The sequence below is a fragment of the Mustela nivalis genome (genome assembly GCF_964662115.1).
Source record: "Mustela nivalis genome assembly, chromosome: 10".
Lineage (NCBI taxonomy): Eukaryota > Metazoa > Chordata > Mammalia > Carnivora > Mustelidae > Mustela > Mustela nivalis.
In genome coordinates, this window is record NC_139029.1 from 104,567,462 (window position 1) to 104,628,409 (window position 60,948).

The following is a 60,948-nucleotide window of genomic DNA, read 5'->3' on the forward strand; positions in this document are numbered from 1 at the left end:
TGGCTCAGGTCATGATCCCTGGGTTCCGGGATCAGTCCTGCATGCGGCTCCCTGCTCAGTGGGGAGTCTGCTTCTCTGTTCCTCCCCTGCCTTGTGTGCTTTCTCTGGCTCGCTCTCTCTGTCTCTCTAAGTAAATAAATAAAATGTTAAGAGAAAAAAAAAAAAAAAAAACTCAGTTGCCATGTGGATCTGGGCTTGGCCAGTCAATTGCTTTTCATTTGACCCTTGTAGGTCATAGGATGGGAGGTTTTCAATTATGAGCAGGCTGAGGAGGGCGAGGTTTGGGCAGCCACCAGGAAGTGACAAGCATAGCCCCAGTCTTTCCAGGCTGGGGCACGTCCCAGGTGCAGTGATGAATGTGCTCAGCCTCCTTTGCTTGGCACCAACCTGTCAGTCTTTGATAAAGAGCTCACCAAACATTGTGCTAATATGAACAAGGATAAACGGGATAGGATTTCAGCTCCTTTTGCAACACGCTTCCTGGGAGTCATCTGAACAGGCAAGGTGAGAAGACAAACCCCGAAGGACAGCAGTGCCCTATGTGTCCTTCCTGCTCTATCCAAGGACGTTTCCAGCTCATCCGCTCTGTTTCCTGAAAGTAATCATCTCTGGTCACCACAGCAAAAGGCGCTCCTCAGGGAAGCAATGACAGGGAGCGGGCTGGTAACTGACTCAAGCCCAGAGCAGACACCAGGGGGCAACATGAATGGACACAGGCTGCGGTGGCCTTGAAAGCCATTTGGGGGAAGTTGGGTGTGTGTGTTTCTGAGACCAGAGCAGCCACCAGGTGCTTTGAAGGGCGGAAAGGGGGGAGGGGAGTGGGGAGTCACATGATAAATGTAGTTATTTCCTGAAGAGAAATCCAGCGGCCCCATGCTCCTGGTACTGTAGGGGCTGGAGATGGAGACTGCAGAGGAAGACATTTTGGAAATCCAGCCCCATGGTGAGGGAACATGGCTAGGGTAGAGACAGCAGGTGTGGGAAGAAAACACTGGGAGACAGATGTCTAGGAACCATTGTAGTTTCAAAGATACCAGAGAAGTTTCAAGGTCCATAACTTTATTGACTCACAGGAGAGAATCTGTTTCATTCTTTACAATGGGTGCCGGACCTGCTGGCTTTAGATTGGCAGTGATATCCAAGTAGACGTTCACACCAAGGGTTGAAACTTCAGGTAAGAGGACAGAAATAAAGAAGAAGACTTACCTGTCTTAGAGGGGATGACTGACACTCTGAGCTTCTTAATGAAGGCATAATAGGAAAAAAAAAATTAGCTTGGTCTGGTCCTCAGCAAGAACAGGAGATTGATTGTTCTTTGGTTTCTAAGCTGATAAATTCAATTATAAAAAACCTCTTGAGATAATTTATTTTTAACCCTCTAATCTCTCCCATTTTCCTATTCACCTTGAGACATGAGCTGTACCATTACTTAGGATTAACATGCTTGCTTAAGGGGAAGGGTTTGGCAGACTAAGATGCTCTTTTGGGGCTTCCCAGCATTGAAAAGGGACTTCTTGATGCAGTCTGCCTATGTGGCCAGGTAAATGAAGGCAGGGCAGAGCCAGCTTCCTGAGAAGACTCAAAGGAGAACGGATGCCCGTGACTGTGACTTGATCTCGTGTCATTCCTCCTTATGCAAAAGGGAGGTGCCGTCCAGATCCAATCGGTCACCAGGCAACACCCTGTTTTCTCCCCTTCCCCGGCTGAAAACTCTCCCTCTGAGTAATCAGAAATTTCAAGAACAAGAAGGCAAGGATTTTAATCTTACGGGAAAAGAAGAAACCAAACAGATTAAACCCCAAATCCCTCTAGAGGGAACAGCGTGTTAAGGAGCTCAAACAGCACTTGAGACTCAAGGAAACCCTTGTGCTTGATTCTCAGAAAGGATCCGTTCAAAAGAATTGGTTTGATATTTCTCTTCTGGGCGGTTTGTGGACTCATCGCCGAGTGGGTTAAGTGCATAGGAATGGGCAGTCTTGCTAGGATTTTGTACGAGAAAGGAGGCCAGCCATAAGCTATCTGGAGGCACCCCTACACGGCTTGGCTACTCGCAGAGTTCTGAAATACTCTTTGATCCTTTCCCTTTTTCTGATGGACAAACGCTTACTTGTCATTCAGGATCCATCCCTCCCTGGACCAGAACGCTCCAGTTCAAATCAAGCCCCTCTAGCTTATGAGTCTGACTCCCCAGCCAGACTCCGAGCCCCTAGAAGGAACTAACTACATCCCATCCTTCTTTGAATCCCTTGGAGCCGGCACAGTGCCTGGCACCTAAAGGGTTCTCCATAAACACCAAGGGACTGAGTAACTAGGAAGCTAAGAACCTCAATGCTGGTATCAAGCTGCCTGGATTTGAATCCTGATCCTACTATGTATTGACTGTGTGACCGTGTGCCAGTTTCATAACCTCTCTGTGCCTCAACTTCTTCATCCATAAGCTGGGATAGTAATAGCACTTTCTCCCAGGGGGGATGAGAAGGTGAAAGGAGTTCATGTATGTATAATGTCAAGAGTGCTGACTGGCTCGGACACGGTGCTCAGTAAAAGTTAGCTATTCTTACTTTTAGCACTTGCACTGGTATCTCAGATGGATTAATAGCTGTCTTTTCTCAAAGAGATGCACATTAAACATAATAGATTTGTTAATAATTTCTCCACAGCGCCGTGGTTTGTGGGGAATTTGCCATTCAATGAATTAATGATCATACAAACAAATTATAATTCTGGATTTCCTCCAGTAATTTGGCCCAGACAGAAGATGAACTCTGGAGAGCCAAATTGGCTCATTTATCTGTGCGCTAGGAAGGCCCAGCAGTAAAGGGAATCGTTCACCAAGAAGCGCCATCAGCAAGCGAATTTGTCTTCAAGCATCAGTGATGGGGTTGTTTTTCAACCCCAGCTTCAGGTGATGTGATATTTCGTCTCGGGATGATGAAGAGAAGGAGGTGTTAGAAGGTAGTGTGGGAAGTGGCAGAGAAGGAAGATCATGGGAGGTGCGGGAAGCGAGCACCGGGTAGAACTGAGAGGTGAGCCGCCAGGTGGAGTTCATGGCCAGGCTCCCATGGCCGGCAGCCTTTAGTTGTGGGAGTTTAGAGCGAAGGTTGCAAGGCAAGCTCAGTTATCCCAGAACCGGATAACCCGACTCGTGGTCCATGCCAGCCTGCCAGCTGTGCACATTCACACGAGTATCTCGAGGTCAGGGACCAAGACTCTAAGTTCTCTGTTGTCTTCTGTTGAAATAATGCTAACAGCTCATTTATGGAATATTTAGGACATGCCAAACTTACGATAAGCCCTGAGCATCAACTGCCTCATTTTCTCTTCACCGAAAACTAGGAGGCAGATTCCGAGCCCTGGTTTACAAAGGAGACAACTGAATCACAGAGACTTGCCCTTGGAACACGGCTAATTAGACTTTCAAATCAGAGAATGTGACCCTCAGATCTGTGTGTTTATACACCACACTTGCAGCTTTGTACAGAATATACTATGTGAGCATCAGCCGCTTAAAAATTGCTTTGTTGGGTGAATAAATGAATGAATGAATGAGGTTGCTGTAAGACAGAATCAAGAATTCATCCCTAGAATCTCTTCTCACTGGGCTCTGGACCCCATGAATCAAGACCTAGAGTAACATGTCTCTGCCTTTTCTGGACCTTCTTTTAGATTATTAAAACTGTACTTTTACTTAGTGTGTCCTTGAACGGTGGACGCACCCTGCATCCACCCCTGGCTGGATTCACTAGCATGAGGGTAGTGACCCCAGAAATCCAGGTAACGCCTACAGCCTGTCACAGGAAGTTAAAAAGGACATGAGTTTAGACTTGCAAATCCATGTAGCAGGGCGCAGTCCTTCACATCACAAGCTCCTGAATCTCCCCTCTCGTTTCTCCTTTGCCACAATTTTTGAGAGAGCCACAGAACCCTTCACATTTCTCCTTCACTTGCTGGGAACAAGAACAATGACTTTCAAGTCATTTCAAGTTCATCTTCAAAGATGTAATAGCCGGCATAGTCTGAGAGGGCCAAGTAGAAAGTAGGTCATTAGGACCCAGAAGCCCTGGCTAGAATTGGCTGGTCTGACAGATAACCTGACAACTGCAAAAGCCATAGGATTCTTGATGAAAAATGAAGACTCATCCCAGCTCCCCTGCCTCCAGCATCGTTAGCAGCTGTGCCAGGGATGTCCTGCTCCCCTCCCCCAGCTGCCAGCGAACAAGCATTCAGTCTACCCACCATGTTGGGGAGGGGCAGGCAAGACCTGTCTCCCACACGGGAAATTCACTGGCTGGAGAATCACAGCCTTGTATCAGCCTCGTCTTCCAGGGCTGCACAGATTGGTTCCTGATTACATTCTAGCAGTTGGACACAATCTCTCTCCTCAGCACTGAAAATGATTTGGGGGGAAATAAACAATAGGATTTGCCATGTTAATATTCTCTGCAGCCTGCAGGGTGTGGAATGCATACTAAGCACTGACAAAAGCTCATCCACCCAGAATCAGGAGGTGAACTTGGACTCTAAAGGGTAAGAAGGAGCTGGTCATGAAAAGAGAAGCCCCTCAGCTAATAGCCACCTACCTAACCTCCTTCCCCCATTGCTGAAACTAGCGGGAGAGAAGGAGCTGGTCCTCCCAGCTGAGAGCCCTAAGCTCCAGACTGGAGTATGAGTCAACAGCTCAGGGCCACAGAGGAAGTATTTCCAGGAGACTGAAAAGCTTAGTAGCATTAAGACTGGCTATTTATTAGATACCTACTATGAATCAGGCACTGTGTTAAATCCTTCACAAATATTATTTAATTTTAAGTTTTTATGAATGACAAAAGAAACCCACGCTCATTATTTTTAAAGTAATATAGATGAGCAAAATGAAAAAATAAATACCCTGTAATCCCATCTCCCAAAGATAATCACGGTTGACATTTTGGCATGTATACCAGACAACAATTCTATGAGGTATAGGTATTATTTTGTATTTTGTAATTGAGAAATTCAGGCCTAGAGGGGTCAAATATCCAGAGAAAAGCCAGTGCACTGATAGAGGCAAGATTCAAACACTGGTTCCTCCATTGGATAAATCTTTACTGAGAACAAAAACACTGTTCTGAGAGATGGGATTGCAGGTCTATAAGGAGTAAGGCAAAGTTTTTGATGCCATGAAGCCTTAGTCTAGTGTTGGACACAATCAGCTGGACACAACTGAGAGCCAATCACACACAAATAAGTGCTGAAAATGGCAAGTGCTACAAAGAAAATAAAAATAAGGCACTTTCAATTAAAAACAAATAATATTCCAAACATTTACATTAATTTTATGTATGTGTACATAATTTTATCATAAAATATTTCTAAATACTTAAAATTAAATCAGGTGGGTAGCATTTCTCATATTTTTTTAATTTTTAAAAAGTTTTAAAATTTATTTATTTTTAAAAATTTTATTTTATCTACTTGACAGACAGAGATCACAAGCAGGCAGAGAGGCAGGCAGAGAGAGAGGGGGAAGCAAGCTCCCTGCTGAGCAGAGAGCCCGACGGGGGACTCGATCCCAGGACCCTGAGATCATGACCTGAGCCGAAGGCAGAGGCTTAACCCACTGAGCCACCCAGGCAACCCCCAAATTTTTTAAATTTAAACTCAGTTAGTTAACATAATGTATTATTAGTTTCAGAGGTAGAGGCCAGTGATTCATCAGTCTTACATAACCCCCGGTGCTCATCACATCTTGTGTCCTCCTTAATGCCCATGACCCCATCCTCCCACCCCCTTCCACTCCAGCAGCCTTCAGTTTGTTTCCTATGATTGAGAGTCTTTTTATGGTTTGTCTCCTTCTCCGATTTCATCTTATTTTATATTTTCCTTCCTTCCCCTATAATCCGCTGTCTTGTTTCTCAAATTCCACATGTGAGTGAGATCATATGATCAAGTCAGGAGCTGGAGTCCATGGCACAGGTTATCACAAGGGTACAGAACATAATAATGCCTCTCACTTAATGAGCAGACAGTGTGTTCCGGGCTGCATTCTGAGTTCTCACCGTATGCTAACTCATCCGACCCTCAAGATAATCCGATGAGGAGGATGTTATCAATAATCCCATTTTACAGACCAGTCAAATCAAACCTATTCAAGGCCACGGGAGTGATAAGTGGCAGAGCCAAGCCTTCAACCCAACCAGGCGGACCCGGAGACCATGGCTGTTAGCCATCTCACTGACCTGCTTTTGAAAGATGTCTGCTAATCCCACCAACAGCCTAGGGAGCTGCCAGATGGCACAGGAGCCTGCACCCAGCAACAGCAGCAAGAGCCTTCCATTATTTCCTAACAAGAGTGGTTTTTGCATTAGAAAAAAAAAAAAAAAAAAAAAAAGGAACAGACGACTCTTCTTCCAGGGCTGTATTTCACATAAATCCCATTTGTGCAAGCACGGCTCACCCCATCATTTCCACATCCAGTTTCAGGAAGGAGCAGGGGGAGTACTGGAGGCTGGTAGCATCTGGGGCTCTAAGGCTGGGGCTCACACCTAGGCAACGAGACAGCTGGCCAACCTGGATTTAAAACCAAAACTGAGAAAGCTTCCAAACTGACCCATGATCATGGGTGATGAAAATTACCACTTAACACATCACTTTGAGCTAAAGAGCTGAACTCATCCGAGAGAAGCAGCATATCCGCCTCTCTGATGGAGATGACGTTTCTGTCTATCAACAGATAAGGATTGCCGGTGAGAGTAAAAATCTCAGAGTCTAGTAAGAAATACCTTTGAGAAACATGTGTTTTGGAATAACTGTGCTTAGCAACAACTCTCTTCCTGTTTACATTTTGCCTTAGTTGCTAATGAAGTTATCCATATTCGTGAGGTATTAGATTTCTAGTCATTAAATAACACATATTAAATGTGTATGTGTTGTGATTCGGCAGCAATACAAGGACATTTAATATTTAATTCTTTTTTTTTAATTAATTTTTTTTTCAGCGTAACAGTATTCATTGTTTTTGCACCACACCCAGTGCTCCATGCAATCCATGCCCTCTCCAATACCCACCACCTGGTTCCCCCAACCTCCCACTCCCCACCCCTTCAAAACCTTCAGATTGTTTTTCAGAGTCCATAGTCTCTCATGGTTCACCTCTTCTTCCAATTTCCCTCAACTCCCTTTTCTTTTTTAAAGATTTTATTTATTTACTTGACAGACAGAGATCACAAGTAGGCAGAGAGGCAGGGAGGTGGGGGAAGCAGGCTCCCTGCTGAGCGGAGAGCCCGATGCAGATGCCGGGCTTGATTCCAGGACCCTGGGATCACGACCTGAGCCGAAGGCAGAGGCTTTAACTTAATGGAGCCACCCAGGTGCCCCATATTTAATTCTTACCGCCTAGAAACTAATACCTTAACCATGACAATCAACCATATACATTCATCTATACAACTCAAGAGATTTTGATTCAGGCTATAAATGATTAAAAAAAAAAAAAAAGGCCACGGAGGGACTTACCTCACCTGCTTGGGCCAGTCAGGCCAAGCTTCTCAGAAGAAATGGCATTCCATTCGGACCTTACAGGGTGCCTGGGAATTACAAAAGAGTGAGGGAAGAGAGAGACTTCCACGTTGCAAAAACACAAGTGATGTTCGCGGGTTGATGGCAGAATAACCTGAGCAGAGTAAGAAGTGGGCAGTTAGGGGCTAAATTGTGCTCCTTCAAAACTTCTATGCTGAAGCCCTAACCCCTAAGACCTCCCAATGTGACTGCATCTGGAAATAGGGCTTTCAAAGAGATGCTTAAGTTAAAATGAAGCCCTGAGTGCAGACCCTAATCCAATCTGACTAGTGTCCTTATAGAAAAGAGAAATGTGGACATACAAAGAGGCACCAGGAATGTGCAGGCACAGAGGAAAACTGTGCGAGCATGCAGGAGAAAGTGGCCATCTGCCAAGCCAAGGAAGGGACCCTCAGGAGAAACCCAGCCCAGCCTGCTCCCACTTGGATCGGATCATAGACTTCTAGCCTCCAGAGCTGTGAGCAAGTCAACTCCTGTTTCAGCTGCTCCGTCGGTGGCATTTTGCTGTGGCAGGCCGAGCAAACGAATACACGGACACAAGGGGCCTGGGGGGACGCTGAATTCGCCCATCTGGGTAAGACTGAGGGCCGCTGGGCCTGCTCCTCACCCCTACTAGATAGATGTCCTACCCAGGCATGCGGCTGAACACAAGATGGCAAGTCAGGACATGGGAGTGGATCAAATTAATAAGAAGCTGGAAATTATTCAGCTGACTGCCCAGACCCTAGCACGTGGGAGTGGCTCTGTAAATGATTATTGAGGTAATGAATAAAGGCAAGAAGTAGGCTCCTGTCAAAATTGCAGATGGCAAATGATACCAGATTCACTCTCTTATCCCTTTACCTTCCTTTAATTTTGTCTCACGTCTTGTTCTCACTTCACTTTAGTAAATGTGTATTTTGTGTGTGAGTTTGTCTTTCCCTACTAGATGACACTCTTCACGAGGGTGAGCCTGGACCTCGCTTTCTTCCCGCGGCTCTTAGGACCATGAGCAGCACATGGGGGCCCTTCAGTAAATGTAGGTTGAGGGAACGAGGTGGAATTATTGGGACAAATCATCTCATTCGCTCTTCAGAATTTCACCAGATAGACCAAGAAGGACTTAGCAGAGGGTCCATTTTATAGAACTAAGTTTCAAAGGATTAAGTAAAATGGGCCTCGAGCCTCTTCTAAGAATTTATCTAATCCTCTTGAATACACCTTGCTGTCTCCCTAACAGCTCTACTGAGTTATTATTTAATAATCCCACTGTGAATCAATTAAAGAAATAGCTTAATAAAGAATGTCTCCATATCACCTGCCGAATTGCTACGGAGAACATTGTATACTAATGGTTGGAGTCCTTTATGTTGGGAACCCAAGGGAACTGAGGGCCAAGAACAATTCTGGGTCTCCTGAAAATTGCTGTTTCCTCTTATCAGACAGAACCTTATAAATTATGGGATTTCACTTCTTGTCTTAGCTGTCAGGAAGTACAGAAATGGGATTAGTGCTTAATTATAGTAATAATCTAATATCTGGTCCAATTACAATCTTCTGCTCCTATACGTGATTCCTGATCTTTGTTTTTATTTTAACTAATCATGTATATGGAGGCATGGTTTTGATTATTGACTGTAGAAAATCCTTTTTAAAAGTAGCTATGGAGGGGGGGCACTTGAGCGGGGTACAGTCAGTTTAGTGTCCAACTCTTGGTTTCAGTTCAGGTCATGGTATCAGGGTACTGCGATCAAGCCCCAAATTAGGCTCCTTGCTAAGTAAGGAGTCTGCTGAGGATTCTCTCTCTCTCCCCCTTTCCCTCTTCCTTTTCCCCCTCTAAAATAAGTAGATAAATCTTTTTGTTTAAGATTTTATTTATTTATTTGACAGAGAGAGAGAGGGAACACAAGCAGGGGGAGTGAGAGAGGGAGAAGCAGGCTTCCTGCAGAACAAGGAGCCCAGTGCAGGACTCGATCCCAGGACCCTGGGATCATGACCTGAGCTGAAGGCAGACGCTTAATGACTGAGCCACCCAGGCACCCCTAAATAGATAAATCCTAGGGGGAAAAAAAGCTCTGATGGGAAATATAAGAAACAAGCAGTGAGCAGGACAAATCAAATGCTTGCCATTTGCCAAGACCCATTTTTGCCCTTTACATGTATTAACTCATTTCATCACCAACACCCCAAATGTTTACACTGCCAGGGAAGCCAAATGCTATAATATGGTGTCATGAAAATAATATTTTGCTTTATGAAAGAACAAGACATGTGCCTTCTCCTCACTGCCCTGGGCTACCACCCTGGTGCAGGACTTCATTCCTCTCACCTCCATTATTTCAGTACTTCCTTCTAATTCGACTCCCTGTTTCCACCCTTGCCCCCTTCTATCTATTTCTTAAGGAGTGGCTAGGAGTATCCTTCTGACAAGAGTCACTCTCTGCCCTAAACCCTCCAATGATGTCCCCATCTCACTCAGAGTCAATGTCAAGGACCAGCCTGGGGTATGCAAGGCCCTCCAGGATCTGACCTGTGAGGTCTCTGGCCTTCTCCCCTAGTGCTCTTCCCCTCCCTCACTCTGCCCCAGGGCCACACTGGTCTGGTTTGCACTTCCTTCAATATTCAAGGTGCTTTTTCTTCTCGGGGTCTTCGCATTTACTGTTCTTGAAGCCTGGAGCACTCTTTCTTCAAATATCTTTATGGCTTGTTCCCTCATCAACTTCAGGGGTCAAATGTCCCCTTCTCGGGAAGGCCTTCCCTGCACACCTGCTAGCCCCTCCCTCAACCTTCTGGTTTTATTTTTCTCCTGCCCATGTTTAACTGACAAGCTCTTTGTTTTCACTTATTTATAGCTTATATTGGCTATTTCTTACAGTGTAGTCTCTCCAAAAGCAGGCATTTTTGTCCGTCTTGTCCTTTGCCACATGCCAATCAACTAGACCAATGTTTGATGTATTGATGTGTAATAGGTGCCGGGTAAGTACTTTCTGAAATGATGATTTGGCGTGGGAGGAGGAAGCATGTTTTGCTGCAAACATACCATATTCTCCAAATCAACAAAACACACAAAAGTCACGTATTCACTGTGATTATTAAACTGTTTTTCCAAATTCCTTCCTTCCGTCCACATACTAACTCTATCAGGTAAATTGAGTTAACATTTGACCAGTTGCACATGATAGAATGTGACTGTCTATGCGATTTAGGTAAGTGAATTTTTCAGATGTATGGGGCGTCGGAGCTGGTCAGGCCTAGGCTCTAACACTGCGACTACGCAGAGCTCCTTTCTCCCCAACAGCCCTTCTTGAGTGGAGATCTGAGATCTTTTCCTTTTTGCTTTTCCAATTCCCTGTGCTATAATTTTTGTCCCTGTTGACTTACTTATTCCATAATTAAAATGAAATCTTTTTCATTTATCCACATCTATGAGAACTTTTGTTTTGCACCTAGGGAAGGTGGAAGAATTGGGTTTGGAGGAATGGGAACGAGGGCCAGAGGAGGGGAAAGAAGGGGACCGTGATAAAGGCAGGGACCATGTCTGTGTTCATGACTGTACCCCCAACTCTGGAAGGGCCAGGCACAGACAGGCAATCAGTAAGGATTGGTTTGTTGAACTGCTCATGCAGCCCCTTGCTCTGAGTCTGAATACACAGAGCTGGAAGGATGATGGCCTGAAGTCAGATTTTTGGGGTGCTTTTTGAGATGCTGAGCAACAGATTCCCCCACATCTGCCTAGAGGCCTGGCATCTTTGGAAGCCATTTCGTGGTCATGCTTCTTCACGGGGATCCTGCACAAGTGGAAAGCACCTCACAGTCTGTGGGTTGAGAACACACATGAAACACCCACTTGGAAAGTCCTGGAAATAACGGGGGTGTTTTGAAGGAAACAGACCAGGTAGCCCGTCAGCATCCAAGAGCTGGTGAGGCTGGTTTGAGTTTATATGGCATCTCAGAATTCAGATTTGGAAACAGCTCTAGAACCATCTCTACCAGCTATTGCACCCATTTTCATGCAAGAACAAAGTGCATGAATTCAGCATCATTTAGTCCCTTGTTTCTCTCGAGTATACGTATTCAAATTTATCCAGGTTGTTCTAAATCCATCTCACCCCCCACCCCATCCCTAGCAACAGTGAGAATTGTCTTGTTTCGAACTTTCTGGCTCTTTCTGGAGGTGAGAGCTTTTGTTGCTCTCTACTTAGTGTGTGCTTCAGCTGCTGACACTCCTGCTAAGTATCTTGTTGCAGTTTTAATTGCTAGTCTTGGTATGGGGCGGCTCTTCTTCCCCTTAAGAAGAAAAAAAGCATTCATTTAATTTCTAACCCAATTAAACCATGAGCTCATGAGCTCATGCTCTGTGGGCCAGAGCGATGGGCTCTGGAGTCATGAGCAGAATAGAAATTGCCAGCATTAACGTGATTCCCTCTTCCCCCATCCAGGGGTGACTAACGCGGAGTGAGATTATGTTTGTGCTCCAGTAACTTTTTTCAATTAATTAATCAGCAGGTACAAGTCCAAAAAACAAGCTTCTGAAAATGTTGAGGACTTGTTGGCATTCTTGGGAATGCCGGAGCAATCACTTGTCTCAGAGGAAATCTTGATGTATAGCCTAGCAATTCCAGTGCTGACCCTTCCCAATTCCCTGACTTTGGAGGGGTTTCACTCAGCTTCAGAGTTACACAGATAATGAATTAGCCTCAAGTCAGCAGATCTGAGTAGAAGGTTATTTCTGCTCCTGATAGAAATAGAAGGAGAGTTCTCAGTTAGTCTCAGGTTTGGGCCACAAAATGGCAAGGGGATACTGAGGTACCTATGAGTGGTGGAGGAGACCTGAGCCGGGAGCCAAGAGATGGGGACTACTGAGGTGCTTGCCAGCTGTAAGTACTTGAGTCAGTCTCTAGATTCTATGGTCTTCAGTTTCCTTTTCTGTGAAACAAAATGGCCGTGCCAGAAGACCTCCAAGATCCCAGTGGCCTTGACTCTCTGAGTGTGAATATCAGTGAATGCTACTTAGGCACTTGCTGGTGTTCCCACCTTTCTCTTTCTCCACTCTGCCTCCCCTACTGCCTTCTGTCTTGCTGGGCAAGAACATTAGGAAAATGGTTCCTCAAGCTCATCACCAAGGCAGCTTATCTTGAGTCCAAGAGATCTGAGAACCCGCCAGGGCTCTGACCAAGATTAGCAATAGGGAAACAGACATGCAAAATGGTGCACGAAAGAAAGCTGGGTGGTCTGGGGAGTGAGGCTGAAAGACCCCCCCCCCCCCCCCCCGCCGTCGTTAACTAATTAACTGCTCTTTTGTTGTATAAGAGTACCCCTCCCCCCCTTGCAATGAAAAAATGAAAAGACCCTTCCCCCAGGGTTGAATTCAATGTAACTGCTCTTTTGCCTTTCTGTAACCACTTGGCTTTTAGGGCATGACACTTGTCTCCTGTTTGAACAAGATACCTTCTCCTAATAGCCGAGGCAAGGTCACGCAGGCAAGGGGGCTGCATGGTCACATAGACAGGGGGCTGCATAGTCACGTAGGCAGGATGTCTTTCCGCTGAGTAATAAGGTCAAACTTCCCCTCTTTGTTTCCCCTTCCCGCCTTTCTCTTCGCGCGAGGGGGTCTTCCAAAGCCAATCCGCTAACACCAAGTATGCCTTTTTTCAAATGTTCAAATTGTCAGCCAATCGGCCCCGTCCCATCCGGGACTTGTTTGTACCTGTCTATAAAAATCCTGCACCACCCCAGCCAGGTGTGCTCAGCTAGCAGGAGCTGCTGACCACCCGCAGGCGCCTGTGCTACAATAAAGAACCTCTTGCTGTTTGCATCCTGTGGCAGTGTTGACTTCTTGGGTAAGGGGATCCGCGGGTCTTTCAAGGCAAGAGCAGTGCAGACAGATTTGGTAGATTTGGTGGAAGGGGTGGCAATGATAAGAAAGAAAGAGAAAGCAATAACCCAGCCTCCAACAGGAGGGCAAAATAGGCTAGTATGCCCAAATTTTTCCAGCCACAAGAATCAGAGCCCAGAAGATATACCAATGGACTAAAGAGAGAGAATGATCCCTGAAAGGAGCTGTTTAATGCTGCAAACCTGTGACCAGATCCTTGTATAATGTGAGGGCTCGTTGTGTCTTCCCCCCAGCTGATTGTAGGGGTTTCTTGAATCTCTCTCTCTGTCTCTCTCTCTCTCTCTCCCTTCCTTCCCCTCACCCTGCCTCTCATATGCATTCACAAAGTACGGATCAAGTGTGTTTTTGAACCCACTGCTTACCATTTTTAGAGTGAATAGTGTGGGGAGGCTATGCTAACAGAGAAGAAAGAAAAAAGGTGAGGCAATATTGTTTAATGGTGACTCTCCCCCATGTCTTTGGGTATCAGGACTAAAAAAGCAAGGCAATGGTAGAACATATTGTAGAAATTCAATAGCTATTTGAATAATGAAAGAGGGAATTCATGAATGAATTAATTTAATTAATAAGGGAATTAAAAACTCATCTCTTTGTGGCGATTTGTTCTGTCCTATGGTGGAGCAAGTACCCTATTCTCTAGCAGCATATTTTACTATTTTTCCCCCCTGAGACATCTCTAAATTCATTTCTCTGTGAATAAATCAAGTAAGTGCATCTCAGACATTTAAACCATCTACTTAGGGCCTCCTAAGGAAAAAGAAGGCTTGGAAAAGTACTGTCTAAAGGCCATTTCACTCTGCGTTGCCACCAGCCAGCCTGAAATGCTGAGAAACAAATGTTCTCAATCATTCTGTATAGTCTGGTAGGCTCATTTTCTCACAGCTGTGTGAGATAAAAACAAGTAGCTGATTTTTTCCTGAGTAAACCAAATTCCAACTGCAGAGCCTATACCAGAAAAGAACCCACTTAAATGCACATATTTTTGCTTAGGGTTCTTTGACACACACAAGTGAAAGACAATATTCTGTATTTTGTCTTGCCTTCTCTACTGGTAACCAAGACCAACGACTATGTGTGTGTGAGTAAATGACTCCCATATAAGAATTATGACTGTATTGCTGAGTAGGGTTCTTTGAGTAAGTCAAGAAATGCAAAAATCAAAGTTCTCCTAACCGTATTAACTTCTCTTTTTGCATAAACATTTCCCCCTCTGAGCCTCATCGCTGCAGGTTCCCATATTTCATTTCTTGGATGTCTAAGGATGACTCCATTTGAGAACAGAGTGTCTTGAAACATTATAGAAATGGTAGTTGTGCCCACTTGAAAGTGCAGATTTTAGATTTTATTTATTTATTTTAGAGGGAGCATGAGCAGAGGGGGAGGTGCAGGGAGGAGGAGCAAAGGGGAGGCAGGGAATCTCCAGCAGACCCCATACTAAGTGTGGAGCCCAACATGATGCTAGATCAGAGAAACCTGCAGTCGTGACCTGAGCTGAAGCCAAGAGTCAGACATTTAACCGACAGAGACGCACAGCTGTCCCTGAATGTGCAGAATTTAGAACGTCAAAAGCAAATAGGCCAATGTCCAAGCTGCCCTTCACTGTAGATGATACCAGGTCAGAGGGATTGGACATAGGTGTCCCAAATGGAAAAAAAAACAATGGGTGTCTATTCCCAGACCTTTTCCCTAATGCCTCTGGGGATCCTGAGCTGGTGTACAGAGAACACTTAGAGAACCAGACAATAAAGGACACAAAATCATCTGTGGGAAGGTAGTAAGATGGATTTCTGGAATTGTAACATTCTGTAAATTCCCTTGGAGTCGAGGGAGTGAGTCTCAAGAGTCGTGCTCATTTGCTAACTGCTTTGTAAGTGGCAGTCCATGTAGCTGCAGGGCTTTTGCTCTGCAAGAAGGATGAGCCAATTTGGGCCAGAGCTAAATTGTTCCGGAGGATTGAGAATATATGCTGTCCACCATCAGACACCTTCTTTCTCTGCCTCTCCCCATGGGGCATTCATCTTCTCCTCTAAATAAATGATGAGCAAATACTCAACAAATAAAGGTTTGAAGAATAGCCCCATTATTAGCCTGCAGTCTGGTTGGCCCCATGCATGCATTGAGGCAGGGAGTTTTCTAGGTTTATTATCTTTCCCTACCTCCCACTCAGCACCTTCCACCACAATGGCTCCCTGCGGTTCTGGGTGTTCACCACCCCTCCTTTTAATTTGGTAATCTTGATCCAGTCAATCTATAGTCACATTTGAAAACTCCATAAGATGCCACAGCATGGCTCCATGACTCTGTGCTCAAAGATTTGGCTCCAAGCTTTCCATCCCCCAAAATACTCTAGATTGATCCCTAAACACCGTATACCATTTGAACAGGGCGATCAGACAGTAGGACTCAGAGCGGAGAATGAAAGACTGGAAGTCAGCAGATCTGATTTCTAGTTCTAGTTAAGCTATAAACTAGCTAAGTGGCCTTAGTCACCATGTCAGAGTAGTGCTCACCATAGACCATGGGCTCCTCCAACTTCCACAGCCCCCCTCGCAGTCAGGTTAGTATCATGTGACTAGCATTCACCAGTGAAATGTGAATTGAAGTGGCCTATGTCACTTGCAGGCTGAGGAAGTTCAGAACGAGTGTGCAAACTCAGTCTCTCTCTGCCATGACCTTGGAAACCTCATGTTCTAGATGGCATGACTACAAGATGGAGGAAGACCACTGAGTCATATCTACCTGTGACATGAAAAATAAGCTTTTATTGTGTTATGTCACTGATATATTGCAGTTGGTCTGTTCCAGCCAGCAGTAGTAATTACTACAGACAGTCTTTCTATGACCCAGCTTCCTCATCCAACCCCAATACAGCGAACCACCTCAAAAGAAGATGAAGTGAAATCCCAGAGTTGAACTTGCTTAAAAATAATAAGTTACTTTGAGTATCGTGTGTTATACTTTGAGGATTGTGTAATATCATTCCCTAAGTCATTTTGTCCTCTTCTGAGTGCAGGAGCCACACAGTTCGAATGGCATTTGTTTAATGCAAGGTGGGCTCACCCCGTGGAGAAGTCTCCAGGGCTACGTGATGGGGCTACAAGGAAGTCTTCTTTCTTAGTGAGCCCAACAGCTTCCGCAGGGCGCCTAACTGTTGTGGGACACAATAGACATTTGCCAACTAATCAATGGGGCTGCCAGAGTTAAAAATAGGATTTCCTCCCTTAAGGCATGGTTAACTTAGAATTGATTTTCTATGACGGTTGCCAAAAAGCTGATCAACAGATTCAAAAGAGTCCTGGGGGAGAGTTTCCTAGGCCACCGATGGAGGGTGATCTTTACAAAGTGCTCTAAAGTGGTTGTTTGGAAATAGCATCATGGGATTTGGGGTCAGACAAATTTTGAGAGGTCAAGTTCATGAATATATATGGTAAGTAGAGTGCTTACAGTGATGGAGGACTCATCTTCCCAACAGAAACTCCATTCAATTAGTGCAGTTATTTTTTTTTAAAAAGTCTTTCCTATATTTGACTTAAATAATTCTCTTGTCTTTTCCATCTACTGTTTAGGTGTTTGATGTTTAGAACAGTGCAAATAAGCCAACCTTCTTTTCCGTATGACAGTTTTTCAAATACTTGAAGACAATCATTGACTCCCTTTTTAGACTTCCATTTTGCATGTTAAAGCCACTCAACTTCTCTAAGTTGTTATGTCACATTTTACTTTATTTCCTTAATTTACTTATGCACTACCTCCTTCCCAAAAAGAGTTAGGGTGGCAAACAAAAAATGAGGCAAATACACTAATCCAAAGAGTTAACACAGTTGCTGGTTTTGGATATAAAACATGGCTCTGAGTTTCCTAGTGGGCAAAACAAAAAGGGAAATAGGATGAGTTTGCATAGTTCTCAGTATCAGAGCGAGAAAAACATACAAAAAGCTGATCTAGAATCTTCACTATTCTCATCATCTTTCTCTAAAAGCATTCTAGCTCACGTTGTCTTCCCTGAACTGCATAAACAGAAATTAATGTAACCTTTTTGATACAGTTTTCTTAGAATAGGCTTATGAAAAAGGAAATTGGTCTTAAATAAAAAAGCAATTTCCTGAGTATTTTTTTTGTGTGGACCAAAAATGGGACAGATGTTCTAGATGCACTATCTCTAATGCTCACAACAACCCAGAAAGGTAGGTATAAACACTGCTGTTTCACAAATGAGTAAAGGAAGAAATTAAGTAACTTACCCAAAGTCACACAATTATTACAGATCCACATCTCTCTGGACCCAAAGTTTATATTCTTTTCATGAGTCAACACGCTCTCAAGTGAAAGAAGTATATCATTTCTGAAGGTGCCTCACTGAAAACTACAGGCATGCTGAGTCAGAGGGAGAACATGGTTGAATGTTTTGGATCTGACATTTTCTTAAAAACCAACACTGGTAACTGTTTTCATCTTCTTCCGGCATCTTAAAGAATCACAGAAACACATGTGAGTTGGGGGAGGCTTTGTTTTGTAACTGCAGCAGTTACTCATTTTTTGGGAAACACTCAAGGCAAACTGGATTTGGATCCTCTTAGCTTTGTCAAACACAGGTGCTTATGCACTGATTCAAGTCTGGGTTGGCAATGTCATGTTCAATATGGAGGTTCACATCTCTAGAATGCATGAAAAATATACAACAGGAGAATGGAGGAATTTTCTGCCTATTGACCAGAGACCCTCCTTTTAAAAAGATTTTATTTATTTGACAGAGAGAGAGAGATAGAATAAGCAGACAGAGTGGCAGGCAGGGGGAGAGGGAGAAGAAGGCTGCCCACTGAGCAAGAAGCCTGATGCGGGACTTGATCCCAGGACCCTGGGATTGATGAAGTTCTAGAACCTAGGTGAGGTTCGGTGGGCTGAGGTCCGGAGCCAATGACCAAGAAAGAATTCTTGAGACATCTTTGGTGCAAAATGGTGGTTTATTAAAGCACGGGGACAGGACCCGTGGGCAGGAAGAGCTGCTGCTGCCCAGGGCCTGTGAGGAGTCGCTGGTTATATACACAGGAGTTGGGTAGGTGAGGACAAAGGTTTGTTCAGAAGGGCTATTGGGGTTAAAGAAGACTGTCAGGATATTGAAGGCCTGGTTACTATCAAGCCAAGGTCACTTTCCCTCTAATGAGACATTAACATAAAGACAATTGGGAGTCTCCTGGTAGAATGTTACATTCCTGCTATCAAACGTCCTTGTTAGTGAGATTTAGGTTTAGAAGAAATTTAACTTTATTTACTTTTCCTTCTACCTCCGCCTCCTTCGGTTTTTTATGGCGGGGAGGGTGACGTTAGGACTTGAGGAACTGAGTTATGTGTCTTTGGAAATTGGGCTATTGATAAGGTAACTTCTTTGTTGTAAATCTCAAGGACATTTGTAAACCAAGGGAGACTCCTGCCTTGCAGGATTGTGATCTCTGCAAGTTGACTATTTGTTTTCCTTCTAGGGTAGACAGGGGTGCCTAAGGAATGTGACACATATTACTGAGGGGAGCGGGTGGAGAGGGGTGCAAGGTGCCAGCTTTTGCTTTGTCCTCAGCCAGCCTCCTGCTCCCTCATCAGGATCATGACCTGAGCCAAAGGTAGCCGCTTAGCTAACTGAGCCACCCAGGTGCCCCACCATCAAGCCTTCCCTCTCTATTCCCACAGTCACTGCCTCGAACCAGACCCTACCATCCTTCTCCTTTAGTGGGCAATAGCTTCTCAACAACCACCTACTGCCAGCCTCTCCCCCATGCTAGTCCATCTTTCACAGAGTCCCCAGAGTTTTGTCCTGAAAAATATCATATCACTTTCCTGCTTATGAACCTCTGTCAATTTCCATTGCCTGAAAGATCAAATTAAATCTCTGCACCATAGTCCATGACACTCTTTACTATCAGATAGGGCTTTGGCACTCCAGCCCCTTTTCCCTTCCTTTCTTATACACCAAGCCCTAGCCAAGCCAAACTTCTCAACATTCTCCACTATGCCTTTTCTCAACCTCGTGTCTCTGTGTCAGCTGCTTGCTCTGCCTGGAAATGATCTCCCTTTCCTTCTACACCTGGAAAATGTCCACTCATTCTTAAAGACCAACCTGAAAAGTCGCTTCCTCTATGAAGCCTTCCCTGACTTTCCCAGTGAAAATGAAATGTTCCCTCCTCTGGGCTCTCACAGTCCCATCTCTATTAAATCACTTATAATTTGTTTCACATTTCTTTCTTTCCTCACCCGACTCTTTAGGCAGTAACTATATATTATTCAAGTCCATATCCTCAAAGTCTGGCCCAGAGAAAGTCCTCAATAAATGTTTATTGGATGAATGTTCCCATCACAGTGGCTTAATTGTGTACACAGGAGTAGGAGTTGAGAGCTGTAAACACTAAAACTGAAATTAGGATTATCTCCTTGAATGGCATTAGGGCAGATCAAGCAGTAATGGATAATAGTCTCCATTTATAGGAATAACAACACCCAAATCTGTATTTAAAGACCACCTGTAATCGCTTCTCAGCCTTTTGGCTAAGATCAAGTTGTAAAGACATACCTGTAAGATAGGTATGGTTCCCTGATACAGCCTCAGACAGACTCACCTGGACTGTGACTTTTATAATAATGTTTATTTGATTCCTCTTAAAATAAAATCAATATATATTCTTAAGATACATTTTAAAAATATATAGAAAGTAAAATGTAGTAAATGTAAAATACAAATATGTAGATAAGTAAAAAAAAAAATCATTTATAATCCAAGCATCCAGAGAAAATGATGTTAACATTTTAGCGTATCTTCTTTCACATACACAAGAATTTGTACCTACTGTTTATAAGTATGGATTTCCACTTAGTATATTATGAATATTTTTATGTACTTAAATATTATCCTAAACCATGACTACATATCATTTCATTGTATGTGTGCATCTGTAACAGTGAGTTTATTTACCTCCATTGGACATCAAGTTTGCTTCCAATTTTTCAGTATCATTTATAGTGCCAAGAAACATCCTTGTAGCTACTTAACACTTGGTGCTAAGAGGTCCTCCAGAAAGATTATGAATAATTTCCTGGTAACAAGCCAAGTAGAAAACCGTGTTTCTCTAAAACTCTTAATAACTATGGGCATTTGGGTTGGATTTTAACAAGAAAAGGGCAAAGCATATCAAGTATATTGTATCTTTTATATCTAAGACCTAAAATAGAGATCAACCCCAGACTGCGGGTCCCAAATTGGCTGCCCAACAGTATCATCTGAGCAAGAGGTTTTTTTTGCTTTTTTGTGTTTTTTTTGTTTGTTTGTTTGTTTGTTTTAATTTGAGTTTCTGAAGGACCTAGGTGGTATAGTCAGTTAAGCATCAGACTCTTGGTTTCAGTTCAGGTCATGATCTCTGGCTTATAAGGTCAAGCCCCTCATTGGGCTCCATGTTCAATTTGGAGTGTGCTTGAGGTTTGTTCCCCCTCTCCTGCCCCTCCCCCCCCCCACATGTGTGTGTGCCTGCTCTCCCTCTCTCTCTCCAAATAAATAAATAAATAAATAAATAAATAAATAAATAAATAAATCTTTTAAAAAATATATGAGTTCCTAAGACCCATCTTTGGAGTCTTTCATTTGAGAGTTCTATATTAGGTCCTAGGAATCTCTATTTCTTAGAGCTCTGTCCACAGCTAACTCTGATGTAAGCCAAAGGTTGAGAACCATGGGTCAAGGCTGTCTACTAAGGTCTAGATGAGAACCAGGTGGCATTCTCCAGATGATGGCCTTTGTTTCTCATTCTCAAATGGCTATACAAGCAACATCAAGAGAATGCAGTGGTAAATAATTCCAGCGGACATTTTTCCAGATGGGTCAAAGTCAGATGTGAGCCTCGAAAGCAGCTGTGTAGGTACACCAAGATTGGGGGAATGTGGTCTAGATGATGGGAATGCTTGTTGGAAAAGGAGACAATCCTACCTCCCAAGACCTTTCCTTCTCTCTGTTTTTCCTGCCCCTTGTCCTGGTCTTCTGTGGAGGCTGTGAACTCTGCCATTACTGTAGTTTCCAACTGCCTCTCTAATGGCTGGAGCCACGGCACCATCTCTGAGGGTGGGAATTGGCTGGAGAACCTCCAGACCCAGCCAAAGCCAGCTGCACACTGCAGGGCCTGGGGAAAGCCCAGTCAAGGCCCAGTGCCCGGGCACTCCAAGCCAAGATGCTCATGGCTCCAGAGATAAAGACAGAGAGAAATCTGGAATGAATCCCTAGATGATGTCCTGATCAGGAAAGAGGTCCCTAGATCCTTCAGAAGGTGAAGCGTTCGGAGGGAAAAGGAGGTGTTGGTAAGCAATTCAGCAAGCAGGGAGAAGCCCTGAACATCACTTTAGACCCACAGAGCAGAGCTATGTTTAATCTGCTTTGATACTCTAATTCACAGAGTAATCACATGGTCTGGAAAAGGCTATTGCAAACAATTCCACCAGCCACCATTAGGTCATGTGTAGTGCCTTGCAGGTCTTCCTTGACCTTAAGGTAGAATACATTCCACTGGGAAGGCAGGGAATCCTGGGAGCCTAACCCAGCACATACCCATATGCCGAAGAAGCCAGAGCCTCCAAAGACTTGGGGTGAGGGTAAGGGGGGGAATCAACCTATTGTCTTGCACACTAGCTTGTCCCGAGGACCAGATTGGACCTGAAAGTGATTTACTATCGGGAATCTCAGGCTCACCCTTGCCTTAGACCTCACTCCTAAAGATTTTAGGAGTCCTAGCAGCTGAGGAGGTTCTGAGGATAAGGGATGGGCCCCTGGAAGGTCCAGCACAGGCTCATGAGGGATGCATGCTAAGCTCAAGGGGGGAGCCATGCCTGCAGGGAGCGTAGTGGTGCTCCCCCTTGCTGCCAGTCCCCCACTGCCATCCCTCCCACTGAGGCACATCTGTGGATATCAGAAGCTGCCTCTTGTTATATTCCTGGATTCCTCCTTTGTCCATACATTAGCCCCAGGAAGCCTGGGAAGGCAGGGGATTAGAGCAGAGTCCAAAGAGGGTGAAAGGTGGGGAACCAGCGCTGGGCTGTAGAGAGATTTACTTTTACAAGGGAGAAAAAAAATCGTCAGTGAGATCTCTGCTCCCAGGAGGCAAAACCGAGGAGATTGATGAACTCTGTTGGTGACTAAGGACAGCTGTAAACATACTTAGAAAACCCAGATAATTTACACACACACACACATAAACACATAAATATATATATATTTGAACTTTTTTTTTTCTCTTTCTGGCCGTAGCATTAGCTGGCTTCCTCCACAATAAGCCCCCAAATAGAATAGATGCGTGAGAGGTGGGAGCATTGAGGACAGCCCAAAACCAAAATTAGAACCAAGTCCTGGGAGGCAGCAGAATCCTAGATTTTTCACAAAATCTGCTCTCCAAATCTGGCTTCCAGAGCATTGCTCTTTTGCTAAACCAGCAACAGTTGCCACTCAGAACCTCAGCAGTATCTCACACTTGTCAATTGTGAGTTCCTTGGCAATGAGTCAACCTGGTGTGATGCTAGAATTGGCCCCATCTCCCAGGCCCTGTCAGCTGTCCTCCCGAGACCTCTCCGATTTCTCCTTTACCTCTCTTCTCCGCTCTGTGTCACATTCTTAAGAGGCCACCAGCCTTGATGACAAGGGAAAAGGCAGGCAAGGCAAACTTCGCTCATATTATCCAGCTAGGGAGTCTACGGAACACATCATCTTTGGGAAAGAACAGAACTAACCAGCTCAATTGGGCCATCAGTACAGAGCAATCCTCCAGGGTGCTCCAATCTTATTTCTGGGCTTCATGATTTTCCTTACCTGGTTTGCTGCGGGAATTTGTGATCTCCTCTTTTCAGACAAGCCTTAATTGTCAAATCACTTTTCGTGTTCTTCTGATGGAATCCTTCTCAGCAGCCAGCACCATTTGCGTGGCAGTGACCTCAGATGGGATGAAAAGTTTTCCCAATCAGTTCCTGCCAGTTGGGAGGCTCTTCAACCCAGGCAGAACAGGGTATAGGTGAAATTGTGCAGCTCATCAAATCCAGGGACTCAGGAGTCCGGTGTGCTGCTATGGAAGTGAGGACTGTATACATGCGTAGATAATGGACATAGTACTGCGTGGACACTTATTAGGGAATTAGACTGCCCAGGGCTGAAAGGTTGATACACCACTATCTCTGTCCAGCAGCTGGTTCATTCTCTCCAGTGAGAGGTGATTTTACTTCTAGCAAAAATGGGCAAATACTTTTAGAGCATGTCAGTTTAGATATGTAAGAGGCATTGTGCTAGGGACTTTAAAGGTCCCTTAGTTAATTCAGTCCTTACAGTCACCGTATAAACTGGTGTTATCATCCTCTTATAACAGATGAGGAAATTAAAGGCTTAGAGAGATTTAGGACCCCAGGAGCTAAGATTCAGACCCTTGTCTCTGGACTTATAGTCCTGAGCATTTCCTACGGTCCAAGGGTTCCTCCAGACTTCTACCTGCACATACACTGAGTAGGCTTCAGACTTTAAAAGCTTAGAACTGGAATACCTTATTCCATCACAGTAGGCAAAGCTGAGAATATAAAATTCTATTTTTGTTTTAAGCAATTTGTATCAGCAGTAAAATGAGAGTATGTTATGGGTATTAGCAACAAAGGTTGTGGATACTTTTGTTTACAGTTTACAGTATTTTTTAAAAGATTTTATGAAAGAAGATGGTTTTTTAATTGCCTAGTGAACATGGGCTTGTTAAAAAAAAAAAAAACACCAAAAACCAACACACACAGTATGTAATTGCAAGTGATAATGCTAAAATAATGCCCTAGCCCATAATCTCCAGTGTGTATTTGAGGATGGATTTATAGTGCTGTAGTAGAAAGAGGGCCTGAGAACATTTTAGAACTTAGCTGTAAGGAAATGTACTAGAACACATACAAATGGGCTTCTCAGTCCAGACTCTGCACCTTTTCATAAAAAATAGCAGAATGGCGTTGGTTATTTCCAGAGTAGAAATGTCAAAAACATATGTGCAGAAAAATAAGTGTGGTGCTCCAGCTGAGAGGCCGGAACAACCATGGAAACTTAGAAACATCAAAGAGAAGCCCATTGTCTCTAAAACTGGGGTGTCTTACCATGTCCTTTTCCATGCCTGGGGACTGAGACTGCACAGCTTTGGGGTCAATTCAGAAAATCAGACATTTATTATATCTTTAGGAAAGTTTTGTGCCACAAATAGAATACTATAATTACACTTGGCTAACAGGAACCCTGTATTAAAATGATTTAAGAGCTCCAGAAAACAGTATTAATATTATTAGTAATAATCTTTTTTAAAGAGCATATATGTACCTATATATATACATAAAAACATATATTTAAATATAGTATGTATAGACATGTAAATGTGTTATATGTAAGTATATACATGTGCATATATACGGTAGATAGATAGATACTCAGATAGATATAAACCTGTATTGTATTATGCGCTTTGATATTTCAAGCATATTATCTCTAATCTTTTACATTTTAAACAGCTAGCTGAGGATTTTGATCAAACCAACCTCTTCCAAAGGGAGCTCTAAAAGGTAGGTCAGTTTCTCCATTCATAAGATAGAACTTCAACGTTTCTCAAAAAGCGAGTATCCCAATAAGCCTTCATCACAGCCTTTAAGTGTGTGGGGGGGTAGATCCTAAAATGTATCAGTATTTTTTGCTGATTATTCAAATTTCAGGAAACATAACAAAGATCACATTTTAATCAACCAATAATTTAAGTATGATCTTAGTTTTTCCTTTTGTAACAATACATTTCTTCTCACATTCTATTTTGTATAGAATTTGTTATGCTAAGTTCTTGGCAAAGTGTAATGGGCATATAAATCGGTCCTCATGCAGCTAGCCAAAATTATTTCTGACAGCCTTTATATCAGGCAGAACTCTCCAATAGTCTTGTTTTTGGAGCCAGAGGCAACATTTAGGAGAATAAATCCGATAAATAGAGCAATTTACAGTGATCCAACATATTTATTATGATGTTGCTATTCTTGGCAGTTATCATGTTAATACATTTAAGCTGTACAGATTTATATTAGTAAGAACTGGAAATATTTAATCAGGATTTTTTAATCTCTTGAGCATCTTTTAAAACATCATGTAGAAATTTAATGGCGATGAGCTTGGAAAGCACTATCAGCAATGAGGATTATTATAATATTAATTGAAGTTCCATTCCTTCAGCTTAATGCAGTTTCTAGGAGGAAAAAAAAAATGACTGAGGTCAGACCACAAAAAGAAGAGAAATCACTACTTGGTAATATTATTTCATAAGCCAGATAAGGACAGGCTAAAAGACACGTTTATCTCCTGCCAGAGACAGCCTCTTTGGCCTGCTCACATCCTAATCTAAATTCTGTTCTTAACTGTATAGAAGGGTTCCCATTAAGATCCAGGCGATTTCACATACACTAGTTGATGATGGAGTTGGGGACAAAATTGGCTACGTAATACACTTGTGTGCTGCTAGTCTCTGGTTGATAAAAGGCAGCGGCCGACAGGAGTTAACGGTCATGCATCATTGTCCTTCATGTTTCCTCTATGTCTACTTGTCCCCTAAGCAGGAGTGGCAGCCGATGTTTTTTCTATCTAGTGTCACAAGTCCAGAAACCTCAGAATATTACATCCTCAATGGGCAGCACACCAGGGACAGTATTGCAAATCAATTAGATATATTTCATATTTGAAATTAAGTTACCTGATTTCCAACATGTCTTCTGTCCTCAAAGAATGATGCATTTATCTTTCTGGTCATTTGGCAGAAACTGGGCTGATGGGGTTGAAGACTGTTTTCTGACTCTAAAGAATTAATCTGTCTTAGCAACTGGAACTGCTTTATATTCCAGCCCTGGAGCAGAAGGGCCCTGCTTTCCTCTGTTCTGTATTATACAGGAGTATTATGGATTTTGTTGCATTTATGCAAATTCCATACTGTGCATAAGGGACATCTAAATTAGTAAACATCTTCCTGAAGCTACTATGAGGCCTTGGGGGAAGGGTGGGTGGGGATAAAGCTGTAGGGAAAATGATTAAAAATGTATATCAGCTTTTCTCGGTATTATCGTCATATTGAAATGTATGGCTTGAAGTCCGTTACCTTAGTCTCCTGAGGGTTTTATGTGGGTGTAAGAGACATTACCCTGGCATATCACAGTCTGTCTTAGCAACTGGACAAATTAATAAGCCAGTTAAGATAGGAGGAGATTACATAAGTGGTTGCGGATGACCGGGCCTGCATTTAGGCAGCAAAAAATGATGTTAAAAGTTATCAGTGAGTCCCTTCGGTCCATATAGGAAATGAATGATTCTTCTAGGAATATCTGTGGAGGTCTACTATGTAGAAAGCATATCCTACTGGATACTGAGAAAGGTAATGATAAAGATGAAAGGTAATGATAAAGAAGACATGGCTTCCACTCCTGTCATCTAGGTAGATAAAACCAATCTATTTTGGAGTTTCCTAAACATGTTACTTTACTGAACCAAGAAATTATTCATCAGGTAAACTAAGAAAAACTGGCACACTGAGTATATGACGTTTCTTGGCCTTGCCATCAATTTTCTGTGACCATGTCTATTATCTTTAGAAACTCGAAAGACCCCATTTACAATATATTTTGCATGACATACAGTTAAGTTGTTTTTTTTTTTTTTAAATCTCCAAAGTCTATCTGGATACAGTCACAACTGTATTAAAAGTAACAACTGGGGCGCCTGGGTGGCTCAGTGGGTTAAGCCGCTGCCTTCGGCTCGGGTCATGATCTCAGGGTCCTGGGATCGAGTCCCGCATCGGGCTCTCTGCTTGGCAGGGAGCCTGCTTCCCTCTCTCTCTCTCTCTGCCTGCCTCTCCATCTACTTGTGATTTCTCTCTGTCAAATAAATAAATAAAAAATCTTTAAAAAAAAAAAAAAAAGTAACAACTGATCCAAAAAGGAATCTTCCAGTATTCTAATCGGCCTCAGCTTTTCCTCTGACTCAGGCCCACAGCATTAGACAAAGTAAGAGCTATTTGCTTTCTCATTATCTGGGGTTGATAATGTAGCTAGACCGTTTACAAAGCACTGACGTACTTGGATGCACTTGTAACCCTCTCAGATTCAATGGTTGAATGTGAACATCTGGAAAATTCTTTTTAGTTGGCACCTTTGATTCTATTCTTCATGCTGAGGGTGGGCCAGAGCTCTTGTGCCTCAGAGTTTGGGGCAATTGAGTTTCAGCCCATTTGTTTAGAAATTAAGCTTACAGTAGGGTGTCATGAGTACTCAACGTGCATCATCTATGCAGTCAGGGTTTTCCGGGCACAAAGAGGCACTTGTATCCATTAGTAATAGGTATTACCACAGCACATTCACTTCCTACATCTCTCAGATATTGATATTTGGAAATTAAATCTCTGTTTTCAGATTTTGCAGTTTTATTTTCCTTGTTGCAAGAAAGCAATGTTCCGAGGGCCTGTTGCCCTATAAGGGTCTGGCCTTTAAGGGCAGGTCCTCAATACAGCTGCAGAGGAAAGGGGCTCAGCCACATCCGTGGCATGAAGAGCTGTGTCCAGCGATATTCACAGTGGGACTGACATAGCAGTGGAAATCCAAGCAGCTTGACCTTGGCTAGGCGATGGGGCGGTGGCTTTGCGGAGGGTGGCCCTTGGAGAGAAGGAGTCAGGCAGCAGTTGGTGACACAAGTAGCAGGGCTGGTCTCTCAAGGAGAAGCTTGGTTGGAACTGATAGGGAAGGAGTTCAGTTGTAACAAAAGGAAAATGAGGCAGAAACTCCAGTCTTAAGAACTGGGTGGATAGAACAGCAGGTGGGGCAGACAGCAATTTGGTAGACATGCAGACACTTCAGGGCTCAAACAGCTTATCAGAATTAGGGTTTGTGACCTACTCCAGGTCCCACGAAACTGGTATTGTTGAGGCGGCTGCCCCAATGGGAATGAGTTAAAAAATCACGTAGCATAGATTTTGTCAAGTGTAGGCTCTTCAGTGTGGTGGTTAAAAGCAGAGGTTAGCATGTTCTCCCCAGCGCGGTGGGGATGGGGGGGTGTCAACAAAAGGGCAGGATCTCAAGCTCAATCTAGGCCTCTCTCTGCCCCAGGATTTAGGATCCAAAGGAGAGGAGTTCAAGATAGGAAATCCCACTTTAGGGGTGCCTGGGTGGCTCAGGCTTAAGCGTCTGCCTTCGGCTCAGGTCATGAGCCCAGAGTCCTGGGATTGAGCCCCGCATCAGGATCTCTGCTTAGCACGAAGCCTGCTTCTCCCTCTCCCACTCCCCGGGCTTGTGTTCCCTCTCTCACTGTTTTTCTGTGAAATAAATAAATAAATAAAAACTTTAAAAAGAAAAAGAAATGCTGCTTAATGGGCTGACTGATAGGTCAGGAAGCTGCACAAAATTTGTAGGCGTGAAGAGTCTGAAAGGAAAGAAAGGGAACCGGAGATCTAGACAGAGAAATCAGCAATACAAAAAGGAACCCCGCAGGTGCTGTAGATCCAGATAGGACGGAGGGTGGGTCCACGGAGGTGGGTGAGGAGCAGTGTACGTGTCCTGTTCCTGTCCAGTGTCGGGTGGATGGTGAGAATTGGTATGACGGAAAGGAAAGGAGAGAGGAACAAAATGAATGAGCTAATGGGCGGGGGGAAGTCCATTGAACTTGGCTGGAAATTAGTAACAATTAATTCTGTTCTGACTCTGTCACTAACCAAATGCCAGACTTTAGATGAAAGTTATTTATATCTTGAAGCCATCGTCATTCTGTCAGTAAAGTGAATGTGCTCGGTTAGATTCTCTTTTTTTAAAAGTTCACCTAAAGGAATATATTTTGAGTGACTACTGAGTGCCACGCACTGAGTTTTGAAGAAACAGAAGGTAGTACTAGTAACCAGGAAACACCACAGTTCTGATTCTAAAGGAAGCCCTTTGTTCTCTGACTAGTTTGGTAAGACCTGCTATGAGTTGGTGCTCTTGGACCACGTTCAGTTAAAACCAGAGGTGAGAGGCCTGTCCTATTTTGGGATACAACAGGTAAAAGACTTGTATCACATGTGACTTTTTGCAATCAGAAGTATGAACAGTTTTGAACATCTCACGCACTTCCCTCTTAGGCATTTGTGTGGCGTGGAAAGTATGACTGAACAAACAGCTGAGCACCCACTGTATGCAAGATCAGTAATTGAGTACTTTTCATGTATAGAATCTCGCTTAACTCTCCTAGCAAGTGGTTCAGATATTATTTTTTACATTTTCCAGGTGAGAAACTGAGACAGAGGTGACGTGGGTTCATTAAGGGTACTTTAATTCCAAATCGTCTGACTCGCAGACTAGAACATTTTCTGCTACAGTATAGCACATCTGGGGCCTGGGTGGCTCAGTTTGTTAGGCAGATAGTTCAGGTCATGATCTCAGGGTCCTGGGATCGAGCCCCACATGGGGCTCCCTGCTGGGCAGGGAGCCTGCTTCTTCCTCTCCTACCTATTTGTGCTCTCTCTTGCTATCTCTCTCTCTCTCTCCCTCAAATAAATAAATAAAATCTTTAAAAAATTAACTGGTTCTGAATAACGTAATTGATAAATATGGTCAAATAGTAGGCTTTTTCTAAAAGCTAATCTCTGATATAAAAGCATTTGGCAGAAAGTTCTGTTGATGTGCATTGTTGAGGATGGTATCCTACAGGTGGATTTCTAAATTCAAATGGACCATTATGGGGTGGGAAATCAGGATAATTTATCTATCTATATTCTATTCACTTCTATTCTGTTCTATCCTATTCTATTCTATATCCTTAATTTACATTTATATGAACTGATATATGTTTAACATATATTTGAATAAACTGATATACAATATATCTGATTATACACCAGTTCATCTAAAGGACTATATAAACAATGTACTTCAGCTGGAATTATTTTAGCATTTCCAGCTGTGCATATCAACCTATGTAACTCAGTCCTGAGGCATTCTAGGACTTCAATAGGCTGGTAAGGATATAGAAGGAAGCTGGAAATGATGACATTTGAAGCTAGGGGACTAAATTCAGCTTTAGGACAAGTCCCAGAAGTGGTCAACTTCTACAATAACAAAGTTCTAGGGGAAAGGATGAAATCTGAGTGCAAGCTGGGAAGGCCTCATTATTCTGGGGCCCAAACTAAAGGGGATGCAGGGACACAGGATGGGTGATGGCAATCCTGATAATCAGGTGGTGGGAGAAGCTATGTCGCTCCAAGAGGTCCTTAAGGCATAAGTAAGAACTTCAGTCTATGGCAGGTTGCAGCTTTGGCAGAGCCTCCTAAGAGCTAAAAAGAGAGAGAATCTAAACAAGCCAGTTGGATTTCAGGGTAGGGCTTCAGTCTTTTTTTTGTTTAATATTTTATCTTATTATATTTCATGTTACTACACTTTTAGTATTATCATCATATATTATATTTAATGTTCTTTTTTAATTTTTATTTTATTTTTCCAGTGTTTCAAGATTCATTGTTTATGTTCCACACCCAGTGCTCCATGCAATACATGCCCTCCTTAATACCCACCACCAGCCTCACCAAACAGTCTTAAACTGGAGAGAACAGTAGCAAGCTAAGGTAGAGGCTTGGTCCCATTGTCATATAAAACATAGCAAGGGTCCAGAAAGAGGCTGAAACTTTATAGGCAATGGGGGGCCCAACCCAGGTGCCCAGGGCTTACGACAAGATAGATTCTGGACCCCCCAGAATGAGTGAGGGTAAGGATGAGATTTCCTATTATATCTGAATAAGTTTGCTTAGAATTGGCTCAAGAACTGAGTTGTCCTGAATGGAGGCTATAAATAAAGATTTTCAGTACTTGCAGCTGTGTTTGGGTCGGCAAGGGACTGACACATCACAACATGGTTTAGTTTTATTTGCATCCATTTTATAACCCGAGTAATGTATCTGTTGCATTTTATCTTTGGTATGATGAAATCCCCAAAGAATTGCATTCATATTCTTTTGTCATTATACTACTCGGTATTAATTGGATCATTGTGGGCCTTTATATACTTTCATTAACATTATTACCATTGTAATGAAAACCCAATAAAATTGTAATGCTATTCTATAGACATGTTGAGTTGCTATGTCAAGATCGTTGCAAAACCTAGTAACAAAGTAATAACACTGTAACATTTTGTCTGTAGATTAATAAAATATATATTTTGGTTTTCACCAGACTGTGATACAAAAAACCTCAATTGGAATTTACCCTTGGCCTTATAGTATTTCAATAGATTCCCACAAATGTCTACTAAGGTTTTATAGTTTTGTGTTAATTTATGTTCAACAGTTCGAATTCATTTCAATGCAGTCATGTCACTAAAATAAATTCCTTTTATCTCTCAAAATTAATTTTATTGTGGTTCATCCATAACCTCACAACAAGTGCCCCACAGAAGGAACATGAGGAAGCAGAAGGAACTTTCTAGAAATTTTAAAATATTCTTCATCAGATCAACTTAGAAGGAAAACACTGTGAAAGTATTATTTGTACTGTACATCTTGCTAAAAGAAAGTTTCTGTGCTTGGTAGTGTTGATCTAAAACCATCCAATGGTTTCCACAGATGTTAAGTTTCCCATCTGCAAATAAATAATTGGTACATACCAGGGGGCTCCACTGCTCATCCTGTCATTAATTGTACATCTTGTCTATGATTAGAGGTAGGATTGTGCCTGATTTTTCAATAAATTAACCAGAACCAGAAAAGGCCACACAGGTATTCCAGTGTCTCTACTCTCTCACACAGAAGCTCAAAAAAAAACCCCACGAGACTTATTTAAATGCTTGACCTAACATAATACTTTCATCTTTTTGGCTGCCATCCTTGCTGACAGAATTCCAATCTTTACCGAATAGAATTTTTTTTTTTCCTTGAAATCACCCTGCCATATGAGAACACGGACTGGACTACTGGTTCATTCTGAGACCCATCTTAACCCCAGGCAGCACCTATATCTGCATCTATTTCTGGAATAAATTTAAGAAGAAATTCAAGAAAGAATTTTGAAATTTAGATATTCAAGAAATCCCATGGATAACCTTTGTGTTGAGGTCCAGGACCAACACCATCATTGTGGTCTATCCATCAGTTTTTAGTGAGCCACGAATTCATGCTTCATAATTGGTTTTCTTCAAAAATCACTTCTCATTGACCAGCACGATATTGGAGACTGGAAATACACAGATGAATGAGACAAGCCCACGGACACTCGCAAAAGTAGTCTAAGGACGGACTTGAGAATGTGGACTTCTTGGTTGGAATCCTGTTTCTGCCATGTCCTAATCCTATGTGCTTGCAGGAGTGACTTTTCCCACCCTCCAATGTTTCTCCAGGTGTGAAGTAGTATAGTAGTAACATTATGTACCTACAGTTGGTAGGTAGGTTGGAAGTTACTGCATGTAAAGTACTTACCACAGTCCTGACTGAGCACAGCGTGTTCACTGCTCAATATTTTAGCTCTTAGTATTAAGTAGTTCACACTCTCATAAGGAAACAGATTGTATCATTCACACTAAATATAGTACAGTAAAGTCCTCTTATGGAGCTCTGAACAAAATGCTATAGGACTCTCGATGGGGGGGGGGAGTCATGAAATCATTTACAGTCAGTTTTATTGAGTTTTCTTTGCAGTGGTAATCATGGCTGACAGTCATGGAGTGGGGGCAGGTCTCAGAAAAAGTGACATCTAAGCTAGGCCTTGAAGATTGAATTCTCCAGTGGGAAGAAGTAGAAGGGGTGTCCAGTGAGCTAGAGCATGAGTGGCTAGCATGAGCAGAGGCATAACAGTCTGCAAATGCATGGCATGAGAACCAGTAAGTGGTGTGGGAAGAACACAGAAGCTGCTGCCAGAAGGTCAAGGCAGCACCAGAGTTCAACCATCATGGCGGCACCAGAGAGCAATGTGATCAAATCGATGTTTTACAGAAATAACTCAGCTACTTCCTGGAGGATCCAATACATAAAAGAGAGACTGAAAGCAGGGAGCCTGTTATGACACGGTCATGACAGCCTGAACTGGGGCAGAGGCAGCAAAAATGAAGTGGTGAGGACAGAACTGAGAGGGACTTGAAGGGAGAGCAAAAACCACTTGGTGACTGACTAGATGTGGGGGGCAGAGGAGTGATTCAGGGATGACTTCGTATTCTAGCATGAAATAGGAGAAACAGGAAGAGAAGCAACGTTGGAGAGAAAGATAATGAGTTCAGTGCTATAAATATTAAGTTTGGGGTCTCTTGAGGAAGAATATCCCAGTGGGCAGTTGAGAGTAAAATTCCGGAGTGTAGGAAAGACCCATTCAGGAGGGTGGGGGGGAGGGCAAGTAGAGAAAGAGGAAGTGACACTTTAAAAAACAACTTATGCCTATCTGCACAGCCTAGCTGGTTCTAGGAGACAGAACCCGAACTGGACAAAGACCTCTCCAGAATAACCCATCTACACCAGCAAACTGGTTCACTCACCGTACCTTAATATGCCATGTACGTTCACGCCACACCTTCCATTTCCACCATTCGTCACGTACTGATTAAGCATCTCTTATGTGCCAAGTATTAGTCTAGATTTTGGTGACATACAAGTAAAAAAGTCAAACCCTGCCATCGGGGAGTTTATGTTATAATGCAGGAGATAGTAAGCAAGTAACCAAATAAATGGAAAATGTAATTTCAAGTAAATAAACACAATAAGGAAAAATAAAGAAGGTCAGAGGTTAGAAAGTTACCAAGGGGGAGAGAAAGAGGAATTCTTTGAAATCAAGTGGTTGCAGTCTGGGAAGTTATCTCTGATGATGGGACATTTTAAACAGAGACCAAGGGGCACCTGGAGGCTCAGTCATTAAGCATCTGCCATTGGCTTATGTCATGATCCCAGGGTCCTGGGATCGAGCCCCAGATCGGGCTCCCTGCTCGGCTGGAAGCCTGCTTCTCCTTCTCCCACTCCCTCTGGTTGTGTTCCCTCTCTTGTTGTGTCCTTCTCTGTCAAATAAATAAATAAAATCTTAAAGCAAAACAAAACAAAAAAACAGAGACCTAAAGTGATAGAGAAAGCCATGTGAGACTCTAGAGAAAGTGTGTTTCAGGCAGAGGGAAGAACAAGCACAGAGGTAGGAACCAGTTTAGTATGATTGAGAAACAGCAGGTAGCAGCTTGGCTAGAATAGACCAAAGAGTCACGGGGCATCTTGTGACATTTCTGGAACTATTCCCTGATTTGTTAACTAATGTGTGGTAAAGATTTTCACAGACGTGTATCCTGTCTTCCCAGCTCCATGCAAGTTTATTGACGGGTAAGTCTATGTTCAGACTCCGTACTCCCACAGCACCTAGAGCAATACCTTGCACATAGTAGGTGGGTTTTTTTCACTCATTTATCTATCATTATAAATAGTGGTAACTTCTAGACCTACCTTGTCCCACTCTCAAACACTTCTGGACCTATTCCAGGAGCTGCAAAGCATCTGGCAAGTCATTGGTGGGCTACTTCTAAGTCTGTTGGGATCAGTAAGAAACTCAAGTGATGTCCAGAGCAACACAGAATGCCCAAACCAAGATTTACCCTTGCTGTTTGCAAAGCTGATGGTTTGACTTACGCTCTAATAGTGAAGACTTGAAATACGAATAAAATCTGCACATACTCAGAAAAGCTGTTGGCTTTGCCACAGTTCTATGCTTAAACATTATAATAATATTATTATTATCCCACAGGGGTGTCATGAGGATTAATGAGATATTTTCAAATTACTTTGAGCTACTCCACTGGGGGTACTAAATAAATGGTATGTGTTCCTCCTGAAGTACCATTTTTGACATTGATTTGTTGTGATGGGTTCTGCTGTCCAACAGGGCTGGAATTCGCCCACCAACTCATTTCTTATAAACAATAGACTAGCTGTCAGAAGGCAATGATTTTCAGTTAAAATAAATATGAATTGAAGTGAACTAGTCAGCAATCAGAAGCAAATGGGCTGCTGTTAGAAATCTAATATTTATTAAGCACTCACAGTGATCAACATAAGAGTTTCACAGTGTGATACAGTAGAGTAAACATTGGATTTGGAAATGGTCCAAGATTTTAGGCCCAGCTCTGCCACTAACCAGCTGTGTGGGCTTGAAAAAATTGCTAAACTTCTCTGGGCCTCAAATCTAAAGTGAAGGCTGTCCTAAGAAGCTCATAATCAGTCTTCCAGACAAGGCAAATATATGAAAGGAATGGAAAGAGTCATTTCTGAAGGAAAGATACTTCACAGGACCATCCATCACAGGACCATCCTCTGTTCTGCTCATCCTTGCCATTGATTAATATTAATTCCAGTACTAATTCCTGCAAATGGAGAAATAAATCACTTTCTAGGTCAGTCACAGAAGTGCACGAAACATTTGGTCTTTAAAAATAGGGTCTTTGCCTTTCTATGCGCCAACCTTGCAGCCAGGCGACGGTCTTATTCTTAGCTTTAAATATATGAATGATGGATTATATGAATATAATATATTCATAATAAATATATGGATGATGCTACCCTAATCATCAGCTCAAAAACAATGTTCAGTTTTGTGAGAGTGTTTTACATCGTTGTCTACTTTTTCCATCTGCAGTGCCTGGCACCGACCTAGAGGCGAAGTAAAAGATAAAAGGACATTAAAGAACGTAAGTGCTTGTTGTACCCACGAAAGGGCAAGGTGGAATAACCGAGTCAAGAGTAATGTACATACTGTGAACTGCTTCCTCTCACTCTATCCCAGGAATCCCAGTGGTTCCAGGTTCAGAAATGAGAAATGCCTGACGCTCCAGAGCAGATAGAAATGCAAAGATTCCCTTGTTGGGGAACTCAATTCGACAAACATACTACTAGAGTTCCTACTACTTCTCAGGCACTTTGGTACTTTCCAGAATATAAACTGGGTAAGACCTGGACTCTGCCCTAGAAAGTCTTGGTTGCCAGTGCTGAAGGGAAAATGTGACCACAAATCGCAGTTACTTTGCCTGTTGAATTGTCAGCTAAAGGTGAGAAGGAAGTGGCCCAGACAACAGTTTCTCTTTTGTGAATGATTTGAATGATACAGTAGGAAATGCATTATAAAGTCTAGGGTAGGCTCTAAATTGAAGTTGCTAAAATGTCTAGACACAGAAATTGGGGTCAAAATGACCACAATTTGAAGAAACCGCTTAGAATCCAAGGGGATAATGTTATCTCTAGGCCCAGGTCAAGCAAGAGCGATACAAGTCGCCGGCTGAATGTTCTCTCGATTTCACAACTGGAACGTGGCAAACCTTACCACAAAGCCAGCTGAGGAACGTTCAGGGTCTGGGTGCCAGTCGCTCTCCAGTCCCTCCCACGACAGACTTGGGATAAGATGTGCATTTCCCTTCTCGTTTCCTTCTCCTGTTCCCACCGACGGGAAACCTCGCTCAGAATTCTGAGAAGACCAGGCTGCCCTCGCCCATCCCAACCAGAAACTCGGTCCTTGATTCTCCCTCCCCACGACCCCCGTCGCGCCCTGAATCTCCGCCACGAACGTTAGTGAGAACTGCTCGTTACAGAAGCAAAGTCCCTGAATGCCTTTCATGACCCATCTTCTTCAGACCCCGGGTGCCAAAGTCGTCGGAACCCATTACTGCGTTGGGCTTCTCTCGCGCACGGGAGCTGAAGTGCTCAGAGCTCTCCCGCCCCGGCGGTCGCCCAGCCTCAGGGAACTCAGGGTCCCTTCCCCAGGACGCCCACTCGGCCAGTCGCTCCCTCCTTCGACCAAGCTCCCTGACCAGAGCGCATCCCCATCCTCTCTCCTCGCCCGCCCCGGCCCCCGCTGAGACTTCCTCCCTGGGCGGGCCCGGGTGGCGCGTGCAGGGCGAGGCGGCCGCCGCTCGCCGGGCGGCGGGGTGGCCCAGGCCCGGCCAGAAGCCCCGGGGCCGGGACGCAGCATCGCGGGCCGGGGGGGAGGGGCTGACCAGCGGTGGCGGGGGTCCGGGTCCGGATTCCATGAGGGCCGTCTCGGCCGGGCGGGGGCTCGCGGGGGACCCCGAAGTGCAAAGTGAGGGCGCCTGGGCGGCCCAGAAGGGCGCGGCGGCGGAAGGAGGGGGTCGGGGGGTCGGGAGGCGGGGGCCGGGGCCTCGCGGTCCCCGTGAGCCGCGGGGCGGCAGAGCCGGGCGCGCGCTCGCGCGGTGGGCGGGCATCCTGAGGGGCCGCGGAGGGGCGGCGGGCGCGCGCTCCGCGGGGGAGGGGCGGGGCAGCGCGGGGGCGGGCGAGGAGGCGTCCCCCCTGAGGAGCCCCGCCGACCGCGCCAGATCCGCTCCGAGCCTCGCGGCGGCCGCGGCGCCGGCGGCGGCGGCAGCAACAGGCTGCGGGCCGGGCTCGGGGAGGGGGGCGGAGGCGGCAGAGGGGCGGGGAGCGCGAGGAGGAGCGACGCGGTCCGCGCCGCCGCCTCTTCCCGCCGCATGGACGAGCACCTCAGCCTGCTGCGCTCGCCGCCGCCGCCCTCCGCCCGCCACCGCGCCCACCCTCCCCAGCGCCCCGCGAGCGGCGGCGGCGCCCACAACCTGGTGAACCCCGGTTTCGCCGAGCCCGCCGCAGGCCCAGCGCTGCCGCCCGACATGACGGTGGTGCCCGGGGACCACCTGCTGGAGCCGGAGGCGGCGGACGGCGGCGGGGGCCCGCCTCAGGGCGGCTGTGGCGGCGGCGGCGGCGGCTGCGACCGCGACCGCTACGAGCCGCTGCCGCCCGCGCTGCCGGCCGCCGGGGAGCAGGACTGCTGCGGGGAGCGCGTGGTCATCAACATCTCCGGGCTGCGCTTCGAGACGCAGCTCAAGACCCTCTGCCAGTTCCCGGAGACGCTGCTGGGCGACCCCAAGCGGCGCATGAGGTACTTCGACCCGCTCCGCAACGAGTACTTCTTCGACCGCAACCGGCCCAGCTTCGACGCCATCCTCTACTACTACCAGTCGGGCGGCCGCATCCGCCGGCCGGTCAACGTGCCCATCGACATCTTCTCCGAGGAGATCCGCTTCTACCAGCTGGGCGAGGAGGCCATGGAGAAGTTCCGCGAGGACGAGGGTTTCCTGCGGGAGGAAGAGCGGCCGCTGCCCCGCCGCGACTTCCAGCGCCAGGTGTGGCTGCTCTTCGAGTACCCGGAGAGCTCCGGGCCGGCGCGGGGCATCGCCATCGTGTCCGTGCTCGTCATCCTCATCTCCATTGTCATCTTCTGCCTAGAGACGCTGCCCGAGTTCCGCGACGAGAAGGACTACCCCGCCGCGTCGTCGCAGGAGCAGTTCGAGGCGGCCAGCAACAGCACGTCGGGGGCCCCAGCCGGAGCCTCCAGCTTCTCGGATCCCTTCTTCGTAGTGGAAACCCTGTGCATCATCTGGTTCTCCTTTGAGCTGCTCGTGCGGTTCTTCGCTTGCCCTAGCAAAGCCACCTTCTCGCGAAATATCATGAACCTGATAGACATCGTGGCCATCATCCCTTATTTCATCACTCTGGGCACCGAGCTGGCCGAGCGACAGGGTAATGGACAGCAGGCCATGTCCCTGGCCATCCTGAGGGTCATCCGGCTGGTGCGGGTCTTCCGCATCTTCAAGCTCTCCCGGCACTCCAAGGGGCTGCAGATCCTGGGCCAGACGCTGAAGGCTTCCATGCGGGAGCTGGGGCTGCTCATCTTCTTCCTCTTCATTGGGGTCATCCTCTTCTCCAGCGCGGTCTACTTTGCTGAGGCAGACGACCCCACTTCTGGTTTTAGCAGTATCCCGGATGCCTTCTGGTGGGCAGTGGTAACCATGACAACCGTAGGTTATGGGGATATGCACCCGGTGACCATAGGGGGCAAGATTGTGGGGTCGCTCTGTGCCATCGCTGGTGTCTTGACCATTGCTTTGCCAGTCCCTGTGATTGTTTCCAACTTCAATTACTTCTACCACCGGGAGACAGAAGGGGAAGAGCAAGCTCAGTACATGCACGTGGGAAGTTGCCAGCACCTCTCCTCTTCGGCCGAGGAGCTCCGAAAAGCAAGGAGTAACTCGACTCTGAGTAAGTCGGAGTATATGGTGATTGAAGAGGGGGGCATGAACCATAGCGCGTTCCCCCAGACCCCTTTCAAAACGGGCAATTCCACGGCCACCTGCACCACGAACAATAATCCCAACTCCTGTGTCAACATCAAAAAGATATTTACTGATGTTTAATATATGCTACAAGTGACATGCTGTGCTCAGTATTGTGTGGAACGTGCCCCCTTGGTCTGTGTATGCCCTTGTTTTATACATTTCCAGACCATTCATCAAGGAAAGGACGTGAAGAAGTGGAAAGCACACTTCATTTTCCCTCTCCCTACTGCTTCATACTGAAACAGGTGTCAGTTTTGCAAGTGGGCTGCATTCTCTCAGCTCTCCATTTTTTTTCTCTCCCCCTTCTGTAATATCGCAAAGAACAAACTTACTGTAAACTTCATTTCTAGTACACACCCTCTTAAAAAAAAAAAAAAAAGTACATCCTGGGAGGAAATGAAACTAAAGAACAGTTAGAATAACTGCCTAACCTCAGAATTGAAAAGACAGTTGTTTCTTTACTAAGTAAAGAAGGCACATACTTAAAGGATGCTTCTGTTTGCTGTACCCATTAACATTATTGAATATTTAGTTCAGTTGCCTTCGCTGTGGATACGTGTATGAGAAGTCTAATTAGAACAATGACTTGTAAACCCACTGTAAGTTTATTTGTTGTTTTTTTTTTTTTTTGACTGGAATTTCTATTCAGAACCCCTCCCAGAATTTTAAACATTTCTACCATTTTGAATAAAGGGAAATGCCCAAGGTGTCCTGATCTGACTAAATCAGTTGAACTCTTTGAGGCTTGTTAAGCATTTCGAAAGGGGGGCAGACAGGCAGATTCCTCTGAAGTTCTGTGTGTGTGTTCCTGGCAACATCTATCAAAGTGTAGAAACAGATGTTTTCAGTGCTGCTGAGAGAAACAAACAAACAGAATTCCTAATGCGTCTGCGAGATAAGCTTCTGCAGTATCACAAGAAGATTAAAGTGGCAGACACTCCTTCCAGCGGAAGTTACTAATTCGGACCTGACTGATGCAGTTCCCATAGCAACCCCTGTTTCCTGGGAAACCCGAAAAAGGTTGTCATGGCATCTCTTGCTCTCTAGCCCCACCCCCTAGCCCCTGCGGTTTCCACAGTAACCTTTCCAGATGGTTCTTCCTTACAGGATTTCATAAGGAAAACCACTGTTTGAATAAACCGCACAAATAAGGTTATGTCTGAGAATCTGAGGTGGTGAAATGAATCACAAAATGCATATTTTTTTTACTACAGAAAGTCACTGATATCATCTCATGACTGAATCGGGAAGGAAAATACCGCCTTTGGAATGTTAGAAATACACTCCAGTGAGGCATGATTTGAATTAAATGCCAAAAATTAGGCAATAACTTCAAAGGATACTGTTTTCTTCCTCCAAGAAGTTTCAAGCCAACCAGTGAAATTTAAAAGCAAATGTAAAAGTGTTCTGTACGTAAGCAAATGAAAGATTCAGTCCATGTACCTGAAACTTTACTACAAGGAACCTTCAGACTTCCTCTTAAAAAAAGTTCCAGATCCCACAAACAGCACTTGAAAAGCTAAATAAACTTTAAAAATACGAAGGACGCCTGTTTTTTAACTGAGGGAATTGCAGACAATCAATAAAAAGGAGGGACGGGAAGTAACCACATCCTGGGAAAATTCCTGCAAGTTTCAGCCATATACCAGGGGTTGCCAGAAGACAAACAGAATCAGGTGAGCACTGTTTGGGGGTACTGAGAGCTCTAGCTCTCCCTCTTTGGACTCAGAACTAGGAAAATGCTGTTCTTGTCTAGATTGGCGATACTTGCAAAACCAATGGTTTTATATTAATTACATGCAGGTGCCTTTTAAAGATCACTTACAACATCTTTTCCTTTTGATTTCCATGTTGTTTACTGACCTTTGGTTTCTATTGTTTAATGACAAAAGGGTGGGTGTGTGGGGGGAGTCATTGCTCTTTAGAATAATCTTCACCAAAAGGGAACTGAAAATGATTCCATTCCTTTTACTAACCCTCTTGGCTTCTGAACAACCCATTTCCCCTTTAAGAAAAGAAAAAAAAAAAAAGGATAAAAGGCAGAACCTAAAGCTATTAGATTATTGGCCCAATTTTAATTTACATAATTACTAGTATGCAGTAGTACAGTCATTTTAAACAAAAATGGTTAAACTTACAAGGGTAACCCTGTTTTTTAATGAAATTATTTTATTTTATATACGTTATAGGTATTATACTATGTTTTTCACAGTTACACATTGTGCACAGCTGTTTTTTTTTTTTTATTTTTATAGGGTATAACTATTCAGTCCTAAAGGAAGTGAGAGTAACCCTAATTCTAAATCTCATAAAGTTTTTTCAGGTAATCAGAAGCCTACCTATTTTATTATTTGTGTAGTTAATACAGTTTAAAAGAATGTTGAAGACTTCTAGTGAGGGGAGAGGAAAGAAAAGACAAAAACGTAATAGAGGCAGGAGATCTGTATACCTGGTCATGGGGTCCCTGCTTTTATCTGTATGTGCATCAAAATAAGACTCCTTTATCTGTAGTCTTTTGCTACTTGTTTGAGTTACTTTTACCATTGATCTACCTTTTGATCAAATTCTTGGTATTCTTAATGACCATTCTTTTTGTAACCCATTTTGGTAGTAATATGTTAGACACACTATAGTAATAATGTTAAGAATAATTTTTATATATGTTCCTAAAAGATCTTGATGGGATGATGAACAAAGTACAATGACACTTTTATTCACTTTTATTTAGAAGATATAGAAACCCTGCTTAGTTCTATAAGTAAATTATGGTTGTACCATAATTTTTAGAAATGTATGGTTATTAATAGTAATATGAAGAAGACCTTTTTTTTTTTTTTAATCCAGAGAAATACAGTTTTTTGAGTCATCACTTTGAGGTGGTATAATTGCCTCCTTTGCCAAATTATAAGCTCCGTAAAGGTTGTAGGTTCTGTATTTTGACAAATACAGACTTTGGACACTAGCGCCTAGCACATGTAGCACTTTGTATGTATTCAGTAATTCTTGATGAGTGAATGGCAATAATCTTACATTAATGTTATTTTCAGGTTTTTTAGCTCTGCAGTCATACTGCCAGGGTTTGAATCCAGACTCTTCTCCATGAGTAAATTACTTACCCTCTCTGTGCCTCAGTTTCCTTATTGGTACAATGAGAATAATAAATAGCATCTCATAGAGTTTTGGTGAATGTTGAATGTTGCTACAGGTATACTACTTAGAAAAAATACTTGCATGCTATGCAGCAGAGATTTTGCCAAGAGATTACATTATTATTGTGATCCTTACTTACAAGCATTGTGTAATTAACACGGAGCTTTGTGAATGATACAAAATACATAAGTAATCAGTGTCTTCCTATTTACTGTCTGTGTAACTATAATAATTACCATGTAATTATCATGTCCTGGACACGTCTCAACTCTGCAAGGTAAGTAGTATTCACCTACTTCAGGAGGGTAATAAATAGATAGTTTTGGTTAAGTGATTTCCCAGAGACTTCACAGCTAGCAAGAAACCCAGCTCTGATTAAAGCCAGGTCATTCTGGCCCCCAAACTCATGTTCCTTTAATTGCGTGACTTGAAAGAGATTGAAACAATAAATCTTATGCTTTAAGGTTTGACTTCAGCCCATGTTACTAAATAATGAATTCCTGTAGTGAATATATTTCTAGAAACCTACCGTAGGCAGTATATTGAGAATTAACCCTTTCTTAATCATCAGGGATTTTTTTTTTTAAGATTTATTTATTCATTTATTTGACAGATCAAGATCACAAGCAGGCAGAGAGGCAGGCAGAGACAGAGGAGGAAGCAGGTTCCCCGCCGAGCGGAAAGCCCAATGTGGGGCTCGATCCCAGGACTCTGGGATCATGACCTGAGCCGAAGGCAGAGGCTTTAACCCACTGAGCCACCCAGGTGCCCCAATCATCAGGGATTTTTAACCATAGGGATTAAATATAAGGTATTTAAATTGAGCAAGAAATCAACTTTCCTACTAATAAAAGATTATTTTCCTATATGATTGATTTTTCTGCATTTAATATTATACCCAGAAAGCATAATCATAGTAGTGATACCTGCTATGACAATAGATATTTTTCAGTTTTAAGATTAATTTCCTATTTTCATGTGTTTAATCTACAGTAGATGATAGTATTATGCAAATTGTTATTTTTCCATTTCTTTATACTTTGCTTAGGTTACCCAATAACCATGCCAGCAAATAGTGTAAATATTTTGACTCCCCCTTATTAAGAAAGGAGAAATTACTTAGAACAAAAGGATTGAAAGCAGAAGGAGATTGCCACCTCATTGAAATTTGCAACATTATTGCCTTACCCAGTCACTCCATGGATCCTGAAGAGCATCTGTGCTCAAACACATTAGAATATACTTCTGTCCTTTATAATGGCTGTAGCCCCTTCTCTAAGGTCCTAAATCATTCAGAAAACCAAAATACATAGTGATTTGGGCTTACAGCAAAATGCAAATGAGCCTAAGTTTACACATATCATTTAGCTTTGCTAAAACAAAGACTTCACTGTTGAGCTCAACTGTACATCTTGGATATTGAAAGGTATACATATGTCTGTGGGTACAAAAGATTCATGGGAGGAGGTGTGACTGGTGCTGTGCATGTCTATCAAAACCCTGGGGAAAATGTATTTACCCTAGAGCTGGTGAATCCAGAGATAAAAATAATGTTATTTATTTCTTTTATGATGCTTTAAACTGGTATTATACCAAATTTTAATACCCACCAACTATGGTGACATAATCACAAACAGCTACTCATAAGAGTCAGCATTATATCAGTGATTTCTAAATTTTGAGACAAAATTTCTGGGATTGAAATTTTAAATGCAGAGTATGAAGAAATTTAAAGTTACGGTTTGTTGACATAAAATTTGTTATTTACCTCTTTGGCATAAAACGTACTCAAGCAACTGCTCTGGTCAAACTATATAAATTCAGTGTATCTAATACCAATAGTTTTTTCCTTTAAGAACCATAACTATAATTTAATGACTTCCATACATTTAAAATTTCAACATTTTCTCCAGCAGTTCCAAGTCCTTCCCACCTCTCAGCTGTAAATAGAAGTGATAACCCCTCCCACTAAGAAATGCAAAGAAGCACAAGTGCCCCCCAACCCCCAATCTGAAGACTTATGGAAACACTGAGATAGAGGTGAAGAACAGAAGAATGGGGCAGAGGATATTTAGGGCTTGCGTATTAGGGTGGGGCTTTTCCTTCTGTCTTTTATTTTACCTTTTAAATGAAAATAAGACTATTATTTCCATGCTACTAATTTCCGTATTTTGTTTGGCAGTATTTTAATAGTCATTTGTTTTCTATAACTTGCAGGGAATGGTTGAAAACCTTTGAGAGAGGGCAGATCAGAGGAGGCAGGAGGAAGGGAGGGAAGCCATGCAGAGCCCAAACCCTGTGCTATCATGACTCAGCTCCTAACCTCCTGCCAGAAAATGGCCATTGCTAGAAAGTATATGATAATAATATTTTTATATGCTCACATTCACCTTGCAAATTTAATTTAAGTGATTCAGACAGGTTAGAAAGTTTTCAAATATTTGTCTTTGTTTTCAGTGATGCTGTAAACTAATTCTGTCTTTGGAATTATAAAGAAAAAAGCATTTTACAAAGAAACGTTTTTGTGGTTCTTCACCCCCCCTTTTGTACTGAATGTGTTGCATTTCAAATTTTGCACCATTAACTATCAAATACATTAAAGAGGAGATCTGGAAAATCAGCTCCATCATTTTCTTGGAAGCCATTTTATCACTGTTGCAATCTAAATAGTGCAGAATAGGAGCTCTAGCCTGAAAAGTAATTCCTGGGATTCTGGTTGTTAGTAAGATAGCATTAAATGAGCAAAAAATGATGTTTTCTTGTATCTGAAGAACATTAAGAATAAATTTGTGCATATAGGGCTCTGACTTTGCAGATATAGGGATCATACCCCAGCCTGGTGCTAAAGAGTGGAGAGAACCTTTTTCTTTTCCAGTGAGCCCCAACATAACCCCACCCCTTTCAGCAGAGCACAAAGGCTCTTAGAAATCTTTATTGAGATTCCCACTAACTTTTTAGAATGAAAACTAACATTGCACTTACATGTTATATGTCAATCATCACTTCTGTTTCACTGGTTTTTTGTTAAAGTTTATTTTAAACTCTTGTTCTTTATGGAAATTCTCTGAATCCTAAGATTCTTATTTTATACAGTTAAACATGCTCCTTAAATTAAAACATATGACTTAATTTGGAAGAGAAACCAATGAGGGTTATTTGTTACACATACACACACACAAATCCCTTACCTGTTATTTTCTATCCTAAGATATATTTACTTTCTGTCTACAGATCTAAACAGTCTAAAATTGGTGAATTTCCAAAGTATGGATTTTCATTCATATGTGGTGCATAGACATTTACAAAGCATTTTTATGTTTTCATAACCTTGCTTAAAATGCAGATTTATTGCCTAGTGTTATCAATGTATTTATTAATGTGATAGATTTATAAAGTAGTAAATACATCCAATCTGTCACTGAGCTTAGTCATTTCACCTCCTAAATATCCCTGAAAATAATCTATTTTTCAGCATCACTGCCATCACCACTTTAATCTATGCTACTGTCATCTCTATCCAAAATAGGTGTGAAAGTCTCTTCAAATGGCCTCGCTACATTTGCTGTGGCCGATTTGACCCATTCTCCACCTGAGAGCCAAAAGCATCATTTTGAGACTCAAACCTAATTGCATCACCTGCCCCTGCTTTAAATTCTTTTAAGGTCTTTACCTTGTTTTTTGGATAGAGACGCAAATGCTTAACACAGCCTTCATGGCCCTACATGGTCTGTCTATGCCCTGATCTTCTAGTTAGGGGTTAAGCTACCCTTCACCCTTAATCTGTGGGGGATCCTTGTAGATGTTCCCCTTGTAGATGTCAGCCCCCTCTTCACTTTGTTACCTTATACTTTACTTCAGTATTCCCTCCAGGATATCTCTCATGACTGGTTTTATCAGTTCCCTGTTATGCTACATTTCATCAAATTTAAGGAGCCTTCCATTATAAGGAAAACTGTTATTCTATGTGCCACTGAAAAAAGAAAAGCTGCCCATTTTAAGGGATAGTACCAGGGATTTTAAGGTACATCCCAATTTCATAGATGCTTAAGTCTGAAAAAGTATGTCTTAGAATGAACTGAATATAGTATGTGCTCTTGACATAGCTGTCATTTTATATTTGTTTGTGTTATATGATTAATGTCTGTCTCTTCTATGAGAATAGGGACTCTATCACTCTTTGTTCATCCTTGAATGCCTTCCCATTTTCTCCTAAATCTGCTCCAAACAGACTTTCACCCTATCGCTTCACCAAGTGTGTACTTTTCAAGGTCACTGGTGACCTCCTATAGCTCACCCCAGTGGTCATTTCATTTGACCCATCAGAAGCATTTGGTGCTTTGAAATACTTCCTCCCCTCCTGGGAAGAAGTTCTTCATTTGACTTCAGGGCATGACACTCTGTATTTTCTTACTACCTCCCTGGCTCCTCCTTCTCAATCTCTTCTACTGGGTCTTTCTCATCTCCCCTGAGTCTTAATGTTTGAGAGCCCCATGGGCCACAGCTTAGTCCTTAGACCTCTTTTCTTTCTGCATTAGGTCTTATTCTCATAGCATTAGACTATCTATATGTAAATTTCTCTCCCCTACCTGGACTTCTCCCCTGAACTTCAGGTTGAATTTCCAACTACCTGAACTTGACATCTCTACTTAGATATCAGATGGGTATCTTGAGCTTAATATGTCTGAAACTGAGCTTCCCTCTTGCCACCAAACCTATGTCTCTTGCCCCTTTCCCGCTTTCTATCACTGTAACTTCAATTTTCTGGTTGCTCTAGCTAAAATCCTTGGAATTTTCCTAGATTCCTCTCTTTCTGTCATACCCCTTATCCAGGCTATTGTCAAATCCTGTTGGCTTCCCTCTCAAAGTGTTTCCAGTCTTAGTTCTGCAAACACCAGTTCTAAGCATTGCTATCTCTCACCTGGATTATTAGAGTACCCTCCTGACTGGTTCCACCAACTTCCATCCCTTCCCCTGCTTGAGTCTATTCTCAACATAACAGCCAGAGAAAACCCTTTAAAGCACTTATCAGGTTATGTCACTTCTTCACAGCAAAACCCCTGTTTGGCACTCCATTTCACACAGGCTACACACTAAAGGCCTCACATGGCCTGCAAGGCCCTACCTACTCAACCTTACCCTTCTGACCTCCTTTCTGATTCCTCTCCCGTGTGACCCTGTACAGCCGCAGTGCCAGCTTCCTTGCTTTTCCTCAAAGAGACGAAGCGTGCACTACCTCAGGGCTTTGCATGTGCTGTTCCACCTGCCTGGAATGCTCTAACATCTGCTACCGGCATGGCTCGCCCCATCACCTTCTTAGGTGTCACCATCTCACTGAAGCCTTCCCTCACTACTCTGTTTAAACAAGCAGCCCCCACAGCACTCCTTTATCCTGTCTCTGCTTTGTTTTCTCCTCTAACATGAGATATTTTCCTTACTTTGTTTATTGTCCATCTTCCCTTCCCTTCCATGAGAATAAAGAATTTTTGTCTATTCATTGCTATTGAATCCCTCAAGACCTGGAGTAAAGTTGGTGCTATATAACTCTTTATTCAGGGAAGGGATGAGAGGAAGGAAATTCCGATTTGGATGTTTTTAAACTATAAGCAAAGTTTTCTTGTCATGTATCTATGCTTCATTCTATCGCTGTGAGGCTTATACTCATCATCGTTGTTATGGGTAAAATAACCTGGTTCGCTGGAGAAGGTTTCCATTTGGTAAAACATGCTGCAGCAGGTTTTCCCCCACAAAGTGCTATCCAATTATGGGGGTGGAATTCCTTAACATAAATAATTTTTAAATAACATTATATATCACTCCTAATCACCATGGCTACCTGGAGTTGGAATGCTTCACAGAAACTGTTTCCTACCTAGCAGCTAATAAGCACTATTTGTAAATGATACTCAATATATACTTGTTGACTGATTGGCTTACATAGTACAGTAAAATTCAGAACAAATAAGTGATATCTCTGGGAATTTACCTAACTAGCAGACATTCTAAGGAAATTTGCTATAAGTAAAGTCTTGGTTTTAGTTAATGGTAAGTCCTAAAATATCCATGGGGTTTTCATTACTATGGACACTAATTGAATAAGGCATTAGATATTTCATCGGTGAATCACCTTCAAGAATTATATCGCTATAGATATGGCCTTACCCAATAAAATGATTTCATTCACAAACTAACTTAATTTTTCAAAAGACTTTATTTATTTGAGAGAGAGAGATAGAGAGCACAAGCAGGGTGGAAGGGCAGAGGGAGAGGGAGAAGCAGGCTCCCCGCTGAGCAGGGAACCCAAAGCAGGGCTCAATCCCAGGACACTGAGATAATGACCTGAGCTGAAGGCAGCTACTTAACCAACTGAGCCACCCAGGCACCCCTAAAATAACTTAATTTTTTATGTAATCATCAAGATATATGGGAAGATCACAGAAAATGGTAATTTTTTTAAAGTGACTTTTTCATGTATTAAAGAAGAGGGGGACATTGAACCCACAAGCAGTAAGAGCAGATTCTCACAGTGACTTTTATAATGGTAAAACTTAGGTCACTTCTAAATAAAATAGGTGAGGGGCACCTATGTTGGTAGAGGGAACATATATTGGTATATATTGGTATAGGGAAGTTTCCAGAAGCTTTGCAAAACTGACATGTGTAGTATGGGAACTACTGAGACTAAACTGAAATATTGATATAAAAGAAGACTGCAGATACTGCTGTGATTTTAGGTAATATCATAATAGATGCACTTTAGGTAATATCGTAACAGTGCAGCAGAAAATGCAGGTACTCCACATATGAACAGAAAGGAACCTTTTCTACACCCCTTCTGAATTTTCTCCTTTCTCTGGGTTTCTCAGGCACAACAGACCAGATCTTGACTGGGTGTTACTTCTGTACATCTAAGTGGAACAATTTCCTTACGAAACATGCCACCAAATGTAAAAAAAAAAAAAAACTGAAGCATGTGCTGCTTGAGATTACATATGTTAACCAACAGAAGTTAGAAACTCTTTTTGCCTTCCATCACTTTATACAGTTAAGCCCAATTAGGACAGAGATCATTTCTCTTCTGAGGACACGTCAGGACTTTTTAAAGGAATGTCACAAAACAGAGAACTGAAATTAATAATTTTCATTTCTTATTTTTTCATGTTTTTTTTCTGATTTGGAATGAAGAATTATTACATTGTTTATTTTTGTTATTTAACCCAATATGGGTTTTACTGGATTTTCTGTTATAAACTGGAGTATTCAAGGTATTAGAAATTATAACAGGCAGCCTCATATGCCATTACATTTTATATTAACCTCATGTATGACTATAGGACAAAAAAACTTCAGTTATTCACCAATAGATTAACTCTATAAGAAATTATAATAAAAAGCATGTTAAACAAGAGAGACTCTATGCTGGATTTCAAAATGTAGTGGATGACTAAAAACCACAGACAGAATAATATCTCCAGGTAAAAACTGTGTTTGAATTGCCTTATACCTATATTCTAAAAATCATTTACCTGCAACATTTTAACTTATATCAAAAGATCAGTTTATTCTATCAGACTGTAATGTGAATTAAGGATATTTATTATTAATAGATCTAAATACTGCTCAAAGTAGCAGTGATTACAACTCAAGCTCATTTTTCCATGACTTTCTAGATTTTTGACAAAGCTCCTATCTTAGCACATTACCAACTTTAATTACTGAGTGAATTTAAACTTTTTTTGGGGGGGTTGCCAAGAGTATATAATTTCCAAGAGGCCAATCAGGAAAGTGTACATAATTGAATGAGAAATTTTTCTAGTCCTTTGGCTAATGCATTACCATTTTGTTGGCAGAAATGATAGAGGTTGTTGGTGTGCAGCCAACTCTAAGTTGTTTAATAGATGTCAAAGTACAGGCACATCGAAACAAAGTTCCCATAAAACTCCATGTTGTGGAATGATTGTAACCCCTTCCATCACCAAATATGAAGCTAAGTAAGCTGGGTGTCTGTACCTCTTTTGTTTAGGCCTTGGTGGAGGTGCCACTTACTTCTTCACAAGCTTCATAATTACAGAAATTTGACCGTTCTTGTGCTCTTTTCTTGCTTCATATGTTGGAAAATTTATTTGGTCAAATATCTTCAATTATAGGTCTCCCCATTTTCTATTACACTTCCCCCTCTGTTTTTGTAGAGTTGACTTCCGTACTTAAGTCAGTGTCCGTTCTTCTAAGCCCTTCAGCTCTTTCCTAACCACTAATATAAACATGATTACCATTCAAATGTCACTTTGATTTCTTGTTTTGTTAAACTGCAGCTCCTTCCACACCCACAGTCCATTAAGATGCTGAGCTCTACCACACTTATTTAATAGTCCCAAGAGCCTTGAGGCAGGGACTGACACACGAGGTTTAAAAAAAGGCTCAGCTTCTTATAGAAGAAGGATGTAATAGTAGCAAGAGAAGGACAGCTTAATAAAACCATCTCAAGATAACCAAAGCTACAGCAGCTAGGCACTTAGGAAATGAAATGGGTGCCAGATCATTCGTGTTACTCGTAATTTCTAGTAATCAGTAGTCATTACTAGCTACTCAACCTCTGTAACCTGGAACTGAGTTTAGCATTTTCTATTTGTGTATTTAGAAGTCTCCTTTCTACTACTGTTAGTAAATCTCTAGAATACATGAATCTGATTTTTACATATCCCCTTATTCACTCAGTGGATATTTACTGAGTACTTGCTATGTGTCAGGCACGGTGCACAGGGACAGGAATGTATTCGTTCATTCAATGTACAGATTGTCTACTCTGTCCAGCCACCATTTTAGACTCTAGACATAGTAGTGAACAAGATAGTCATAGTTGGCAGAGGAAAGCACCAAGCCTTGAACTTTTATTTCTTGGTTCTCCACAGACTCTGGTTGAGCAGTTACTGTCTTAATTTGTGATTTCTTGAAGTGGTGCATAACTATGCAGAGTTTATATTTTAAAGGACCAACTGATTGAATGTTATTTGTGTAATGACAAGATAAAGTACAGGCATGATGACTAGAACACAGTTTTCACCATATTCATTTTGAGACTGTTTCTCCCTCTCTCTCAATCTCTATCTCTCTTTGCCTCTCTCCTTCCCTCCCCCCCAGCCCGTGCCCCACCCACCACTCCTTCCCTCTCCACTTCTCCATAACACTTATCTGAGCATAGGATTTCTGTTCACTTTAAGAGTTCTCATCTTAGGTCACCACAGTGGGATGTACTGCCAGGGAAGAAACCAATCCTTGGAAATACATTGAGAAAATTAACACACATATTTATCTAAAAGACAATACGCACTCAGAATGTTTCGAATGGTTCTAAAGGTGAAGATAAAATTTTATGTTCAAAAGGCAATCATTGCTTTGGACTACATCTGGAAGTGGGTATTAATAAGGACAAAAAGTTCATACTTTAAGCATACTCAGAAACTTTTTCTAATTTATAAAACCAAGCTTTGATATGTGGTTGATAAGCTCAGAAAATTAAATTGGTTGAACTTTCAGGGTACCAGTAAAAAAAAAAAAAAAAAAAACCAACCCAAAGTTATGAAAAGTATAGTGACTAGAATATTTTATATTGACATGAAGTCTACAATTTTTTAAAATGCTAAATATATAGTGAATCACTGTGCTTTGCCAACAGATACCTGAGGAGTCCCACATAGAGAACTGTAGAGCTGCACTGGCCAGTAGGATTCTCATTTTTAGATTGCCTCCATCAAGAATGCAGTGTTGCTGATGAGCGGTGTGATCTGTCTGCCCGCACATGTTTTGTTTTAGCTGACATTAAACCTGTCTCTGATAAATGCTTTATATATAAAGGAAACAGCTCTAAAGCTCGAGGATTCTCTTCAACTTGTATGCAGTATTAAAGATAGTGATAAAGAGATAAAGAAGAACATCAAAAAATATGAAGGGATCATTTCAGCCCTTGGACATCTTGATGAAATCAGATCACTCAAAAACTAATCAGTACTGCCGATAGAGAAAACCTAAATGTATGTTTGTAACAAGCCAACTGGTACTGTTTTCCTCTTTCAGTTAATCACTGGACTGTGTTGAATCCTGAGATACAGCAATGTTATCTTCTGTGTTCTGGGTGATGTGAAACCTTATTTGTGAAGGTGTGTTTTGTACCAAAGGCTCTCCTACATAGATTGGCCCATTTTACGTGTAAATAAGTGAAGTCTACACTGTGCCTAGATGAATGGTATTAAACAGACTGGCCTAAAAGAAATGTGCCTTGCTTGATTAAACATCCTTTTATTTTTTGATTCAAAATGATAGATTTGCAATTAGTCTCATAGGTAGCTTTCAGCTTGAACATAAATTTAAAGATACATTAGTACTTATATGTTTAAGTTATCTATTTTAACTGAAATTTTAATATTTAGTTATAGTTTTCAGCAGTTCATGTATAATATACTCATTCAAGTTAGTTTTCATGTGATGTTTGGTGTGGTGAGACAAAGCACCTTCTTAAAGATAGAATATTTCATCTAATGTTTATAGAATTTCCTTCAGATTATATCTGTAAAAGGTTTCTTGACTCATTTTCTATTTTTGTATTTTATTCCTTTAGAAATGGAACTTTTTCAATAAAAAAAGCAAAGTTTTAGTTGGAAAAGAGATTTAGGAGGTCATGAAGATGATTTCCCATTTGGGGATATTTCACTTCTGTGCCATTATTAATGTATTTACTGTGACATTTCAGCAGAATGGTAGCTATTTGTATATTATTTAATAAGCCTTATGGAAGTCAAACTGTGAACATTTGGTATACTGAAGATTTTTTTTCATTTTCATATTTTATTTTTGAAACATACCTAAACAAATGCATAAATAACCAATTTCCTGTTATTCAAGTGCATAACGATGCTAAGTTATAATAAGAGGGCTTGTAGAATTTCCATTACTATCGAAGTATTCCAGTAGCAAAGCCAAGATTATAACACTTTCTAATGCCATGTAGAAGGAAATACGGTGATGAATTACATTGTTAATACATAAGAATAGGTAACTGAAACAGTCTTAGAGCTATTAGCAGCAACAGATGGGTAGGAGATATAATCCAGGTAACTTTCTTTGAGGCAATGTCTACAATGAATACTGTAAAATCTGCAGGTATTTTTTCAGTGGTCAAAATTTTGAGACCAGATCTCTCTATTAAAAAGTGAAGTAAAAGAGTGGTAAGTATCTCAGATTTGAGCTATGTGAACCTCCCATCTGGGTGATTTGTGATTCAAGTGAAAACAGAGCCAAAGCCACCACCATGTTTTTGTTCTGTGTTAGCCCACATATGAGAGACACTGGCCCAGGGAATTGTCAATCCATTCTAGCCACCTAATACTCATAACTGATGATCTCAGACTGGTCAACAGTAAAGGAATTCACATCAGCTATTGGCATGATTGAAACAAACCAATTAACTGTCCTATAGAGGTCTTTGACATTCAGATGTTTCAGTAAGGATCAGTAGGCATTACAAATATAGACATAAGTACCACCTTCAGGAAACACCAATGACACAACTTTAAGCATTATGTATACTTCATATCATGTCTGCGTTATTATTATTATTACAGGCCACAGTTTCAAACAAAGACAAAGCCTGGACTTTGCAATAAAAGCACAGAATGGCACCATATGAGTAGACTGTCATATCCAATATGGTTCACCTGAATGTGTGGCAAAAATATAGCATTGGTCTAGATATCATGAGACCAGAGTACTTACCCACTTTCTACCTGTGGGATGCTAGATAAGTCACTCACCTTTGCTAGGCTACAGTTTCCTGAATTGCAAGGTGGGTGTGCTGGGTTAAATAATCCCCAAAGCCCTTTCCTAGCCTCCAAATCCTCATTTATATACATTTGAAAAGGCTTTGAAGAATACTTAAAGTACTCAGATTTTCTTATGTATCTCAGAAGGAAAGACTGCATTGAAATAAGATTTAAACCTTGAAAGTGTCATAAATACACCATTCTTCAAATTGAGTGTGAGAAGAGGAAATAGGATTTTTTTTTCCTCCTCAGAGAATTGTCACTGGCCTCTAATGGGATCATGAAAAAGTAGAAAGACCACTCTGCAGAATGGAAACAGATTAATGAAATTGCTGGAAAGGAGGGGAGATTATTTGTTGAATTTAATTAGATGTCAATGTGATTTGAAATTGTATATGAAATACTAAAAACAGTGCCAGAGCTTTACTACACACTCAACATTATAACCCCAGAGCAGAAGTGTGGGGAAAGGTTAGAGGGATGGGAATGTTTATCTTGATTTTTTTTTTTTTTTTTGCACAAGAGGCAGTTTGGTAGAGTTTAAGCAGGTGCCTGTGCCTTAGTGCTCACTCTGCTGATAACTCAGGTGTCCTAGGGAAAGTACCTTTGACATCTCTGACCCCCAGTTTCTTTATCTGTACAATGAAGACTTTAGTAATTTGTCTGTTTTTCTACATCTTTGAAAATTCTGTAACATTTTCAGAATGTCCTGATGCACATATACGTGGACATGTTGCTCCTCTCCTGGCACTAAGATGCCACAGATCTCTGCTCACATGACCGAACAGACTGCAAATCCAGCTGTTCCTATTTCTAATGGACCCTCAGCAAGACATTAAAAAAAAAGTAACTTTTAATTTTGACCGTGGCTTACCTATTATGACTTACCATTTCATTTTTGAATGTTGAGTTAATTGAAACAAAATTTCTGTTCCAGTGAAACTTCTGTTTAAATTTTTGTAGCTTAAAACACTTAGCAAACCAGAATTAAGTATATTAGGCTTGCCAATGAACTGTAGCTGATTGCAAGGTGCATTTTTGTCGCATTAAGAAGGTAATGCTGTTTTAGTCCCAGAATCAATGGCTATAATTTGAAATAACATTCACAAAAATTTGTAAATTTTCATGAATACAAAAGAGGCCTGATAGAGCCATATTGTAATTAATTTTGCTCAGGAGTGAGAAACAAAATTCAGGGATAACCCAAACACTTCTGTTTGGCTTTTGTGGACAGTTGGGAAAAGAACGGTTATAGCTTTTGTACAACATAGATAAGAGATAACTATACCCATTGAAAAACAAGAGTATATTCTGGTTGCTGGTTTTATGGTAGAAAGAGATAAGGATAGAAAGAGGCTAAAATATGGACACTAGGGAAATTGTTAAAATGTTAGTCCATTTGAGTAATACAGAAATATTTTGTCATAATGAGATTATTTGTCCAGAGGTTTTAGTCTTATATCCTTTTATTTAGAAAAGGGGGCAGTTTTTAAAGGCCTCTATCATAATAGGAAATGTATATTTTAACTAGCTGAGCAGTTCATTAAAACATTTAATCTGATGATTTTTGGTTTTGTGAATTCAGTTTAGGTGTAATTGAGTCTCTTATATATTCGTGTTAGTGATAATTGTGAAAAGTAGTTTTATCTATTTTTTTAAAGTTGTTGAAATTTGCTCAATGGTGATTCTAGCAAATTGTGTTAATATTGTATCTTGCAACAGTTTGTGAACTGACCATACAGAAACAAACCACAGTAGTATCTCTTCCAGTAAATTGTATCCATGATGTGATCTCTTAATACTGGGTTTGGGGTGGGAAGGTTAAGTATTTACTTTATTTAAAACTAATTGTCAAAGTGTTTTTCCTATATGCCATAAAATTGTATGATTATAAACCAAATAGTAATATACTCTTCTTTTTTTTCAGTATAGGCCATTTTTGGAACTACCCCATGATATGGTATAATTTCAGTTATAAGTTCCTACAAGGGAAAGCAAACAGTGTATGTAGTATCTCTATGTCATATGTTAATGTAATAATAACAGTATTACGTTTTTGAAATCTTAGATAGTAATTATGGAGATATCCAAATACAGTTTTTTTCATAGCGGTGTCTTACATTTGTTTATTATGTCAGACTTTGTAAAGATCCTCCATATCTTATTTAATCTTTAAATATGCATATAAAGTGGTAATTACGATCTGAAGTTTAAACAACAGATAGAAAGATCAAGTGACTTGCCCAAGATCATATGGGCAACAAATGGCTCCAAATCTCATTTTTTTTACCCTGTTCTCCTTCTGTCATATTCTTTTGCCCCCATAACTGCCATATCTTTAAAACTTTAATTTAAATCTATTCTAAATGATATGTTGGGAAATTTCAGGTTTGGAGGACAAGGTATTTTTTGCTCTTGTAAGCCCTTCTTAGATACTTCCAGAAGACAGGGTGAGAGCCAAACATTTTCCATCTAGAACATATTAAGTCCGCACACCCTGACCACAGACACCAAAGCCATGTGATATCAAATGCTAGACTGAAAAGTTATCTTCATCACCTACCCTAATGACGGAACAGTTGAAAGAAGCAATAACCCAAGAAACAGCAGACATTCTGATTCAGGGAAAACATACTATCAGACCGACCAGTGGCTCCGACTCTCAGCTTGTTGTTAACCATCCCATGTGTTCTGTAATGAGCAGAGGACAGGTGTGGGGGAGCGGGCAGAAAAACTGTCCTCATTTTAAATAAACTCCTATTTCTTAAAACTATTAAAAAATTGGTTATCAAATATTAGATAACTGTATTAGTACCATTTAGCCACAGTTCAAATATGCGGTAAAGTTCATCCACATATTTAAAAATTAGGCAATTTCCCAAATAAAATTAAAATATGACTGCTCAGTTTGAATGTGGAGAAGGTTCATGTGTTAAGTCGTGACAGAATACCACACTTTAATTCTTTTTTTCAAACAACAGAGAGGCACTGTTACTGCTTTCCCTTGTAAATCAACAGTCTGTGATACGTTCTGTACCCTTACTAATTAGCAATGCAGTGTTACTGTGCATAATTAAGTGGAGCATATGCTATATGATGTCGGAATTTACAATTTTCTCACCTTAAATTTAGTTCTTTTTATCAAACAGCTAAGTCAAACAAGTATTATTTTGTATGGAATGAAATAATAGTCATTCTCAAATAATGGCATAATAAATAATGGAATTCTGAATAAAATGTAAAATCAAACACTTTTTTCTATATTCTTTCGATATTGAATTATGTTAGTTTATCACTTATTAATGTAAAGCTTAAGTAAGTTCTTATGCCGTGTTCTCTAATGTTGTCATAATAAATTTGAGCCTTCTGTTAAGTAAATATAGTAAATATCTGTGAGTTGATTATGTGATATTTTTATCTGATCCATTTTAAAAACTTGTCATTGGCTTTAAAGTGTTTTCATTGCAAATATTATGTGCAGAATTCAATAAAATTTAAAAAACCCATCACTCATATGAATTAGTCCCAAACTCTTTCTTTTCTCTCTCTGTCTGCCTATCCACCTTTTCCCATTTTACTTTTGCAAAAGAGAAAACATGAAAATGGAGACTATTGTCAGTAGAGTAACCATCACCAATTTCTGCGGACTGTTCTATGTCTTCCCACGTGAGTCTTGGGAGGACTTCTGGGCATTACACCTACCGAGTCTTGGGGATGCCAACATTGCCTGGGTTTCTTCCCTTGCTCCCTATCATATACATTGATGCGGGCCCAGAGGAATCTCACGGAAGAAAAAAAGTATTTGTAATAAGCCTGTACCTTCATACTTTGTGTCTGTTATATGAGAAAATTGAGGCAAAGCAATTGTATGAAGGTAAATCTAGCATTCCCCTGCTCTCAGACAGCTTTGAGTCTAATAGGTGACATACAGACATATTTCTAAGCCTGTAGGTTAGGATTCTCACTATTAGATCCAGAACAGTTAAGTGTTAAATAAGGACATGTTGTTTGCGATGTGTATTCGCTATTATGTCCAGTATTTTTTTGCACCGTGACAGACTATAATTTCTACTAATCAGCCTGTGCATACCCATTGTTCTTATTTTGTGCTTAGCAATGTGGATCTTAATTCTTTTTCCTAATAGCAGCTAGTTACTCAAACGTGTTTGTGCTTTCGGAATGTCAACACATGCTACATCACCAAAACAGAGGCCCTCTTGTTTCCATCTGGAATCTTACTTTGTCTTAAAAAAAAAAGTGCAGATTTAGGCTGCCTTACACATGTAGTAATTAGCTATTAAAGAGCAAAGCATATTTTTCTAAGCCTCTGGTTAATACAAGAAAGAATTGTTTTTAAGCTTTCTGGTCATGCAGTTTTGGTGGTGGACTCCATGAGCTATAATTTGTATTTCATGTAAAGGAACTAAATCTTTAAATCCTTCGCCAACATTTACGGGTGAATTAAGAGATGCAGGATTACAAATGCCCTCTTTGAACTATGCCTTCCTCCAAGAGAATTCTCACTTTTCTATTGGACTTAGCAGGAGCAAATTACAACGTAATTATTACAGCTGCGTACCTTCTGTGGGTTAGGGCCCACTCAGTCCTCGGTTCCCTTTCCTGTACTTTCTTTTGTATTACAACCTTTATCAATATTGTGCCTTTCTCTCCCTTAGGCCCATTTATCAGGCACTTATAAGTTCATTCATCACAGCTAAATGGGTCACATTATTTTTTTTTTTCAATCCTTCTCCATTTTCTCTAAATGGTACCTGATGACTTAAGTCATGGCAGAAGAGAAAAAGCCAAATGAAGAACTAAACCTTCTGGGAATGACACTGTCTTTTAAAATTTAAGGTCAGTGAAATCACTGTTTTGGAAATGAAGACACAAGAGGGGAAACAAGGCAAGTAACCCAGAAATCTGATTTCAAAGCATACCACTGACAAGGAAATGAGTGTATGTAGATAGTCTCTCACCCATGTCTAGTCCAATTTGGCAAAATAAATGCATTTCGATGAAGATGAAGAATACGAGTTGATTCCTAGGCACATGTGATTAACCTTTACAATGTCAGTGAGAAATAGATGCCAGGTATACTGGTTTAATTTATACCTATTATGCCTGCTACAAAAACAATCATTTCCACATGACCTGAATCTGAAAGCAATCAGGGACAGTGAGAGGGAAGTTAATCCGAGGGCCCAATAGGAATCTGGAAGCCAGGCTTGATGATAAGCATACCTGATGTCTTTAGCTTTCAGGTGTCTCTCCAGAGATGCTGAGGAGCTCCTCAGAGGACAATGCTTGTACTGCTTTTTGGCTTCTGGTTATGAAGATGGACATCATTAGGAGAGACGAGAAAATGACGTTCATAACGCAGATGCAAATTTTTGAGGCCAAGTTAATTTTTGCATTAGAATCTCTGGAGGCAATTTATAAAGCTGTTTGAACTTTATGTCTGCTCTTGAGAAAGTAATGAGTTTGTGATTTTAATATGCTTCTCCCTCCAGGCACTCTCTACACCCATAGAGAGGAAGGCACTGCACTCTGGCTGAGCTCTCAACACGTGTAGTCTCCCGGAAGGAATACGGCAAATGGTACTCCGAGGCCATGCTCCACACGTTTGGGTAATTACTGTTAGACAGCTCGCCACACAGGCAACCCCCATCTGTGTGCCTGGAGTATAAAGTAATGGTGCCTTCCTTCTGTCCTTGGCTTTACAATATTCACAGTATCTTAAGTAGATATAGGTCGATTTATGTTTAAAAGCAATCTGTAAAATCCGTAGTCCGTAAAATAAGCAGAGAAGGTACTATCACACTTCCTACAAACGAGGAAACTAGATGCATAGTTATGCAATTTGTCTAAAGTCATGTGATCCGTACATTTCAGAAAGTGACTAGAACTCCAAGTTTTCTGACTCCTGATCCAAGGGGTTTTCATGCACAGCCGCATTCCCCATCCCTCGTCAACCCTCCTGGCTCAGATTCTGGCTTCCTTGAGAGTGAGGCAGCTGAGGGAGTCATCATCAGGGTATCTGAAGGAAGGCTTTCCACCGAATTTGTCCTACATGCATTCTAGCTGGCAAGCCTCATGCTCCCAAGTGTGCTCTCCAGACCCAGACCTCTTGCCTGAAAGTGAGACCCCCAAGGGAATTAGAACCCTAAGCTCTGCAAACTGGCTAGACCACCACTCCATGAGTCTGTTCATTTATGATGCAGACATTTTTTTATTAAAGATTCTATTTATTTATTTGACAGAGAGAGATCACAAGTAGGCAGAGAGGCAGGCAGAGAGAGAGGGGGAAGCAGGCTCCCTGCAAAACAGAGAGCCTGATACGGGACTCCATCCCAGGACCCTGGGATCATGACCTGGGCCGAAAGCAGAGGCTTTAACCCACTGAGCCACCCAGG

General features: G+C 41.9%; 1 protein-coding gene across 1 annotated transcript; it reads left to right on the forward strand.

The window, feature by feature from the left end:
* Positions 1 to 37,775: 37,775 nt before the first annotated feature.
* On the forward strand, positions 37,776 to 58,047 carry KCNA3 (potassium voltage-gated channel subfamily A member 3). The gene is made up of 2 exons (XM_082688033.1): positions 37,776 to 41,248; positions 52,393 to 58,047. Exon 1 carries the CDS (start codon positions 37,911 to 37,913, stop codon positions 39,648 to 39,650), a length of 1,740 nt encoding a protein of 579 aa, XP_082544159.1. The 5' UTR covers positions 37,776 to 37,910; the 3' UTR covers positions 39,651 to 41,248; positions 52,393 to 58,047.
* Positions 58,048 to 60,948: the final 2,901 nt, after the last annotated feature.

Coding starts and splice junctions, on each gene's coding strand:
- KCNA3 (XM_082688033.1), top strand. CDS start 37,911: ATGGACGAGCACCTCAGCCTGCTGCGCTCGCCGCCGCCGCCCTCCGCC.